Source organism: Carassius gibelio, chromosome B2, assembly GCF_023724105.1.
Source record: "Carassius gibelio isolate Cgi1373 ecotype wild population from Czech Republic chromosome B2, carGib1.2-hapl.c, whole genome shotgun sequence".
Taxonomy (NCBI): Eukaryota; Metazoa; Chordata; class Actinopteri; order Cypriniformes; family Cyprinidae; genus Carassius; species Carassius gibelio.
This window is the reverse complement of record NC_068397.1, coordinates 1,393,424-1,465,512: the sequence shown is the minus strand read 5'-3', so window position 1 is coordinate 1,465,512 and position 72,089 is coordinate 1,393,424. Positions and strand designations below refer to the sequence as shown.

General features: G+C 41.3%; 2 protein-coding genes, 2 long non-coding RNA genes and 1 pseudogene across 4 annotated transcripts in view; 2 read left to right on the top strand and 3 right to left on the bottom strand.

Annotated features, from left to right (window-relative positions):
• Positions 1–10,565, bottom strand: part of LOC127950469 (uncharacterized) — a 92,643-nt gene extending 82,078 nt beyond the window's left edge. Inside the window, exon 1 of the long non-coding RNA XR_008152470.1 lies at positions 10,420–10,565. This is a non-coding gene — a long non-coding RNA (uncharacterized LOC127950469). The remainder of the gene's footprint in view (positions 1–10,419) is intronic.
• On the top strand, positions 9,987–21,637 carry LOC127950442 (tripartite motif-containing protein 16-like). The gene is made up of 6 exons (XM_052547500.1): positions 9,987–10,629; positions 12,570–12,665; positions 12,745–12,978; positions 19,171–19,330; positions 19,471–19,518; positions 19,745–21,637. Exons 1-6 carry the CDS (start codon positions 10,057–10,059, stop codon positions 20,284–20,286), a joined length of 1,653 nt encoding a protein of 550 aa, XP_052403460.1. The 5' UTR covers positions 9,987–10,056; the 3' UTR covers positions 20,287–21,637.
• Positions 21,638–31,589: 9,952 nt separating this feature from the next.
• LOC127951393 (PH domain leucine-rich repeat-containing protein phosphatase 1-like) lies at positions 31,590–47,944 on the bottom strand (annotated as a pseudogene).
• Positions 47,945–59,588: 11,644 nt separating this feature from the next.
• On the bottom strand, positions 59,589–61,081 carry LOC127950473 (uncharacterized). The gene is made up of 2 exons (XR_008152474.1): positions 60,804–61,081; positions 59,589–60,628 (listed from the first exon to the last, which is right to left on the bottom strand). It is a non-coding gene; the product is annotated as an uncharacterized LOC127950473 (long non-coding RNA).
• Positions 61,082–70,982: 9,901 nt separating this feature from the next.
• Positions 70,983–72,089, top strand: part of LOC127951392 (C-C chemokine receptor type 2-like) — a 2,299-nt gene continuing 1,192 nt past the window's right edge. The window contains exons 1-2 of the mRNA XM_052549267.1: positions 70,983–71,010; positions 71,465–72,089. The exon at positions 71,465–72,089 is cut by the window's right edge and continues 1,192 nt beyond it. Of these exons, the coding sequence (XP_052405227.1) occupies positions 70,983–71,010; positions 71,465–72,089 (653 nt within the window). The remainder of the gene's footprint in view (positions 71,011–71,464) is intronic.

The window sequence follows — 72,089 nt, the reverse complement described above, 5'->3', positions numbered from 1 at the left end:
GCCAATCTACTGTGTTGGGCTCCTATGAGGGCAGCAAAGAGCTCCAGTCTGGGCATTGAGTGCAGTTGTTTAGGTGCAATTCGTAATATAATCAGACAATTCAACAAAGAGGCATTTCTCAATGGAAAACCATCATTCTCTGGCTGGCTGGGACTGATTACATGGTGCTGCATGGCGTAAGTGGCACAGTACGCACTACACGTCATACCAAAAGGTAAAACCTGCCACTCAGACACAGATGGATTTTGGTCTCTTTCCATGTCTCTCCAGACAAATCTTAGAAGGGGGCGATCTTCAGGGAGCAGACGGACCTAGTGGAACATGGCTTTCACATCACCACTTATGGCTACACTTAGGACCAATGTTAGTGAGACTTAGAAGGACTGTATATTGAGTTCTATTTCCAAGTCTTATTTTGTTTGGTAATCACTCTTGGGTGCCGGTCAGGACATAGGAACCTAGACCAATTGCTGAATTAAGGTTATATAATGAACAGTTGAGTAGGCTTGGTCAAACAATCTTGTAGTTGGCTTTATAATATATGCGTGTGTGTGTGGCTTATATGGCGTCAATGCACACAGTTTAACAATATTCTATCCATGAATGGCATGAATACTCTCATCTGCACAGCCCCACTGTCACGGTGCAGTAGAGACGGCGCCATGGAAGAATGGGTCTGGGTCCAAATGCAGGGAAATATTCTTTTAATGAGAACAAAAAAGGCCAACAAGGCAGAAACGATTCACAGGGACACATGCAGAAGCAGCAGACACGCAACACACGATTAACCTTATGCAATTAACAAATAACATTAATCCAGCTAGAAAGAGTGATGTGACGGTGGAGAATATATACTCATTGACAAAGGAGGAACCGCTGTGTGTGTGAGTATGTGACAGGTGTGTCCAATGTAACCAGGCGTGCATGTAAGTGTGTGAGTGGGTGACACAGCTGTGCAGAGTGAAGGTAATGAGTCCGGGGGAATGGAAGTGGCGCCCTCTGGTGGTGAGAGGGAGGAACAACGGGTCCGGACTCGTGACACCCACGTGTTGCATTCATTTTCTTTCTTGAACAGTTCTGCCCATAACCGACGCTTGCTCACTGTTTATTGCATGCACTCTGGTTGTGTTTAAGCACATCTGTCTGCACCGGAGTTGCGCATATGTGTTTGCTCAGTTATCTGCTGCCTTTGTTACAAATACAGCTCGTAAAAATAGTGAAAAAGTCATGATAACATATTATTTATTCATAGAAATAATTTAAGCAATTAAAATCTTTTTTATTCTAGATTCAACTTGAATTTCAATAATATTAAACTGCCTTTAAAATCACAAGGAGTTTATAAGTTGAAATGGTAAAATGTCACAGTGCATGTTAAATACCCTAAATTAACTTGTATCTAATATAGTATCCGAAGACCTTGATATCATGTTAGCATAAAACTGACAATATAATTAGATTTTCTTTTTTATATATATATTTTTTATAATATAATTTATAATTTTTGTTTGCTTAAAATAAATTACTTTTGTGAGAGGAAAAAATATAAGTCATGTATAAGTTGGATTTTAGAAATAATAACGGCAGGCCTAATAATGTTATAATGTACCAACAGGATATGTTTAGTTCCCCTCACTTTACAACAAATCCTTTAAATTTAACAAATTTATCAGAACAGAACAAGAATTAAAAATAATTCTATTGGATAAATATAAATGCTTATAATATAATTATTAATTCAGAACCCTGGCCGCAGCGAGAAAGCCTTACTGACGGTGTACAGAGAAGGGCTGAATCCCGCATTACAGCTCGCCACAATGACAATATGGGGTCAGAGAAATTCATGCAGCAAGCCCAGCGAGTTCACTTAAGATCCAAATCATGTTATCAAGAAACATATGCCAGAATGGATGGAAGTGGAAATCAAGAGAGTGACATCTGCAGAACGAAATAGCAGACGAGACAACAGTTTATGCCTTTACTGTGGAAAGGAAAATTACTTCATACGCACTTGCCCATCTCATCCCCCGTGTCTAATGGTGTGTTCAGTCCTTCCTAAACCCTCTGTGTCCACCCCATTAACTATCTGTGTAACTCTGAGTAACTCGTTTCAGCCACGGCAATCGTGGACTCCGGATCGGCCGGCAACTTCATCTCGGGGAAACTCGCCAAAGCCCACAACCTCCGAAAGACCAGAACCCAGAAACAATACTCCATCTACGCAGTGACAGACGAGATGATCAACCAAGGGTATGTGATCTCACAAATCGCACCCGTCACTCTCGGTGTGCAGAATACCCATCACCTGTTTTTCACCCCATTTATTCTTGAGAACAGCCAGGCCAATATAATCTTGGGACGTCTGTGGTTGATCCAGCACCAACCCTCACTAGACTGGGCCACCGGAGAGATTCTAAACTGCAGCTGCGATTGCATTAAATTAAATCATGTACATTCTCATTGTGACAAACCTGATTCCATGGTTATTAACTCCATATCTATTGAAAGCCCAAAGAAAAATTTATCTACCAGTGTCCCTTCATGCTATGCCTCCTTCAATCCCACATTCAGATGTCTTCAATCCGATCGCAGCAGCCAAGCTACCCCCGCATCGACCTTGGGATTGCGCTATAGACCTCATACCTGGAGAGCCCATTCCGAAGGGCAGAATATACTCCCTGTCCATCCCAGAACAGACGGCTATGCATGAGTATGTTGAAGAGACCTTGAAACAGGGGTACATTAGACCATCTACCTCACCAGCTGCAGCCAGCTTTTTCTTTGTCCCTAAGAAAGATAGTGGGTTACGACCTTACATAAATTACAGGCCCTTAAACAAAATAACTGTGAAAATTAGCTACCCACTTCCCTTGATTCCATCCTCCCTAGAACAACTCTGTGACGCTCGCATCTTCACCGAGTTAGATCTAAGGAGTGCATACAATCTGATCAGAATACGAGAGGGAGATGAATCACCCATCATTCATGCCATATGGTCTTGTTAATGCCCCTTCTGTATTTCAGAGCTTCATGGATGAGGTCCTTCGAGAGTTCCTGAATCGGTTCGCCTCGTTTACATCGACAACATACTCATTTACTCTCGCAATGAAAAGGAACATCAGCAGCACGTTGCCCAAGTGCTCCATCGACTCTGAGAATTCTCCTTGTTTGTAAAAGCAGAAAAATTTGTCTTTCGCCAGTCCTCCGTGGAGTTCCTAGGCTATCAGATCAGTGCAAGAGGGGTAAAGATGGATTACCGTAACAAAGAAGCTATGACTTCCCAAATCAGTAAAAGAACTCCAGAGGTTCTTGGGCTTTGCAAACTTCTATCGACGGTTCATCGACCAGTACAGTATGATCACCAACACCATTGACATCATTACTAAAAGGTAAACCCAAGATACTCCAATGGACTCCGGAAGCAGAACAAGCCTTCCAAGCACTAAAGACCGCCTTCACAAGGGCCCCTTTACTACAGCACCCAGATCCGGAAAGGAAGTTAATTGTGGAATTGGATGCCTCCACTATGGGAGTGGGAGACATCCTATCCCAATATTCTGAGCAAGCTGCAAAACCCATGCCTTGCGCTTTCTTTTCCAAGAAACAATCCTCCGCTGAAAGAAACTATGACATTGGCAATCGAGAATTACTGGGAGTGAAGCTGGCCCTCGAGGAATGGAGGCACTGGCTGGAGGGAGCCCGGCAGCCTTTTCCTGGTACTCACGGATCACTAGAACCTTCAGTACCTAAAAGAAGCTAAAAGACTCAACCCTCACCAGGCTAGGTGGGCTCTATTCTTTACCCGGTTCCATTTCCAAATATCCCACCATTCTGGTTCCAAGAACACAAGAGCCAACACCTTATCCCGCTTTCATACTGTAGAGGAAATCCTGGAAGAGTCAGAAACCATCTTGCCCACCAAACTATTTGTTAACCCAATTCAGTGGGATCTCAACGAATGAACAATCCTGAAACCAACCCATTCAGCCAATGTGCCCGGTAGGGAAAATCTATGTGTCGGAGGATCACCGTTTGCCCCTCATCTCCAATGTTCATTCCTCGGTGGGAACTGGTCATCCAAGAGTAAATAAAACACTGTCAACTCTTCAAAGGAAGTACTGGTGGCCAAGGATACAGGAGGATGTCAAGGAATTCATCCAAAGATGTGTAATGACCAACATAAACTTCGGTTTAATCATGTATTTCATAATTTTGGCATTCCAGAAGACATTGTTTCTGACAGGGGGCCTCAATTCATTTCGAGGGTTTGGAAGTCCTTCCTTGCTCTGCTCAACGTCACAGTCAGTCTTACTTCCAATTATCATCCTCAGGCAAACAGGCAAACACAACGTAAGATCCAGGACATCAGCCGCTTCCTCAGGACTTTTTGCCACCGAAACCGAAACCTATGGAACAGGTATTTAGTCTGGGCCGAATATGCCCAAAATTCCCTCAGACAAAGATCGACTAATTTAACTCAGTTTCAATGCATTCTTGGTTCCCAACCTCCACTCTTTCCATTGTCTGGAGAGCCTTTACCTGTTTCTGTTCCCTCTGCAGACCCGGTCCCTGATGACGAACCCCCATTGCCGCCCATCTACGCTGAACCCATCTACACGGTTAAGGAGATCCACTGGCATGGACCCTGGAGGGAGGGGGGGGGGTGTCAGGGACCAGGCAGACCCAGTCCCCTGAGTATTAATCACCAGCACCTGATCCCCATCACCATGGCACTATATAACACTCACTCATGCACCAGTTCACTGTCAAGCCTCCAACAGGAATCAACCTCACAATCTTGTCTCCAGCTAACCTTGTCTTCGAAGAAACACCTACAGTAACGTCCTGTGTGTCTTTGTTCTCCTGCCTCCAGAACGCTCATGGCATTATCCGTGATCTGAATTCTCCTACGATCCTCGATATCTCCTGAGTGCCCATGTAATTCTCTGAGCATTGATCTTCCACTGAAAGAAGAAGAGACAATTATTAATATTCATTTATTGTGTGGCTTTGACGTTTCCACACTTAACAAACTCACCTGGCTTTCACAGAAACGGACCCCACAGAACCCACACCAGAAATTACTCTCAACTTACCTCTCACGAACCCTTATCTCAATAAAGACTTTGTGTTGAATTTAACCACCTCTGTCTCCCGAGTACTATCCTGACAGGCACAGTGAACGGCGGCTCTGTTTCCAATGAATATGTGCCCGTGAGGCACCAGCATGATCAAACAGCTGTAACAGAAAATTCTAAATTTCTGGTCAGACAGTAAAGTCATAATTGAAAATGCAAATAGTTTGAAAAATCAAGAATATTATATATATATATATATATATATATATATATATATATATATATATATATATATATATATATATATATATATATATTTATTTATTTATTTATTTACACTGAAAAGACCTGGGCCTGGGCAGATTGAGTGACGACAGGCTCATGGACTAGAACCTCTTGCACAACCCTTTCCAGTTCCCATTCCCAAAGGGGTGTGACAGTTCTAGACCTTGGAATATTAGATGCCAAAGGCTTCTCCTGTGTATCAGGAGAGTTCACTGCAAGAATTGCAACTGCCTTGTCATTACTCTAAAGCACACTTTATACTTGATCCAACTTAAATTATTAAAATTTCTGTCTTGTTATTGTGCTTAAGTAAATTATTTACTTAATTGGCAATAAAACTTTTTTAAAAAAAGTTTTGTTGGTTTCATTTAAACTATTTACTACACATCAAATCAATAATTTTGCATTCAGTGAAAACCATGTAATCACTGAGGCCATCGAGGTTAGGTTTGAGAATTTTCTGATCGACGGCTATCTTGTTTTCCTCGCGTCCAGACTGCAGCTGACACACAGTTCCACAATACCGGTAATTATACGAATATGCTTTAATGAACTGTTACAACAGATGATAAATATGTAATGTTATATGATGATTTTGACTAAGTTAACTGTTTAACGGGTGTGTTTTGTCATATTTACATGTACACCCGCGCATCTTTCATTAGGCACATTGCATAAAGTTACTGACACGTTAGAGTGATCAAAAAAACGTTAGAGTGATCAAAAAAATGGACACGTTAGAGTGATCAAAAAAAAATGAAGAGCTTGATATTTTAAAAGTGCCATTAGCAGTGAAACAGAACTGAAATTGTTAATCGCACAACGGCTTTCTGTGCTCGTGCACCCGAAGCACTTGCACGAAACCCACGTGTCAGCATTGTCTTCTGCCATTTAAATAGTCGAATATATACACAAAATACAGTATGTCGCTTTAACATAACACAGTGACTTATAACTTAAAAGAATGTAAAATTTGGGGAGTAAATTAGATTTAAGTCAATATATTGGATCCATGTATTCGGTTTTAAAGTTAAAGCAGCTTTCCTGCTGTCCCTGTCATTAATCAAACAGCAAAAGAAAAATACATCTGTTAAATAACGTAAAGAGATTTTTAACTTATTTATGATGATTATTTAGTAGTATTTCTCATTATGTCAAGCTTATTTGTATCTTTGTTCTGTTGCATTTACTGGTCCTGACTCCTGTTGCTTGCTCAAAATGTCAATTTTTGTTACTGTATGCTTGTGTAAGCTTTTATTTTCCTTTAATCCAGATGTTGATGTCTATCATTGTCTTTTGTTTAGGAAAGATGTTTATAATGACTTTTCCCAACAGTTTGGAGATGTAATCGTGTCACAGGACCACTGTAAGTGCTGATTTTTCTTAAGGCCAGTTTATATCTGCTGTACTTTATCAATTATGTCTGAGAGATTTTTCCATCTGTAAAGTTATATTACAGATCCACACCAGCCAATACCAGGTCAATTCCAAAGGAACACATACATGTTTGAGGTGAGGTTCTTTAATATACTTATTATGAAGTGAGACGGTTTAATAAAATTTGTGCTCTTGTTATTTAAGATATTGATTGATTTGTTTGCATACTGTATCTAATTTCAATAATTTTTCTCATAGCAGGAAAAAACACTTTGGAGAAAGTGATGAACTCTGCAAGTAAAGGAAAAAGCAGCCCTTCTTGGCTGAATTTTTTTTCTTCTTTTTTGTTTGTATACGTAGGTGGACACAGAGACTTGCGATTTGGTTGTGAAAAAAATGAAAAATCTGTTGTTTACTCACCATGTTGTTCCAAACTCATAAGACTTTCACTGTGTCTACACCAGACACGGATGGAGCAGTGCAACTGTTGCAACCGACCTTCATGACCTTTCTGAACCTTCTAACTTTTGGTTACATGGACTGTCACTGGAGGGAAGGAAACTTTCAGGTTTCATTATGAAATATCTTAATTTGTGTTTTACTCTAAAAGAGTGTAAGTAAAGGACAATTAGTCACATTGGCCTGTGGGGGTGTTGAAGGCCGTCTTCAATTCATCTCCATGTTGGATCCGCACGAGATGGTAAGTGTTGCGTAAATCTAATTTATTAAAAATGGAAGGCCCTTGTAGTGGCTTGAAAGCAGTGGCCATGAAAGAAACAGAGTATCGATTCCGAACTGTACATTTGTTGAGACCACAGTAATCAATATATGGCCTAATTTCCCAACAAAGAAGCAGCCTGCCCCAGCCGGGGAAGTCTAGGCATGGATGATCCCAGCTTCCAGGGATTCCTTAATGTAGGTATCCATTGATGTGTGCTTGGGGGAGGACAAGGAGAAGATCCTACCCCTGGGAGGGAAGGATACAGGGAATAGTTCAATGGCACAATCGTAGGGGTGGTGAGGTGGTAAGGAGGTGGCCCAGGACTTGCTGAACACTGCCTTTAACTAATTATAGGAACTGGGGACTCGAGACTGGTCAACAGATTCTTGAAACTCTGAACTAGGGGCTGAGGGAATCAGGCAGGAGAGATGGCAAGTGGAACCCCAGCTCAGAATAGTGCCAACGGAACAGTCGATCGAGTGATTATTTCTGCGCAGCCAGGGGTGGCCCGGGATAACAGGATGTTCGGGAGGAGTCAATCAGATAGTCTCCTCCTGCTAGTGTTGATGGGTGGTAAGTCAAAGGGACTGAGTGGCCTCTGTTACTCTGTCCAGTTCCAGAGGTTTGCCATTCAATGATGTAACTACCAAGGGATTTGGAAGAAGTTGGGTAGGGATCCCAAGATAGCCAAGGATAGAGCCAGGAAGTCGCCTGCAGTGCCAGAACTGATCATGGCCTGGATCAGATGCTGGTGACCTTCTCAGAATGGAGTGACTGGAACAGCTAGGATGGCATTAGTAGCAGGAGCTCTAATTTTCTCCATCACAGCCATCCTGTAGCTGGGTGGGGAGAACTGTTTACAGAGAGCTCAGAACAAGGGTAGCAAAAGTGGCAGTAGAGGGAATGTTGCATGAGGGAGAAACCCTGGAATGACCCAAATGCATGTCCTCCGGATAATCATGGGGCTGTTCAAGAGCCGTGTAATATGAACTGGAGACACAGACCTGCTCACAGGAACTTGGGACTGAGATGCCTTGCGGCGAGCCACCCTCCGCTCTTTTAGCAAGTGGCTAACTCATCGGGAAAGGGCTCAGGCAGCCCTCCCTGAAAGCATATCATCATCACCTCATCATTCCATCAGCTTTCTGCCATGATGGACCGAAACTTGATGGCAAAATCTGTGGTGCTGTGGGAGCCTTGATTAAGAGTAAGCAGTGTCTGAGAGAGGGATAAATATGTAAGCAATCTTGGAGTGGTCTGTGGGAAAACTTGAGGGCTGGAGCTCAAAGATCAGGGAGCATTGGGAAATGCAGAGGAAACCTTGGCAGGAACTAGGATCCCCAGCAAAGGGCTTAGGAGGTGGTAATCAAGGCTCTGCAACTAAAGTAGACCTGTTGCCACTTGGGGGTGAAGCAGAGGAAAGTGAAGCCGCCGGGAGCAGTTCAAAGAGCTGGCGGATGATACCGATCACATTGGCCAGGAGTTGAGAGTGTTTGATCATTAGCTCCTCCTGATGACTCAGAACAGCTTCATGGCACTATCTACCACTGAGCCACAGGAGTGGTAATATTGGACCCAAACAAAACACTTAAGGCAGTTTCCTAGGAAATGTAGATTTATTTTTAAACATCTTTGCAAGGAAAATACATCATAAGTTCTTCTCAGATTGAGGTATTAACTACAGCAAAAACAATGCAAAAACTACATGAGAAAATAAAAACTTCATGAGGAGAGAACACAAAACCAAAGAACAATTACAACCAAAGAAAGAAGCTCAGGATACCTTACTTGGGGTAGCTAGGGAGGCTTTAGTGAGACCAGGCAGGAAACACAAGGCACAGACTCAAAACCCGAGTGAGTAATCAAGGGAAAAAATACACAATTTAAATACACTGGAGAAAAAAAGGCACAGATGACCCGGATAATGCTAACAAGAACGATGAGGGAGAACTACGGCAGAGGAGAAAACCGGGAACCTTTATTATCCTAAACAATAAACATAGAGAGTTACGAAAATATTGGATGTGTGTTAGAATAATGGATTCAAGCATTTCTTCTAGCCTATTAGGCTCATAATTTTAATGAAAAAAAAAAAAAACAGATTCACTGACTGCTTTTAACTTAGGTAATTATCCATACAGTAATTTAGTTTTCATAAGCACTGTAAAATAGGGTTCATTTTTGTATTATTTATTTATTATTTTATTTATGTTTGTATGAAAAGGAGGAAATCCTAGAACTGCCCCTGCTGGACACAAGCTCATTCTCTCTCTCTTTTCCTGTTCATCACAGTCACCTTTTTGTTTTTCCTTTTGTAATCTAATAAACCTGATTTTGATCAGCAATTTTGTGTCATTTGTGTGTTTCTTCACTGAGCCCAGGTTATAACAGTAAATGTGTGTGTGTGTGTGTGTGTGTGTGTGTGTGTGTGTGTTAAGAGATGTGTCGAAACTAAACTCAGGAATGAGGAAGCTGTTTTACACACGTCTCTCAAACACAGAACCAGGAAACAGGAATCTCATGAGTTCAGGGAAAGAGAAAGTGAAAGTGTAGCTGAGCTGTTGTGTGTTTGTGACTCTGTATTTCTGCAGTAAAATGGCAGAAGCCAGATTTTCTCAGGATGAATTCTTGTGTTCAGTGTGTCTGGATCTCCTGAAGGATCCAGTGACCATCCAGTGTGGACACAGTTACTGTATGAGCTGTATTACTGACTGCTGGGATGAAGAGGATGAGAAGAGAGTCTACAGCTGTCCTCAGTGCAGACAGACCTTCAGTCCAAGACCTGCTTTATTTAAGAACGTGGTGTTTGCTGAAATGATGGAGAAACTGAAGAAGACTAAACTTCAAAGTGTGGTTCCTGCTGGAGCTGGAGATGTGGAGTGTGACGTCTGTACTGGAAGAAAATACAGAGCCGTCAAGTCCTGTCTGGTGTGTCTGGAGTCTTACTGTCAGAATCACCTTGAACAACATGAGAGTTGGTTTAAAGGAAAGAGACACAGTTTGATTGAAGCCACTGGACGACTGCAGGAGATGATCTGCCAGAAACATGAGAAGATCCTCGAGGTTTTCTGTCACAGTGATCAGAAGTTTATATGTGTGCTGTGTACAATGGATGAACATAAAAACCACTACACTGTATCAGCTGCAGCACAGAGGACAGAGAAACAGGTATTTAACACTAGACAATGATGACATATTGCTGACACTCGTTTCACATGTGTTTATATCAGAGATGTATAAAGTACTAGAGACCTATACTTGAGTAAAAGTACAAGTGCTCTATCAAAAAAGTGACTTGAGTAGAAGTTGAAGTGCTCTTTAAGCACCACACTTAAGTAGAAGTACTAAAGTATTCAACATTTTTTGTACTTAAGCATTGCAAGTAGTCTATTTTAAAATTTACTACTCAAGTACTGAAAGTAAAAGTAGAAGCATTGTGTTATGTAGCTATTAAAGAAAGTAGTCAAAAGTTTGAACATATTGTTTTTACTATTTCAAATGATTAACCTTAAGGACAATCAATTCCTTTGACTAACTTTTTGTAAACAAAAAACGGTTACAGGGTTAGTTCGCCCAATTAGCAAAATTATGTCATTAATAACTTACCCTCATGTTGTTTCAAACACGTAAGACCAGGGTTTAAGATATTTTAGATTTAGTCCGAGAGCTCTCAGTCCCTCCATTGAAACTGTGTGTACTGTATACTGTCCATGTCCAGAAAGGTAAGAAAAACATCATCAAAGTAGTGTGACATCAGAGGGTCCGTTAGAATATTTTGATGCATCAAAAATACATTTTGGTCCAAAAATAGCAAAAACTACGACTTTATTCAGCATTGTCTTCTCTTCCGTTTCTGTTGTAAAACAATTAAAAACAAAGCAGTTTTTGATATCCGGTTCGCGAACGAATCATTCGATGTAACCGGATCTTTTTGAACCAGTTCACCAAATCGAACTGAATCGTTTTAAACGGTTCGCGTCTCCAATACGCATTAATCCACAAATGACTTAAGCTGTTAACTTTTTTAATGTGTCTGACACTCCCTCTGAGTTCAAACAAACCAATATCCCGGAGTAATTAATTTACTCACACAGTGCACTGACTGAACTGATGTGAATAGAGAACTGAAGATGAACACCGAGCCGAGCCAGATAACGAACAACAGACTGACTCGTTCACGAGTCAAGAACCGTTTCTGTCAGACGCGTCCGATTCGTGAACTGAATTCTGTGTTAATGTTATGAGCCCAGGTAAACCGAAGGCTTGGAGGCTTGCAGTCAACGCCAATGACGCCATTACGTCGAGCGCAAAAGAATCGGTGAACTGTTTTCTTCAACTGTTTTATTGAATCGAACTGTCAGAAAGAACTACTTGTGATCCCGAGAACCGATGCAACCGGTTCTTCTTGACTCGTGAACGAGTCATTATCTGGCTCGGCTCGGTGTTAATCTCTCTCTTCACAGCAGTTCAGTCAGCACGCGTATCGCTTGATTCGTTCAATGATGTGCCAGCTTCATCAAATCTGCCATCTACAGTTCTGGCAGTGGTAATGTGGATTTGTAATGGAATGATTCGTACATTTTTATAATTGTAACGAGTAACGATGCAGCACATAAAAAAATATCGGAGTAAAAGTATTAAACTCAGCGAAAATATGTACTGAAGTAAAAGTGGAAGTAGGAGAAAAAAATAATACTCTAGTAAAGTACAGATACCGCCTTTTAGTACTTAAGTACAGTAGTGAACTAGTTCTACTTCGTTACTATACATCTCTGGTTTATATCAGCACCATATTAACAGCTTACAGCATTCACACTGTTCACCACAGCAGAAATGAACAACAGCTTTTAGCCATTTTTAGCTTCACTTTAGTCATTTATTTTCTTTCTAAAGCTGCAGCTTAATAACACAGAACACAGAAATCAGTGTGAAGCTCTACGTCTGTGTTTCACTTTTATGAAAGTTTAAAATTACACTTACTGTGTGAAAAAGGCCTTAACCTTCATGTTAATTAATGTATGATGGTGGTAAATGTTAGATCAATTCTTCTGGAGTTTTAATCTAGAACCATTTTCTTTGAGATTGACTATCATCTGTATGTCCTGCAGAAGCAGCTGAAGGAGACACAGAAGACGCTCCAGCAGAGAATCCAGCAGAGAGAGAAAGATCTCCAGCAGCTGAGAGAGACTGTGGAGTCTCATAAGGTGAGTCTGGAGAAGAAGAGAAGTTTGTCTCCGTCTCAGTTCAGACTCACTGAAGCTGAATCACTGTGTGTCCTAACAGCGCTCTGCACAGACAGCAGTGGAGGACAGTGAGAGGATCTTTACTGAGCTCATCCGCTCCATTGAGAGAAGCCGCTCTGAGCTGGTACGACTGATCAGAGATCAGGAAAAGACTGCAGTGAGTCCAGCTGAAGAACGACTGGAGCGACTGGAGCAGGAGATCAATGATCTGAGGAGGAGAGACGCTGAGCTGGAGCAGCTTTCACACACACAGGATCACATCCAGTTCCTGCAGGTAACACACATCTAGAAGAACAGGATCATAGTGGACCTGAGTGAAAGATATCTATAATGGTCGATCTAATCATACCTTTGAGCTGTTTCTCCTGATCAAATCTACTCAACTCTACAATGAGACTCCATTGATGTGCTTGAGTTATTAGATGGACATTTATGTTCTTAGCAGATGTTTTATCATCCAAATTGATTCCTAGAAAGTTCACAAACAGTAGAGAGTAAGTGGCAAATACTACAATCTGTAACTATGTGTCACAGTGTCTGGGTTGTGTTCCCTGGGTTTCCACTAGGTGTCCTCCTTTTCCACGGTGTCTGTCACCTTATCAGTTCCTGTTCCCTTATTTGGTCACCTTCCTCCTTGTTTGAGTTAATTGTTCCCTCATCATCCTTCTGTGTATTTATACCCGGTCTGTCTGAGTCTGTGTCACGGAGTCCTTGTCTTATGTGTGATACTATTCATAGTCTCCTCTTACCGTGTGTTCTTGTTTTGTTTTTCATGTTTATTGGATATTCTGGTTTTGACCCTGCCTGAACTGTTTACCCTTTTGGATTGCCCCTCAATAAACCGCTTACCTGCACTTGGATCTCTCCTGTGTTTCCTGTATCGCCGAACGTGACAGAAGGACTCCGTCACCCTGAGATCCAGCGGTATGTCGTTGACGCTTCTTCCCCAGCCACCGAGCGGGAGAGAAGCAATCAGTTTGAGGGAACCCACCTGGTCGTGTTACGCGGGACCAGGGGAGGTCGCCGAAGAGGAGGTGGGCGAGAGGAAGCTCATCATCGCTCTCCACCATGGCCCCCCTTCGACTCGGGGTTCATGTGGGAGGGACCAGAGCCGCCGTCTCACCATGGCAGAAGGAGAAAGCCAGCACCACTGCCCATGATGGCCGCATCCTAGATCCTAGAGATTCCCAAGACGGTTCACGTCATGGCTGCAAGATGGCCCAAGATGGCCGCCAGCCCAGGGCCACAGCACCGGGTGGTCGCCAGCCCAGTACCACAGCACAAGATGGCCGCTAACCCAGCGCCAATGCCCAAGCTGGCCACCGATCCAGCACCACAACCCAAGATGGCTGCCAGCCCAGTACCACAGCACAAGATGGCCGCTAACCCAGCGCCAATGCCCAAGATGGCCACTGGTCCAGAGCCACAGCACAAGATGGCCGCCAGTCCAGCGCCACAGCACAAGATGGCTGTCAGCCCAGCGCCACAGTACAAGATGGACGCTAACCCAGCGCCAATGCCCAAATTGGCCACCGGTCAAGCGCTACAGCACAAGATGCTCGCTGGTAAGAACACCAGGGGATTACCAGAGCTTTGTCGTTCCGCTGGTCTGGCCGCACGGAGGTCTGATCCGCCCTGGAGGGCTTCCGCCTTGACCACATGGTTGTGGTGGTCTTCTGCTCCGCCCTGGGGGACTCTTGCCTCAACCACAGGGGTGTGGTGGTCTTCTGCTCCGCCCTGGGGGAATCCGGCATCGACCACAAGGACGTGGTGGTCTTCTGCTCCACCCTGGGAGGCTTCTGCCCGGACCACACGGTTGTGGTGGTCTTCTGCTCCGCCCTGGGGGACTCCGACGTCGACCACAAGGATGTGGTGGTCTTCCGCTCCGCCCTGGGGGACTCTGGCATCGACCACAAGGACGTGGTGGTCTTCTACTCCACCCTGGGGGGCTTCCGCCCTGACCACACAGTTTTGGTGGTCTTCTGCTCTGCCCTGGGGGACTCCAGTCTCCACCTCACGGACGTGGTGGTCTTCTGCTCCGCCCTGGAGGGGCTTCATGTTGTTGTTTGTTTTTTGTTTTGTGTGTTCAATCCTGTCCCTGTTCCCCTCTGTTAGCCTCCCCCTGAACCTCCTCCGGTCCTCCTCCATCCTGGTCTCCCTGTTTTGTGTTTACATTCTGGTGCCTGTTCCCCATGTTTTTCTTTTCTGTAAGTGTACAGGGACAGGTCATTCTGAGTCATGGTTGTAATGTCAGTGCCGGTGTTGTGATCCTTCTCGGGCCTAAATATAAAGGATTACCATTAAGTGTTTTTGAATTAGTTCCGGGTCGAATGTGTGTTGATGTTACTATTCACGGCTCTAACTTTTCACTTTTAAATATTTATGCTGCCAATAACGGTTCAGAATGAACAAATTTTTTCAGAAAATAGTTGCTCTTAGTGACATTTCTCAAGATAGGATGATTGTTTTTACTGGGGATTTTAATTGTACCATAGATCACACATTAGATAGGAACCATGAGGAGCCCCACAGTCAATCTGCAGATGTACTTAAAACATTGATAAATTATCATAACCTTGTGGATACTTAGAGACTTTCCCCCAAACTAAACTGTATACTTGGGTTTAAGTTAATTCTGATATGGTATATGGAGCCAGGCTTGATATAATTTATGTGCAGAAAAATGTCAGGGCTAAATTTTTTAATGGTTGTATTTCTCCTACTCCCTTATCTGATCCCTTTTATATGTCTGTTGAGGTTGCCACTGCACATAGCACTACTAAGTACTTTATTTAGAAATTTAGTAGCAAACTTTTACAAGTTCAATATTTTGTGAACTCTTTTACACTTTTTTAGGAGAGCAAGTTTTTTTTGGCAAGGTGCAAGTTAAACTTTTTTGTCAGAATTATACTGCCTTCAATAAAAGCATTCAAGGGAGTAAGATGAGACAGTTTGAACAGGACTTTCTTCACATTGATGTTGAGGAAGATGGTGCTGTTGCCGCTGAAATGTTGAAAAATAACAAGTTTCTTTTACGGAATTTTCTAGAAGAAAGGGCCCAAGAGGCACTTGTCCATACTAAGTTTCTATCTTACTCCATTTTGTACCAACAATATAAGAGTAATTGGAACCATTTGATATAGGGGGTGGAGATGGGTAGGTTTAGGGGTGGGAATAGGATCCAGAGGGTGGAGATGGGTAGGTTTAGGGGTGGGAATAGGATCCAAAGGGGGGAGATGGGTAGGTTTAGGGGTGGGAATAGGATCCAGAGTGTTCTTGTTTTGTTTTTCATGTTTATTGGATATTCTGGTTTTGACCCTGCCTGAACTGTTTACCCTTTTGGATTGCCCCTCAATAAACCGCTTACCTGCACTTGGATCTCTCCTGTGTTTCCTGTATCGCCGAACGTGACAGAAGGACTCCGTCACCCTGAGATCCAGCGGTATGTCGTTGACGCTTCTTCCCCAGCCACCGAGCGGGAGAGAAGCAATCAGTTTGAGGGAACCCACCTGGTCGTGTTACGCGGGACCAGGGGAGGTCGCCGAAGAGGAGGTGGGCGAGAGGAAGCTCAGCATCGCTCTCCACCATGGCCCCCCTTCGACTCGGGGTTCATGTGGGAGGGACCAGAGCCGCCGTCTCACCATGGCAGAAGGAGAAAGCCAGCACCACTGCCCATGATGGCCGCATCCTAGATCCTAGAGATTCCCAAGACGGTTCACGTCATGGCTGCAAGATGGCCCAAGATGGCCGCCAGCCCAGGGCCACAGCACCGGGTGGTCGCCAGCCCAGTACCACAGCACAAGATGGCCGCTAACCCAGCGCCAATGCCCAAGCTGGCCACCGATCCAGCACCACAACCCAAGATGGCTGCCAGCCCAGTACCACAGCACAAGATGGCCGCTAACCCAGCGCCAATGCCCAAGATGGCCACTGGTCCAGAGCCACAGCACAAGATGGCCGCCAGTCCAGCGCCACAGCACAAGATGGCTGTCAGCCCAGCGCCACAGTACAAGATGGACGCTAACCCAGCGCCAATGCCCAAATTGGCCACCGGTCAAGCGCTACAGCACAAGATGCTCGCTGGTAAGAACACCAGGGGATTACCAGAGCTTTGTCGTTCCGCTGGTCTGGCCGCACGGAGGTCTGATCCGCCCTGGAGGGCTTCCGCCTTGACCACATGGTTGTGGTGGTCTTCTGCTCCGCCCTGGGGGACTCTTGCCTCAACCACAGGGGTGTGGTGGTCTTCTGCTCCGCCCTGGGGGAATCCGGCATCGACCACAAGGACGTGGTGGTCTTCTGCTCCACCCTGGGAGGCTTCTGCCCGGACCACACGGTTGTGGTGGTCTTCTGCTCCGCCCTGGGGGACTCCGACGTCGACCACAAGGATGTGGTGGTCTTCCGCTCCGCCCTGGGGGACTCTGGCATCGACCACAAGGACGTGGTGGTCTTCTACTCCACCCTGGGGGGCTTCCGCCCTGACCACACAGTTTTGGTGGTCTTCTGCTCTGCCCTGGGGGACTCCAGTCTCCACCTCACGGACGTGGTGGTCTTCTGCTCCGCCCTGGAGGGGCTTCATGTTGTTGTTTGTTTTTTGTTTTGTGTGTTCAATCCTGTCCCTGTTCCCCTCTGTTAGCCTCCCCCTGAACCTCCTCCGGTCCTCCTCCCTCCTGGTCTCCCTGTTTTGTGTTTACATTCTGGTGCCTGTTCCCCATGTTTTTCTTTTCTGTAAGTGTACAGGGACAGGTCATTCTGAGTCATGGTTGTAATGTCAGTGCCGGTGTTGTGATCCTTCTCGGGCCTAAATATAAAGGATTACCATTAAGTGTTTTTGAATTAGTTCCGGGTCGAATGTGTGTTGATGTTACTATTCACGGCTCTAACTTTTCACTTTTAAATATTTATGCTGCCAATAACGGTTCAGAATGAACAAATTTTTTCAGAAAATAGTTGCTCTTAGTGACATTTCTCAAGATAGGATGATTGTTTTTACTGGGGATTTTAATTGTACCATAGATCACACATTAGATAGGAACCATGAGGAGCCCCACAGTCAATCTGCAGATGTACTTAAAACATTGATAAATTATCATAACCTTGTGGATACTTAGAGACTTTCCCCCAAACTAAACTGTATACTTGGGTTTAAGTTAATTCTGATATGGTATATGGAGCCAGGCTTGATATAATTTATGTGCAGAAAAATGTCAGAGCTAAATTTTTTAATGGTTGTATTTCTCCTACTCCCTTATCTGATCCCTTTTATATGTCTGTTGAGGTTGCCACTGCACATAGCACTACTAAGTACTTTATTTAGAAATTTAGTAGCAAACTTTTACAAGTTCAATATTTTGTGAACTCTTTTACACTTTTTTAGGAGAGCAAGTTTTTTTTGGCAAGGTGCAAGTTAAACTTTTTTGTCAGAATTATACTGCCTTCAATAAAAGCATTCAAGGGAGTAAGATGAGACAGTTTGAACAGGACTTTCTTCACATTGATGTTGAGGAAGATGGTGCTGTTGCCGCTGAAATGTTGAAAAATAACAAGTTTCTTTTACGGAATTTTCTAGAAGAAAGGGCCCAAGAGGCACTTGTCCATACTAAGTTTCTATCTTACTCCATTTTGTACCAACAATATAAGAGTAATTGGAACCATTTGATATAGGGGGTGGAGATGGGTAGGTTTAGGGGTGGGAATAGGATCCAGAGGGTGGAGATGGGTAGGTTTAGGGGTGGGAATAGGATCCAAAGGGGGGAGATGGGTAGGTTTAGGGGTGGGAATAGGATCCAGAGGGTGGAGATGGATAGATTTAGGTATTTGTAAAGTGGGAGGAGTTGGATTTCGAGTTGGAGTTGGTGCACGACTGTAATACCAGTAATACCAATATCAGAAAAGTTCTGTTAGTCCTGTAACATATTTGTACTTTCGTTACCAAAAAATGTTGTTACTAATGTTTCCTTACATATTTGTACTTACCCATACCATTGTGTTTGTTTTTACATATGTGTAGTTACACAAACATTACAGCTGTAGATACTATGTTCCAATGTGTACTTAAACTGTGGTTACTTAATATGTTCACATTAAGTTACAATGCAAGTACACAGATATCAGGGACACTTAATATAAAGTGGGACCACATCTTTATTATTGCAAAAAAAAGCTTACATTAATGTATCTTTTTATTCGATTAGGCAGCCATGTTGCCAAGTTATTTCATACCCCTTTGTTTGAAGTGTGGTCCCGAAAAATCTTTGTTTGAATGGCTGTCTAGCCCTTCCCCTGCCCCTCCAACCAAAAGAGAATTGAGACATCCCTACCCCTTCACGTGAACGTGCAAAATGGAGGGGTTGGCGAAAGGGGAACGGCTGTGGGATTGGGCCTAAAAATCAGTGAAGACATATCTGATGTTCCTGCAGGTTACTGAGTGAAGTGTGGAGCTGATGACTTTGATTTCTGTTTTCTGTAGAGTTTCCAGTCTCTCTCAGCACCTCCGGAATCCACAGACGTAAATGATGATATCTTCAGTTCTCTCATCTCTTTTGATGATCTGAGAAAATCTGTCCATCAGCTGAGAGACAAACTGGACAATTTCTGCAAAGAGGAGCTCAAGAAGATCTCAGACAGAGGTAAAGTCCTGGAGATTTATCTACTCTTAGAAACAAGTCCATCATCATCTCATATCAGGGAGAACTTCATATAAGAATTGTCTTAGGAATAGATACAGGATCATGAGAATCACACTGTTCATGTCTGTTTATTTCCACAGCCACATTCACCAACATTGATCACTGGACCAGGAAGGACTTCCTACAATGTAAGCCAGTAAGAAAACCAGCAGAAAAACTATCTGAGTGTTCATGTTCTTCCTGTAGATGGTGAAAGAAGAGTTTTATAACTGATGATGTAAATGATGATGTTCACAGATATCTGTTCTTCTGTACTGAGACACTGATGATACACTGAACATGAAGAGTTCAGATACATAAAAAAGATCAAACAGAGTCATCATTTCTGATTTGTATGTGTTTTATCTCCATCAGATTCCCATCTGCTCACTCTGGATCTGAACACAGTGAATAAATACCTCCGTCTGTCTGAGAACAACAGAGTGATTACTACCACTAAAACAGTTCAGTCGTATCCTGATCATCAAGACAGATTTGATTATTTTCAGCAGTTGTTGTGTAGAGAGAGTGTGTGTGGACGCTGTTACTGGGAGCTGCAGTGGAGTGGAGATTATTTGCGTTTATCAGTGTCATATAAGAGCATCAGCAGGAAGGGACGGGGTAATGAATGTTTGTTTGGATCTAATGATCAATCCTGGTGTTTGATCTGTTCTCCTGACAGTTACTCATTCATACACAATAACAAAGAGACTGTTCTCCCTCTAGAGTCCATCAGCAGTAGAATAGGAGTGTACGTGGATCACAGTGCAGGAACTCTGTCCTTCTACAGCGTCTCCAGAAACACAATGAGCCTCATCCACACAGTCCAGACCACATTCACTCAGCCGATCTATCCTGGGTTTGGGTTTAATAGTGGATTGTTTATTCTTTGGCCTGGATCAGTGAAACTGTGTTGATGAAGCAGAATAGACTGACGAGAGATTCTACACATAATGCCTCGAGCTGCATGATAAATCTGTAACAGTGAGAAGTGATAGAATCTCTTCATATATTTTCACTACATTATGTTTTTATTAACAAAGTTCGGGAAGAGTGCATCACTACTTAGCCTAGTTAACATAAGTGGAGTGCACTTCAGTTAATCAACACCAATATGTATAAAGTATACAGCTGACTTACCTCTATCCATTATCAGCATTTTGGTTCGCGCGTCTGCTACTGTGTCTCAAAGACAAACCCCCTCTACGATATGATACAGACTCTCCTCAGGTCACATCACCACAACCAGCCAGCCCTAGGACTATTACTCCCCCGTGTAGCACCGCAATCAAGCCCCAGGCCCCATCTCACGGGTGCTGTACGGCTCGAGCAGCCATTCACATCCCAAGATGCCTAAGCATACCCTCACCACCTCCGTCGAGAACCCCAAGTGACTCAACAGTGTCCTCCTACCGCTCGGCCAGGACAACGAATCCGCCCATAGGGAAGTGGAGCATGTTGAGCCTGAGACAAGGGCTGACCAAATCCGATGTCCAGCCTATTATATGACTTGTACACAAATCTAACTTCTCTCCCGAGTCTAACCCAACTCTAAACCCCAAAGATTCTAGCAATAGCTAGGTCAACTCATCTGTTAATCACAGCCCCTCTGCCAGCCACTGTCAGTTCTGGGCCCACAGCCCAAGCAAGCGCTTGGCTGCACTGTCAAACACAGCACTGCCCCAAGTTCCCTTCAGCTCTTTCCTCCAAGTTAAATCACAATACTTGCTCTTCGCCACTACACCAATTCCCGCCCCACCATACGACACTGCCTCAGATACTCCCCAAGTGGCTCAGAACCGAGTGCAAATATTAGCAGGTGTGGATGTTAGTCTTTTTTCACTTCTTTCCCTCTTGCCCACTTCCGACTTAAACTGTAAAATAGACTGGTGGGATTTCTCAGTCACATTAAAAAACCCAAGTCTCCTTTCATCGACGACTACTTTCTTTTTCTGAGTTCACTATTGCATTCTGTCAGTTCGCAGAGATCATTTGTTCAGCCTTCCCCACATAGGTGACGCAAACTCAATGATTACTTATCAATCATAGCCACGCTCGCATTGTCCTATGGAGGGGGCATTTCAGAGAGAGAGAAGTGTGTGTGTGTGTGATCCTGCATCCATGTGTCTCTATACAAACGTAAGTTTGTACTTAAGTTACTTAAATAGTGATATTACCCCCTTATTGCTGATGAATATAATGTAGAAATTCAGTATCTAAGCTATTTTATTAATAAAAGTCATGTGGCAGGGTCCACGACAAGTTTGAGTCCTCCTGAATGTTTGGTATGTGTGCGCAGCATTATTTTCAACCTCACAAACCATGATAATAGAAATGATTTTATCAGGCCACACATAAAATCCTATGAATTATTATAAAAATGACATTTGATTACAATAATAGTTCAGCTTAATAGTTTCCCCTGTGAGATAAAGTTAAAATATTAATATGTTATATTAATAATACTTCATTAACACTGTTATTATCCCTTTTACAGTATTATTAATAAGTCAAAAACCAATAAGATTTTTTTTTTTCACCATGTTTCCAGTTCTCTTCCTCAGGTCCAAAAGAAATGTAAAAAATCTGCAAACTAAAAACTCTAATTACTTTTGTGATCTATCTTATTTTCAAAAGGGAAATACTGACATGGATGTTGCCACAGTGTCTGGTTTGTGTTCCCTGGGTAACCACTAGATGTCCTCCTTCCCCACGGTGTCTGTCACTTCCTGAATTACATTCCCCACGATCTCTGTCTCCTCATTGCAATCAGCTGTCACTGGTCATTAATCATTGCACTCAGCCAATTCCCCATTAGCATTTTCATTTGCCTGTGTATTTATACCCTCTGTTTTAGTATGTGTCACAGAGTCCTTGTAGTTTTCACGCTACTTCTAGTCCGGTCCTTGCCTGATTGTTTTGTGTTAGTTCATGTTTGGATTGCTACTCTGGTTTTGACCCCTGCCTGGACTGGATAACGACTTGGATTACCCCAATAAAAGACATACCTGCACTTGGATCTCTCTCTCCCTGTGTTTTCCTGTGTCCCGATCATGACAGAAGCACTCCGTCACACAAGAAATCCAGCGGTATGTCTGTTGATGTTTCTTTCCCAGCCACCGAGCGGGAGAGAAGGAGTCGGTTTGAGGGAACCGAAAACAGGGTCATGTTTTCGCGGGACCAGGGGAGGTCGCCGAGGAGTGAGTGGTCGAGAGGAGGTTCATTATCGCTCTCCATCATGGCCCCCCTTCGACTCGTGTGGGACGGATCAGAGCCGCCGTCTCACCATGGCGGATGGAGAAGGGAGAGGAAGCGCATGTCTGCCGAGCCAGCGCCACTACCCATGATGGCCACAAGTCCCGCGCCACTGCACAAGATGGCCGCCAGCCCAGCGCCATTAGGCAAGATGGACGCCAGCCCAACGGCACAGCACAAGATGGCTGCCAGCCCAGAGCCACTGCACAGAATGGCCGCCGGCCCAGCGCCGCTGCCCAGAATGGCCACCAGCCCAGCACCACTGCCCATGATGGCTGCAGGTCCAGCGACACTGCACAAGATGGCCGCCAGCCCAGTGCCACGAGGCAAGATGGACGCCAGCCCAGCACCACAGCACAAAGTGGTCACCAGCCCAATGCCACGATGCAAGATGGCCACCAACCCAGCCCAAGATGGCCGCTGAAACGTTTTTTGATTATTTTTCTATGCTGTCCAAAATCCTAGAGATTCCCAGGAGTGTTCACATCACGTCTGCTGAGCCAGCGCCACAGTACAAGATGGGCACCAACCCAGCGCCACTGCACAAGGTGGCCGCCAGCCCAGAGCCACTGCAGAGGATGGCAGCTACAGTGGGCTTTCTAGAGTCGAGTCAGGTCCCCGTTGACTTTCCAGAGTTGAGTCAGGTCCCCATTGACCCTCCAGAGTCGAGTCATGTTCCCATTGACCCTCCAGAGTCGAGTCAGGTTCCAGTTGACTCTCCAGAGTCGAGCCAGGTGCTCATGGACCCTCCAGAGTCAGGGTTAGTCACCATTGACCTTCCAGAGTCAGGGCTAGTCACCATTGACCTTCCAGAGTCAGGGCTAGTCACCGTTGACCTTCCAGAGTCAGGGCTAGTCACCGTTGACCTTCCAGAGTCAGGGCTAGTGACCGTTGACACTCCAGAGTCAAGCCAAGTCACCGGTGAAATTCATGGACCAAGGCAAATCACCAGTGTTCTCCATGGGCAAGGTCAAGTCACCGACTATCTTCATGGGCAAAGTCAAGTCACCATTGATCTTCATGAACAAATGCAAGTCACCAATGATCTTCATGAACAAAGGCAAGTTACCATTGATCTTCATGAACAAATGCAAGTCACCAATGATCTTCATGAACAAATGCAAGTCACCAATAATCTTAATGAGCAGAGTCAGGCCACCAATGATCTTCATGAGCAGAGTCAAGTCAGCATTGATCTTCTGGAATCCAGTTTAAACACCATGGGATTACCAGAGCCCCCCCACGTCTCTGCTGAACTATCAGAGCCTCTCCACGTCTCTGCTGAACTACTAGAGCCTCTCCTCATCTCGGCTGGACTACCAGAGTCTCTCCTTGCCTCTGCGGAACTTCCAGAGCCTCATCACATCTCAGCCGAACTCTCTGAGCGCTCGACTGATCCTGTCGTGGCCACGGAGGCTACCCTTAACTTGTTCATGTTCTCTGTTTCAGACTTGCCTAACCAGACTTGCTCTCCTGTCAATTCGATCCCACTGTGATAGTGTTCTGCATTGCCCTGGTGGGCTTCTGTCTCGACTGTGCGGATGTGGTGGTCTTCTGCTCCACCCTGGGGGGCTTCTGTCTCGACCACACGGATGTGGTGGTCTTCTGCTCCGCCCTGGGGTGCTTCTGTCTCGACCACACGGACGTGGTGGTCTTCTGCTCCCCCCGGGTGGGCCTCTGTCTCGACCACACGGATATGGTGGTCTTCTGCTCCGCCCTGGTGGGCTTCTGTCTCTACCACACAGACGTGGTGATCCTCTGTGCCGCCCGGATGGGCCTCTGTCTCGACCACACGGATATGGTGGTCTTCTGCTCCACCCTGGAATCCTGCCCGGTCGGCACTGTCCTGGGTCCCTGAACACCCTGACCCACCCTGGTCTCCTGTTGTGTTGTTGTTTTTTGTTCACTTCCTGTCTCTGTTCCCCTTTGTGACCTGGCCCTCCGTCCCTCCCCCTGATCCTCCGCCAGTCCACCTCCCTCCTGGGCTCCCTGTTTTTGTAATGTTTTTTTTAAATGCACTAAAAATCTATTTAAATATCAGTGGTATGTAGTATACTTTTGCAATTTTGCGGAAGTACTAATGAAGAAGAAATATAGTTTTAATTAATGTATTTATAGTGTATAACAATTTGGTTTAGCATAAAATAATAAGAATGTACTACAAATGTACTTGCTTGCATTGAGGTATTTTTAGTGCGTTCAAGTACACTTTACTTTTACCTGGGAACATCTGTACCTTCAGCCTGCTGAATGAGCCGCAGGGTCCCGTCGGGTTTTCCGTGTCATACTCTCTTGTCCAGATCTTGAGCCGGCCATTAATGTGGCCGCTGATGTAGAGGAGAACTGGAGACACTGAATCCCCATCTGGAGTAGAGAACCCTGCTAGGAATAGGAATGTTGTCCCATTCTTGTCTAATACTGGCTTCCAGTTGCTCAACTGTCTTGTCACAAACAGAAACGTAATGAAATTTATAGTTCCGAACAGAATCGAAAATTTGAATTGCCCATTAACTGGTTAATAACGTTATTTTATCATTCCACTTAATATTTTAAATTTGCTGTCAACGAATCATGAATTGCAGTAGTAACCTACAGTATATGCAAATGTGACGCTGAAGCCAGCGAGTAAAATGTCTGCTCAGAAAACAGAAAAACTATAGGCTTACATTAAAAGGAATATAGGCATATAAACTAAATATATGTCAGTTAAATCATTTTGACAGATTAAAGAAATGAAAGGAAAAATTTGCTAAATTACGGTTCATTGTGGCACATTCCAAAGTTTTCGGAAAGGAAAATGAAACAGCAGAGAGAAGTTTTCTTTATTTTGCAAAAGCTTTACAGTTTTAATTATTTTGCAAAAGCTTGAGAGCTTTGAATAATGTCTTGCTTCTGTATAACCAATCAGCTTTGGTATGACCATCGCGCTGACACAACATTATTTTGCTATATTGAAGCCTGTACATTGACAAAATAAAATAGCTACAATTAAAGAAACAAATAAAAAGTTACACTGCTCCGTTGTACAACATGTTGCATTCAGCATGACCGCGCCTCACTCTGCCACTAAAGCTGATGTGAAGGATTCTGTATGTCGATCAAAGTACAAACACTATATAATAAATAATACTTTAGCATCCAGATACTTTGTGAACATGTGAAAGTGTCGATAGATTTATTTATTTATTTTTAGTAGCCTACATTTGGCCAAAATCTAGAAAAGATGATGCGGGTTATAGACTAATGTTAGATCTCTATTTTTTCTTTTTCTTTTTGAGTAAAGAAAACGCTGTAATTTATTATTATTACATTACTATTATTGTAAGGAGTGCAATTTAAGTTTATAATTAATGTTCTATAATTTTAAATAAGATCTAAAAGTAATATCGTGAGAAAAGAGAGCTCCAATTAGAATCGCGGGAGAGAATAGTCTGCGCGCAGTTATGAGAGGTAGAGACTCACACTGTGTAATCATATGTGGCTAATTCCTGATGTACACCTCTATATTATGGAGTTTCTTTTGTGTCTTTTTTATTCAAACAAACATATTGTGTTTGAGAGTTAAATTAATTATTTTGTAATTAAAAAATATATATATATGGGAAAAAAAAGTCTTCTTAAGGCTCAAAAATAAAGAAGTTGATATCAGAATTATTTGCAGTGCCTGTAAATTTTTCTTCAAGAACTTTCATCCCAAACCCACACATTTTGCTCTCTTTTCTGCTGTCTTTTTTGCGGGTCAAAATATTTTTCTTGCGAGGTAAATAGGTTTGCAAGCTGAAAAGTTTTGCAAGTTGAAAAGTTTTGCGAATTGAAAAGTTTTGTTTGCACGTGAAGCTGTAGCTCAGTGGGCTGTCTCTTCCAACCAGGATGAAAGACGTTTTTCTATTGGTCACCCTCGATTGAAGTGACAAGTTTGCCACGCCCACTACAGTTTCCCGCCGCTGCTGCTGCCACCGAGAAGATAAGAGAAGCGAAGCGAGAATGGCGAGCAGCAGGTCGTTTACTGGGTTACATAACTAATTTAATATCATAAACGCAGTGACAAGTGAACTGAATGATTCAATCTTCTTATGCTGTCCCATTTAAATACTAAATGTTGGCTAGACCAGTCTGTAGTTAGTTTTACCGTTGACTAGATTTTATTAACGTTAGCCAACACTAGCAGCCAAAGCCACCATCAGTAACCTTTGGACCTTTTTTTTGCCCATCTGCTCTAATATTCGTGTAACTTATTGTTTTCTTTGACTGTTCTGTATTACTATAATTTTCAATCTTTCAAAGCATTATATTAGTAGAAAACAAGATATGGGACATTCATTGATTTAGAAGACACTTTTTTTTATGATGAGAAAAAACAATTAAAGGTCGGTTCTTAAAAAAGACATCCCATACTATATATACCTCACATAAAACCATTTTACTGGAGCCTTTTCGAGATATAGGATAATGTTACACTTTACAAGTCTATTAAGATCCCATTTCTAATAAGTAGAAAAAAAACAATGGTCAGTTCTTATAAAAGACATGCCATACTATATGCACACCTCATATCAAACCATTTTACTGCCGCATTTTTGAGATATGGGTCCAAATGGTGATTTAGAGGGCTTTAAAGACCACATTTCTAATAAGTAAAAAAAACAAAAAACAAAGGTCAGCTCCTTTAAGGGACATCCCATACTATATGCACACCTCATATCAAACCATTTTACTGCAGCGTTTTTTTGAGATATGGGTCCATATGGCGATTTAGAGGGCTATAAAGACCCCATTTCTAATAACTAGAAAAAGACAATAGTCCGTTCCTATAAGCGACATCCCATACTATATGCAAACCTCATATCAAACCATTTCATTGCAGTGTTTTTAAGATATGGATCCATATGGCGATTTAGACGGCTATAAAGACCCCATTTCTAATAACTAGAAAAAGACAATAGTCCGTTCCTATAAGGGACATCCCATACTATATGCACACCTCATATCAAACCATTTTACTGCAGCATTTTCAAGATATGGGACATTATTACATTTCAAAGGGCTATAAATATCGCATTTCTAATAAGTAGAAAAAAACAATGGTCAGTTCTTATAAAGGACGTCCCATACTATATGCGCAAGGTTGGGGGTTCGATTCCCGGGAACACATGATAGGTAAAAATTGATAGCCTGAATGTACTGTAAGTCGCTTTGGATAAAAGCGTCTGCTAAATGCATACATTTAATTTAATATGCACACCTCATATCAAACCATTTTACTGCAGCATTTTTGAGATATGGGTCCAAATGGTGATTTAGAGGGCTATAAAGACACAATTTACATCACAATACTAGTGTTGAATTGTGTAGGTATTGGTTTAAGGTAAATAAAAGTTAAACAGTAATCAGTAGTGAACTGCTCTTTAAACTCTAGTGAAACACTTTAACGGAGAGGCAAGGTTGCGCTGGCCTTCTCTTAAATGGACAGGTTGAGATCCAGGTGGATTTTGTGGGAAGTCGTGACGACAGCTTCATATTAATTGACTGCACAAGATACTTCACATTCAGTCTTCTTCTACTCAGCCTCATATTGTTTTACATGTTTCTGATTCACTCAAAAATAGCGGCATTTGTGCAAGAAACACTTTAGTTTTAGGTGAAGAACTGCATGTAGGTTTGGGCAATTTTTCCAATGTAATTTGAATTAATTCAAATGTAATGTTTTGCCTCGATTTTATGTAGAATCACAGCTTTAAATATATCATTAGCAAACATAAAAATTAGACACGTTGACAATCCGTCAATGCTAACAGCTGATGTGGGCACATGACGAAACAGCTAATGTTTTGCGGAGTGTAATGTACAACATATCGTGACTATTCACACAGGATGCGTTTCGGGCACTGAAAGACATGAGACACTGCAGTGGAACAGGAAAAACACAAGGTTATGGGACATGACTTGAACTTTTAACTCGAGTGCCATATTTGTAGAGCACTAGTTCACATGCGTAACTGCAAAAGACGAGAGCGCAAAGGTCAAACGTATCAGTCGAGTACATGTTTATGTAGAAAAACACTGGAAAAGCAGAAACCTGTGCAGAACTACTACTGCATGCCTAATATTTAATGCTTTCATGATGCTAACAGACTGAAAGCTGCTGCTAATTGCCTATTTACACTAATATACTTTGAATCATTTTGATTTGAATTAGGGCTGTCAAATAAAAATTCTATTTAAAAATATTTGTTGCATTTAAAATTAAAACCCACATTCAAATGCAAAAATGTTTCATCTGAAATGTGCATTTACATTAAACTTAGTAATTTAGCAGACACTTATCCAAAGTGACTTACAAATGAGGATGATAGAAGTGACCAAAATCAACAAAAGAGCAATGATATAAAAGTGCTATAACAAGTCTCAGTCAGCTTAAATGCAGTACACATAGCAAGGGATTTAAAATAATATAATAAAAAAAGAAAACAGAATAGAAAAAGAATAGAGCAAGCTAGTGTTAGAGGTCTTTTTTTGCTTTTGTTAATTGTATAATCAAAAGGAAATAGATAGAATACAAAGAGATTAGAACGCCAGTTAGATTTTTTTCCCTCTTTTTAAATTAGAATTAGAATAGTGAGTGCTTAAGTTAGATGGTCAAATAAAGATGGAATAGATGTGTTTTAAGCCGATTCTTGAAGATGGCTAAGGACTCAGCTGCTCAGATTGAGTTGGGGAGGTCATTCCACCAGGAGGGAACATTTAATTTAAAAGTCCGTAAAAATGACTTTGTGCTTCTTTGGGATGAACAATCAAGCGATGTTCAACTTGCAGAACACAAGCTTCTAGAGGCACATAAGTCTGAAGTAATACATTTAGGTAAATGGGTGCAGAGCCAGTGGTAGTTCTGTAGGCAAACATCAATGCCTTGAATTACATGCATGCAGCTATCTGTAATCAGTGCAAATTGATAAACAGAGGTGTGACGTGTATTCTTTTCGGCTCATTAAAAATGAATCATGCTGCCACATTCTGGATTAATTGTAAAGGTTTGATAGAACTGTCTGGAAGACCTGCCAAGAGATCATTGCAACAGTCCAGCCTGGACAGAACAAGAGCGTGAAAAAGGAGATGTGCAGCATGTCCCCAAGAAAGGGCTTGATCTTCTTGATGTTGAATGAAGCAAATCTGCAGGATCGGACAGTTTTAACAATGTGGTCTGAGTATGTCTGCTCATCATCAATCATAACTGTTTTTCATTATAAAAAGGAGTTATGGTTGATGTGCCTAACTTGATGGTGAAATTGTGTTGAAATGATGGGTTCGCTGGAATCACAAAGCAGTTCTGTCTGGCAAGATTCAGTTGAAGATGATGGTCCATCATCCAGCAGAAATGTCTGTTAGACAAGCTGAGATGCGAATAGCTACCGTTGGATCATCAGGATGGAATGAGAGGTAGAGTTGAGTGTCATTAGCATAGCAGTGGTATGAAAACCCATGTCTCTGAATGACAGAACCTAATGATGACATGTAGACAGGGAAGAGAAATGGTCTAAGAACTGAGCCCTGAGGCACCCCAGTAGCTAGATGTTGTGACTTGGACACCTCACCTCTCCAAGATACTTTGAAGGACCTATCTGATAGGTAAGACTCAAACCATTGAATTGTGGTTCCTGAGATTCCCTTTGTCAGTAGCGTTGACAGGAGGATCTGGTGATTAACTGTGTCAAAAGCAGCGGACAGATCAAGCAAGATTAGTATTGAAGGTTTGTATTCTGCTCTTGCCAGTCTTAGGGCTTCAATGACTGAGAGCAAGGCCGTCTCAGTTGAATGTCCACTTCTGAAGCCAGATTGGTTGCTGTCAAGGAGATTGTTCTGTGTGTGAGAAATGCAGAGACTTGGTTGAATACAGCTTGTTCAAGTGTTTTTGCAATGAAAGGAAGAGAAGCTGGTCTGTATTTTCTCTAAAAGAGACGGGTTGAGGGTGGGTTTCTTAAGCAGTGCAGTTATACAAGACTGTCTAAATGATGAGAAAAAAAAACACCAGTGTGGAGGGATGTGTTAATGATGTGCGTGAGTGTAGGTACAACTGCAGGTGAAATGGCTTGAAGGAGATAAGATGGAATAGTATCAAGTGGACAAGTAGTACGATGATTAGAAAGGATGAGTTTGGGGACTTCTGCCTGACTTCTGACTTCTGAGTGAAGAGAAGAATGTGAATGGGTGTATGTTTGCTGGTAAAATGAGCTTGTCGGATTGCATTTTTCACAGTCATTTTTTTTTTTTTTTATTGCTTTGAATAATTGTGCATTAGTAATATTTTGCTCGATGTGCCCTTTTGTGGCCTCAGGAGAGAAGCCAAAAGCTTTTATCCCCCTAACTGAAATGATGCCTTTTAAATTAGAATATGATTCAAATATTATAATAATTAAATCATATTCTAATATTTGAAGTCGTGGCCTAGTGGTTAGAGAGTTTGACTCCTAACCCTAGGGGTGTGGGTTTGAATCTCAGGCTGGCAATACCACTACTAAGGTGCCCTTGAGCAAGGCATCAAATCCCCAACTGCTCCACGGGCGCCGCAGCATTAATGGCTGCCCACTGCTCCGGGTGTGTGTTCACGGTGTGTGTGCACTTTGGATGGGTTAAATGCAGAGCACGAATTCTGAGTATGGGTTACCATACTTGGCTGAATGTCACTTCACTTCACTTCACTTCAAACACTGATAATATTTAAGTACAAAGTTCAAATTTAGCTTTTGAGCCATTTGGACAGCCCTGAATTAAATTGCATTGATCTTTTGGGTCAACCTTTAAAACTTGTGGTATGCTTGAAATAACTTTCTTTAATTGGATGGTTTGGCAAGTTTGTAAGAAAGTGAAGGTTACTTTAATCATGTTGTATTTATGTTTTTAAGTTGACTGATTAAAATTGACATTAACTTGAATTGTTCTGAATATCTCGCATTCTGTCTATATCGCCCAGCCCTACGTTCAAGAACTGTGGATTAAAGTAAACAAGTTCAGGCTGAGTAGATGATGACAGAATGCAGTGGCTCTCTCAGAGCATCATGTCATATTAGTCCACAGGTTGTTCTCCCTGGGCTGGCTTCTCTTGGTCCTGCTGATATTGTTTCATAATCTCCCTCACCTCCTCCAGCTCCGGAGGGCTGATGAACTGGTCATCTGGGTCAGGTTGAGCTGGTGCCGTGAAGTAACCTCCAGGTTTCTGATGTTTCTGATTCATGCAAAACTAGCGGAATTAATGCAAGAAATGATTTAGTATTGGGAGACAGACTGCACATTCAAGAACTGGATAGGCTGAGTAGATGATGACAGAATGCAGCGACTCCCTCAGAGCGGCGTGTCGTAATAGTCTGCAGTAGAGGATGCAGTGAAGTAACCTCCAGGTTTCTTTGAAGGAGCTTCAGCCGCCACCTCAATCAAGTTGTGACTCTGCTTCTGCTGTGCCACCGAGCCATTTCCCCTCTGCTTGACCAAGGTCTTGTTCCAAGTGTCCACTCCCACAAAGTTCGTGCCCTCCTTTGGAAACTTCTCCGGAGTTTCTGGAATGCTGGGTGGAGGAGGTGGAGGCAAAGGCAGTAGACATTGGATGTCAGCCTCCACTTCCACCCAACTGGCATTGGAAAAGACTCCGGCGATGGGCTCCTCGTCCTCGCTGTCCAAGCCATTGTCCAAGAGGGTGCTGGAGAAGGTAGCTCTGGACAGTTTCCTCTGGAAGGAGCTTTTGGAGTTGGGAGCAAGGGGAGCGGGCAGAAGGGGAGGCGTGGGTTGAGGTGGTTCGGTGGATAAAGGTGGAGGTGTGCCTCCTGCAACAGGAGCAGTGGCTCGTCCGAGGACCCGGTGGATCCTACTTCGGAGCTCATCTCGGATGCACTGACCTCAGAGCTTATCTCGCTGCAGGAGGACAGGGGCATGCAATTGGAGGAGGCTGGGAACAGTCCGGGACCCGGGCTCCACAGACACTGCACAATCGCAACAACAGTCTTCTGCTATGTTGAGCTGCACCACCACAGCGCTGAGGCTATCGGTGCAGCCGTATGACTGAGTCAGCGTACACAGCTTCTTGGCGGCCGCCATTGGATCGGAAACCTTCCGTATGGCTTTCACCACCTCGCTAAGGTCCAAGACTTCGAACAGACCTCTGCTACCCGGGATGAAGAACAAATTAACCAATTGTGGTGACATACAGGAGAGGCAATATCGCTGGGTAGAGGAACGAATAGCCCATGATGCATGTGGAGTCTGTTATGCCGTTCACTTTGTTGTCCCGTTGGAGAAGGGGAATTTGCTGTAGTGGCATATGCAGTGATCAGTAACTCTTAATCTAATACAACAATAACATTCAAAGACAAAGTTCATGTGAATTAAAGGGATCATGACATGAAACCAGCTTCATTTTTTGACATAGAAGAGATCTTTGTATGCTTAACACTGTGTCCTTATTACACACAATGTGACAAGATTCACACCAGACACGACAGAATCAAATATCACAGCCAATCAGAAACACATATGGGCGGGCTCACTCTGGAAGCGCACTGCACTCCGAATGAAATGGATTCTTTTATAATCTAATTCATATATATTAAACCTTTTTAGTAAATATACATACTGACTGACCGATACCATCTTTGTTATGGAATACACTCGTTGGTTTGCATTGGGTTCACAGTTTTAATGTATATCTTTGCTTAAATTTATTTTCAAGATCTGAGGTATACTATTGTTGTTTTCATTATGGCTGTAAGCAGGGCTTGACATTAACAGCCACCAACCTGCCAAATTTGGGTGAATTTTGCTTGTGGCGGGTAACACAGTGACTCCAACTTGCCACTTTGGCGGGTTGAATAATTGCCAGTGTGTGAGTTGGAGGATAAGTACATGTTTAGCACAGATATATTTTCACTCGCAAACACTCTGACTGAGGGCTTCAGAGTTTCACTCTCCGTCAAGCCATCTGTGTGATATTTCTCAGCTCATCTCGATGGATACTCAGCGCACCTGTTTTTAATGTACCGTAAACACTAGTGCGAAGGTACACACATCGCCGTCGCTTTCTCTCACACACACGCAAAGACAGAGAGAGAGAGAGAAAGAGTGTGAATTGACTCGTTTCATTTAAACAATATTCTTTGTTGTATTTTCCTGTCAAAATAACGACATTCCTATGGAAGTCTTCAGCTTTTAAGAACAGCCAGATTTTCCGGTAGTGGGTGGAGTTAATGCGCGAACAGCAATCCCATTGGCTGGCGCCCACCTATTATCGTCCCTGTTTTGATTTCAGCGAATCAGTTGAAGCGAACGCACAATAACTGATTAATATTCATGAATCCAGCAGCTCATGAATCCTTAGTAATTCTTCGTGTTTTATACTTCTTATTATTAGAATTCGTATCATTATTATCCTATAAGTATTTTTGTTAGATTTTTCCCAATTTGTAATTTTTTTTTTTTTTGTAAGAAACATTGAATGACAGAAAAAAACAACAACCACCAAGTTAAAATGTTCAGTTAAAATGACTAATATGCCTTCAAACATGGTTATCAAATTGACTAATTACTTAAGTTATACTAAATCATACTTGATTATTAAAAGCTTGATTGACTGATGTTAAATGTGTACTGAGGTTAAAAGTGTATTTAAAAAAATTGTGCCATTTTCTAAATATTATATATATAATTATATAATTGGCAAGGTGTCCGTAGAGGGTTGCAACCTAACCAGTAGTCATTATTAGGGCCTGATCACAAAAATGACACAAACTGAAATGTGTTCTTTATTATGAGAGGAATGTTCGCCTAAAATTTTAATGAAGATAAAAGCAACTTTGTCTGAACCATGGAATGCATTTTTCGAGACTGACCTACTTTCCATTGCAACTTGAAACAAAGAATTTCTCAGTGTGGTTCAATAACGTAAATATCTGATTCTGATATTTAAACAGAAAGTGTTTCTAATGAAAAAGTTTTTTTTTTCAGTTTAGTTTTTTATCTTTTTTTTATTAATCTTCTACATCCATGCATCACTTTTTTATGCAATAAGAAGCTACTTTTTTATATCTTTATCTTAATACATGGTTTTATTTCAAAAAGGAGCTTTACACACAACCTTATCAGAGCTAATGATAATGACCTGTATTGTTATATATTCATATAGTCTTGATTTGGGTGTGTACAGTGATTTTACATTTAAAAGAGTTGTAAATCTAGTTCAAGTAAATATTAGCACGCCATAGTTAACTTTTATCAGGTAATTTCACAACAACAAAAATGTGGCTAGTAAAAATGCTGTGTGGCTAGTAACTAGTAACACATTGGATAGTGAGCAATAAAGTTAATGTCAAGCCCTGGCTATAAGGACAAATTACACGTGTTGCAGTTGTGTCTAGTTAGGAAAAACTTGGATTAACATGAAAAAGATACCTTTTATCATGTATAGTTAGGACACAGTGTAATAAGATAGCAAGTTTCATAACTTAAAATGTCCTCATCATCAATAAAAAAAGCACTTATGTAACAACCCTCAGAAAACAGCTTGTTTTGGATCCATACCATAAGTCTAATAGAGAGTTCACAAAGAAACATTTGTTGAGAGATTAATCAGTACTAGATCTGAGTGCGGCTGCATCACAAAACAAAAGGGAAAAGTTTTTTTTTTCTCACATATTTATTTGTTTGTGCAAAAAACTTTGTTAAGATTGTACGTAAATATATATTAAAAAACGTATTAAAATAATTTAATCCCCCTTTAAAGGGATGATTCACCCAAACATTCAGCCTCAAACCTGTATGACTGACTTGTGTAAAACACAAGAAGATTTGAAGAATAGTTCAGCTGTAAACAAACAGCCACTGAGTTCCAACAGTGTCAAGATCCAAGATAAACATACTACATTGAAAAAACTGGTGTAGGATTTTCTAGTAAATTTCACAAATAATTACAAATAAATGGCATGCAACATTAAATTAAACATGACATTTTAGGAAAATAAAATATTTTATAAAACACACTCCAATGATCTTTATTGTATTCACAACCAATAGTTTTGACAGTGTATAAAAGTGATTTTGCTCCAGGTCTTCTAAAGTGTTATTGTTTGAAGACTATATTTGAGTTGTTCAATATTTCTCACTTGCTTCAAGAAGTTTGAGAGTATATAACTTAAATTATGCTCCATTCATCATACAAAGTGATTGTGTTGTTTCTGAAGAGTTGTGTGGACTACTGTGCTACTTTTTGGAGCCTGAAACTGTTGGACCCCACTGAATATTAAGCTGAAATATTCTTCAAATATCACTTTAATTTTTTTTTTCCAGGTGAACGGTTCGTTTAACTTCTATAAAAGCAACAGAAAAGCAGAATCCACCTGAAAGTCAACATACAATGTCAATTCATTTCCTTAATGTGATTTCACAATAACTAATAAAACTGTAGGATGGGCCTTTAATTTGATGGTGAAAAATGGACGTTTCATATCAGAATATCTTAATTCAAGCCTCTAGTACCCCAATGCTAAAGTTATTTTCCAATCTAGTGTTGTTTAAACAGCATTAACTTACTGCATCAAATACTGGTGAAATCCCAGAAAGGCAGCCTCAAACACTGACTAAACAGCTATTGGTTAAGATGGACTAAAAGTTGAAGTTATCACATTTTGATGAACAAGAGTTTATTTTCTTTGGAATAAGGTGCACACAATAAGATCAGGAACACAGTGGAAGGACTGTTCATCTCATGTTGACCTCAGAGCAGGTGGAAAATGTTTCTCGTACCTCAGTGACAATGGCTTTATGCTGCTGCATGAGGTTGTGTTCCTCTCTGATGCTGATGTTGTGCAGAAGTGACAGCGGAAGCGGCTTGGTGTCACGGCACAGCACGGCCCACATTAGCAGCGGTGAGGGTGAAGCACCCGGCAGGGTCAGTGGGGTCGTGCTGGATGTGACAGAGCACCGCAGAGACTCCCAGATTCTGCCCTGCTGTGCCCAACTTCCTGTTCAACCCAGAGCAAACACACAGACATACTTAGGAGGACTATTGATGAATAAAACTTATAACATAATTACTTACATGATGTGAAGTCATTACTGTTAAAATGAAAAAATGCATTAAATAGATATTACAAAAATTTGCTTAAGAAATAAATATTTTGATTCAATTTGATAAAAAAATAAATAGATCATGCTTCATATATAAAACTAAAAGCGCCAGTAAATGTGAGCAAGTCACTGTCTTAATGAGTGAGTCATTGAATCAATCAATTTGCTGATTCATTCAGAAACTCAGCAGGTGATTTTATGAAAATTTCACTGAATCACTGACTCACTTTATCACTTTGTCACTGAATCACTGAAATGAAAAAAAAAATAATAATAATAATTTTGACAAAATAGTGTTGTGTATTGAACTGTTGTACCAAATCAATATCACATTTGCAAGGGTGGAGAGTTTTGGGGAAAATCAGAGCACTTGTTGGTGTCATATTGCTAAACTACATCATATGTTAGAAAAATAAGAGGGTGTTGTTGTTGTTTTTTTCAGAGCTCATATCTTGGCTTCATCTCACAGTAAATCGTCCTGCATCATGTTCATCAGATTCTGCATCAATGCAAGATGACGGACAGTTCTGAATGTGTTAGTCATTTGAACAAGTTATTTTCTTTAATTGCATGAAATGAATGTGTTTAATCGACAGCCCTGGTATTAACTATGCATCAAATGTTATTCTATACTAATGCTCAGCACTAAGTGTGTGCATCACCTCTGCATGACGAGGAAGGTGTTGTTCATGTAGTCTTCCTCACTTCATAGTTTCATGTCGCCATCAAACACACCGTACAGAGCCTCTCTACTGCCACAGAAGCTGCTTACTGACAGCGCCGCCACACACACACACAAACACACACAACCACACAAACACACAGCCTGCAGACACACACACACATCACTGACGGGCACACACACAAACACACACACACACACACACGCACACACACACACACACACACACACACACACACACACACACATTCACACAGCCTGCAGACACAAACACACATCACTAACTGACACACACACACACACACACACACACACACACACACACACACACACAACCTGCAGACACACATACACACACACACATCACTGACTGACACACACACACACACACACACACACACACACACACACACAGACACACACAGCCTGCAGACACACACACACACTTGTTCTTGAAGCCTGAGGTTTGGTGTAGCCATCACTCCAGACAGCCGGCCCTCCTGCCACCTCATTGGCTGAGAATGAGGAAGGGGGCGGGTCTATCCGGAAACAGCGGATGTTACTGAAAAGATGTGGAGGATATCATGTGTTATTACATGGCACACATATACACAAACATGGTCCAAATCATTTTGCTGAGAGACACTATGTATTCAGGAAAAACACTTCACTTTTGCAACAGTTCTCATCTTAGTTTAGTTAAACTTGATTTATAAATGTAACCCAAACTAAAACAAACATTAATAAGATTTAGATAAATAACAAAAATTAATAAAATTAACCTTAAAATTTAAATATAAAAATAAAAACTAATTTAAATAATTAATAACTACAATCGTATCTCAAAGATACTAAAATAACACTGAGCCAAATAAAGACATTTTAAAGGCGTTTTTATATCAGATCATGCAGAAAGTATTGGACAGATATTGGAAGTGGCTTGATAAGTTTATAACGTTTTGTAACCTATTTAACTGAATGCTCGGAGCAAAATAATATGTTATTACAATTGTAGGAAAATTCCTGATTGCCGATTGTTTTTATTTGTTTTTTTGCATTATTAAGTGCATCACTTGGTTACACTTTATTTCGATAGTCCACTTTAGACATTCTACTGACTATAAGTTACTTTGCAACTACATGTCAACTACATATCAACTAAATCTCAGAAATTTGCAACTACATGTCTACTAACTCTCAGAGTAGACTGTTAGGGTAAGTTTAGGGTTAGTGTTAGGGGTAGGGTTAGGCTTAGTATAAGTTGACAAAGAAAGTGTTAGAAGATATTAAGCAGACAGACTACTAATACTCTACTAACTGCTAGTTGACATGTAGTTGCAAAGTTACTTACTGCTAGTAGAATGTCTAAAGTGGACTATCAAAATAAAGCGTTACCCATCACTTTTGTAATTACTGACACTAAGCGTATGTCTTAATTTGACATCACTCATGTTAAGATGAAGGAGATGGCCAGAAGAGTAGAAGGTGATGTTACTTGAGCTGCTCGAGGGTCGTGTGCTCCAGGGTTCCCTCAGATCCAGCTCTTGAAGTTTAGGAGGTAGACTGTTAGGTAAAGTGATCTCATGCAGCTCGTTACAGCTCAGGTCCACAGTACACACACACACGAAAACAACATCCATAACATAATTTACGTTAGGGCATATGAAACACCACACAGCATGAGACAGGAAACAGTCCTGCTGCACTCAAATACTACAACAGAAACAAAGTAACGTGAAGTCAACTGAAAACAGCTTTCTTGCACAGCTACTGAAGTTCTCTGTTGATTTTCAACATTCTGTGGTTGTGTTGACTGTGTAAGATCTAATATGCATGTGTTTGTGTGTGTGTGTTTAAAGACACGCTCCAGACTGGCAGGATTTACAAACAGAGCTGGACTATTCATGACCCTGTGCTCAAGCACCCAGCAGGTGGAAACTACACAGATTTTTCGACAACTGTTAGAACACTGGACCAGGATGAGTGGATACTATTCCAAAATCAGGAAAGAGCATTTAGAAAGACATTGGACAGAAAACACCTCGAGGATAAACATAACTTCCTCTTCTCAGGAGAAACTCCAACAAAATGGATTAGACTCATCCACATTCTATCCACATTTCGATTTTCGTGATGCTTTTGGCACTTTGTCCTGTAATGTCATGTTTCACACACTAGATGAAATAAGACTTCCACAGCTAAATGCAGACATAATTAAAAATGTTAATCATTACTCTTACATCCAAGTCATGTGGAAGTGCCCTAACCGATCCCACAGGGTGCCTGTGGAGGGCCATAAATTTCATCCTGACGATTAACTCTTGGATGAAGTGGTTGTGCCAGTGCGTGCCGCAGGTGTGCGATCCCCAAACCAGTGCAAGGCTATGCGGATGATTAATAACATGCTCCTCCACACAGATGAGTTCATACAGTGGTCAGGTTTAGACATCAAACATACAAAATGTGCTGCATTCTATGAAAGACACAGTGGAGGAAACAGATGGTATAAAGCAAAGTCTGACAAACCCCCTGCCTTCTCATTAATGCAGAAACCCATCCGACTGTATGAACGCCACGAAACATATCCTTATCTGGGGCATAAATTCAACATCAGTGGAGGGAGGAACAGATCACAGAGTTGTGTCACGAGTACACTCAAAGACTTGGGCTGATTGATGCTGCCCCCCTCCCTATTATGATGAAGATTGAAGCCATCAGGCTGATCGCAGCGGCTAAAATTCAACACCTTTTCCCGAATGTACATCGACCCTCATCTCCTGAAGCTGCAGGACCTCAGTGAACACCTCGATGCAGATGGAGTGAGCCTAGTGTGTGCATGCGTCTGCAGCTCAGGATGGTGGTGGGCACCGCCTTCAGCCTGTTCCCACTCAGGTCCAGCTCCTCCAGCTTGGCCATTTTACTGTGGAGCAGAGGGAGTGAACATTGATTTGGAGAACATATTCATTCAGACACATCTCTGTGGTCAAACATTGGCTCGATTAACACTGAGAGGAAGAGGAAGTGAAAAACCATACAGACACCGTCTAGAAAAGATCGGCGCACAAAGTAGTATTTCAAGTTAATATTTTAAAATCAAGCATAAAAGTGAGTGAAAATGAATCATCATCAGTATCAGTTTGTGAATAAAAATAAAAATCATATTTTCAATGTGAGATCAGTCATATTTGCTTTAGAAGACTTTGAAAACATTTAAAAACCTGAAGAAGTCTTTAGACTGTTTTATATTGTATAAGATACTAAAAATATATATAAAAAAACATTTTAATAGGCATTAATATCCCACAATTCAGTCAAAAAGTACTCACTGTTTTCTTAAATCATGACTTGTAATGTTGATTATAATATTGCTTATGTGCATGAAGTTCCTGCCTAATGATTGTTTTTACACTTTACAGTATGATATAGATTATTAAATTCAATCAGAGAATTTCAAACAATAAATTATTTTTTAATCTTGGTCAAACTGTATTGAATTATAAAGGTGCCATCTCTTAAACGTTAGTCACGTGAACATTAAACCATGAAAAAACAAAGTGGCGGTTAGGACTTCTAGTTTGAAGTTGTGAAATATGATACTAATTGTAATAATAAAATCTCCATATTCATCCGGTAGAAGGAGGCGGGGAACCGGCGCACAATAAAAATGAAACTTTAATATTTCAAAATAAACACAAAACAGCGCATCAGCCCCTCACAGACGACTGATGCGCGAAAATAAAAGCAAACACAACTAAAAACCCAGGCCTGGTCCTCTCTCATCCTTCACTATCGTCGCTCCAGTTTTATATCCTTCCATCTCCTACGTGGGATTCGAGACCGACGGTGGGTCACGTAGTGCCCCACTCGTCACATACCCCAATCGCCCCTCGCAGGACAGGGGGTACCCATGAGACTGCGCTCTACTCCGCTCACGGTGACCTGCGGGCATCACCGCATTAACAATAGGGCTAGGCGGGGCTTAAGCTCCGGGGCCTGAGCAGCTCACTGGGTTGCCAACCGTTCCGTATAATATGTAATCGTCCCGTATTTGACACATAAAAGTCTTGTTCCGTATTGAACTGATACGGAACACACTTTGTTCTGTATTTTTGAGAATCAATTCAGTGCAAATCCATGACAGACACACATAGCTTCTAATATATATGCCAGATTATGAACTAAGACATTTGTAAAACAGACGGTGTGGTAGATAGGCCTACTAATTTCTCCCCATTTGTCTTTGATCAGTGTAGCATTTTTAACATCTCGGAACGTCATCAGAGAATCCCCTTTTAATTGGTCGTTTCAGTCATTGTGAGTCACGTATCTTAGCAACGATGACGACAAGTGACAACAGCGGGAAATGTAAAAATGACTACCTCCGAGCAGCCGTCGAAAAAGAAAAGAGCACAAAAATATAGAATTGAATGGGAAAATAACTTCCCGTGGCTGGAATGCATGAGGGACAATGAATACAAGGCCAATTCTAACATATACCATAGCGTTTTTTCTGTTTGTCACGGCGGAGTGTGTGATATTAAACAACACGCATCAGGCGATATTCACAAGAGGAGCGAGAGGCTGCGGGCACAGGTCAAGAGGAGCGATGTCAAGTCAGACGACTCCTTGTCCATCAGACGACTCCAGAGGCTGATTGTACAAAGGTTCAAGGTGCGTGTGTGTGCATGCGTGTGAGTGTGTGTGTGTGTGTGTGTGTGAGAGTGAGAGTGCATGGGCGAGAAAGAGAGAGATGGCTTTACTCCAGTCAAGCAATAATTTTCTATTAAAATACCACAGCTGTACATTTTTCACACCCTATACTAAATTTACCCTGTACAATATCTTTCTCATCTGGATTGAAGCAGCAAACATTCAGTGTAAGAGTAAACACATGACATAACATTATTTAATTTGTTTACTACTGGGCCGTTGAATGCTTGAATCTGATTGGCTGACAAACGTCCTGAGGTGTGACATTGTTTTCTGGGAAACGCATAGTGTAGCAGACCTTTCAACTTCGAATAAACAGGCTTGGGTGTGTTTCCATATAGGTGTACTTTAATTCAGACAAGTGTGCATAGCACCAACACCGTGAAAACTTAAAAGACAAATAACAAAGACAATTTGGACAGATACAAAATAATCCTTTGACAAATGCACTTTAGCAAGCTAGAATCACATTGTTAACAACACAACAGGCAACAGCCATCATGTGAAATGAATCTCTTTACCATTTACATGAACGTATCATAATACATACGAAATGGTATATTACAATCAACCACATACCTTGCTCTGCATATCAAATGGTGCTAGAGAGTGGTGATCCAGGGAAGGATTCCACAATTAACTTAACTTGGATGTTGGAGAGATAGCTAGCAACTTCTTGAATTATTCTCAAGATATTACTGCCAAAACAAATCAAGCACAAAGTGGCATAACAGTTCAAGGAACACTTTAGTTGAAGATAACAGTAATATTTTCCAATCTCTGACTTTAAACATGCCTCGTCTTGTAACGTATCTTCTCGTGCCTTCCTGTTTTTTTATTTGAAAGAGTGTGAGCATGGATAAATGAGTCCCCATGCAAATAGCATCATGTCAAAATAAAAGTCCCATGAAATAAAAGTATGAAACAGGATACTTATAACAAAACAGTGCTAGTGGTCATCTACACTCCCACCACTCATGTTATGAAGAGTAAAGACAAGGATCAACCTGGCTGAATGGCTCATACTTGAGTCCTATGTCTGTATCAGTGTTTCTAGATAAGTGCATGTGAGTACTACTTAATAACTAAGAGAGAGTAGCCTATGTCAAAAGGGGATAAAGGTGTAGACAACTAGAATGATCACTCACTTTCGAGGAGGAGAATTAGTTTCTGAATGGGCCTTTCTTTAATCAAAGTTTTTGTAGGGGTGATCTTGTTTCACTGATGTCCTTTCTCCTACTAACACATTGACGCGACGCACTATTCCATCGCTCTCCTTTGTGGTTTCAACCACTCGTCCCAGGTGCCACTGATTTCTAGGGGTGTCTTTCCTTTATAATGACCAAGTCATCTACCTTAGGGTTGCATTGAGTCGTATGCCACTTTTAGCGTGTTGTGATGTTCATGAGATATTCTCTCTTCCACCAGCTCCAGAACTGTTCGACAAGGTACTGAACTCTTCGCCACCTTTTAGTTGCATAGACATCTACCTTCTAAAATTTGCCAGGCGGTGGAAGGGCAGTCTTGTGCTTCATCAGTATGAGATGGTTTGGAGTTAATGGCTTGAGCGAGGTAGGATCATTTATCCCATTTCCACAGATGACCTATCCATCCGTGGATAGGTCATCAAGCATCTCAATATGAACAGATCGAGAGGCAAGGCAAGTGAAGATTAAGCCATAGCGCTTTTGCTCTTTGTGGGCTTTCTTAGTGATGAATGTGCCGAAGCAATTGGTGCCGCAGTATGTGAAGGGAGCAGAGACTTCTACACGCTCCTTAGGAAGCTCTGCCATGCGTTGTTCTTCTGCAGGCCGTCTGAGTCTTCTGCACTTCATCTGTGTATCAGCTTAGCAACTGACTTACTTCCACCGATGACCAAAAACCCATTGGCTCTGAGTTCTGTTAGAGCTTGATTTCGTCCTTGGTGACAGATCCTCTCGTGGTAGTGGGTCAATATCAGCTTGGTAATATGTCCTCCTTTGTGTAGAATCAAAGGGTGTTTGACTTAAAACCTTAAAGATGACTGATCTAGTCTCCTAGGTCCTTCTAGGTAAGGTAAGGCAAGGCAAGCTTATTTATATAGCACAGTTCGTACACAATGGTAATTCAGTGCTTCAATTCAAGGGCTTTACATAAAAGAAAGTAAGAAAAAAAATAACACGAATAAAACAAGCAATTTTAAAACTTTTACAATTATTAAAATATGTACTTATTTTAAGTGAATTTAAAACAGTTAGAAAATGATTTTACATTAAAAAAAACAGTGAACACATAGTGCAATCAGTTTGGACATTGCACAATGCTCATTCAAAAATGCACAGCTAAACAGTTTTAAGTCTAGATTTAAATGTGACTAGTGTTTTAGAACATCTGATCTCTTCTGGAAGCTGATTCCAACTGCGGGCGGCATAGTAACTTAAGGCGGACTCCCCATGTTTTGTGTGAACCCTTGGTATTTCTAACTGACTCGAGCCTAATGATCTGAGTGGTCTGTATATTTCAGTCCTAGGTCATTTAGTGACTTATATACGAGTAAAAGTACTTTAAAATCAATCCTAAATGTAACTGGAAGCCAGTGTAAGGACCTGAGGACTGGGGTGATATGCTCAGATTTTCTGGTTTTAGTCAGAATCCTGGCAGCAGCGTTCTGAATGAGCTGCAGCTGTCTAATTGTCTTTTTGGATAGGCCGGTGAGGAGCCCATTACAATAATACACCCTGCTGGTGATGAAGGCATGAAAAAGCTTCTCCTTGTCCAAGTCTTGGCTGGAAACAAAACATCTAATTCTTGCCATGTTTTTTAATTGATAGTAGGCTGATTTAGTTACTGCTTTGACATGACTACTGAAACTAAGGTCTGTCTCCAGAATCACACCAAGATTCCTGACTTGATTTTTAGTTGTTTGACCCCTAGAGTCAAGGTATGCATTCACCTTGAAAACTTCATCTTTGTTTCCAAATGCAATGACTTCAGTTTTTTCCTTGTTTAACTGAAGAAAGTTCTGGCACATCCAACTATTAATTTCATCAATGCATTGGCAGAGGGAGTCAATGGGGCTGTAGTCATTTGATGATAAGGCTAGGTAAATCTGGGTATCATCAGCATAGCTGTGATAGGCAGTTTGGTTCTTTCTCATTATTTGACTTAGTGGGAGCATATACAGGCTAAACAAGAGCGGTGCGAGAATTGACCCTTGTGGGACTCTGCATGCCATGGATGTCCACTTAGACGTATGCTCTGCTAGACTCACATAATATCCTCTCCCTTCTAAGTATGATCTGAACCATTTGAGTTTCCGGTGAGGAGCCCATTACAATAGTCCACCCTGCTGGTGATGAAGGCATGAACAAGCTTCTCCTTGTCCAAGTCTTGGCTGGAAACAAAACATCTAATTCTTGCAATGTTTTTTAAATGATAGTACGCTGATTTAGTTACTGCTTTGACATGACTACTGAAACTAAGGTCTGTCTCCAGAATCACACCAAGATTCCTGACTTGATTTTTAGTTGTTTGACCCCTAGAGTCAAGGTATGCATTCACCTTGAAAACTTCATCTTTGTTTCCAAATGCAATGACTTCAGTTTTTTCCTTGTTTAACTGAAGAAAATTCTGGCACATCCAACTATTAATTTCATCAATGCATTGGCAGAGGGAGTCAATGGGGCTGTAGTCATTTGAAGATAAGGCTAGGTAAATCTGGGTATCATCAGCATAGCTGTGATAGGCAGTTTGGTTCTTTCTCATTATTTGACTTAGTGGGAGCATATACAGGCTAAACAAGAGCGGTGCGAGAATTGACCCTTGTGGGACTCCGCATGCCATGGATGTCCACTTAGACTTATGCTCTCCTAGACTCACATAATATCCTCTCCCTTCTAAGTATGACTTGAACCATTTGAGTACCATCCCAGAAAGCCAGTTTAACGTCTGAACGTTTTGCTCATTAATACGGCTGCATTTTAATTCACCTTAATCAGGTACATATTTACACAGCATTTTGAAAAAAAATATTATATATATATATATTAATTACATACGGTTTTTCTTTTAACTTTTATTATGAGAGCCAGTAATAGGATCAGTAGGATTTCAGTCGCTTTTGAGAAGACATGTTGAAATCCTTCGTTTGGTGTCATAATATGATGCTCATATATAGTTGTCAGTCGGATTTAATTGGCGGGATTTATGGTAATTGAGAGTGAGCGTGCACACGCGTCCCATTTACGACTGATTGGAATTCATTAACACACACACACATTTCACTATCACATCTGACGTTTACAAAGTTTTTGTGAATCAGGAGAAGAGTTTTCGGGAAGTTCTCTTTACGCGCAAATCACTCAGATATTTACTCGTATATTTACGAATGTTTCATGAATGAGACCCAGTATCTTTTTGATATTGTGGCCTAATCCGTCTGACCTATGATTACTTGAGGATGGGCTAATCGCCTTCCTGATATTGATGATCTTCTCAGAAAAGAAGGATGCAAACTCATTGCATTTGCTGTCTGAGCATTTCACTGGGAATCTGACTTGGGGTGTTTGTCAGTCTCTCAACAGTGGCAAAAAGAGTATGAGTGTTGTTTAAGTTACTGTTTATAAGGTTTGAGAAGAGATTCTGTCTAGCTGTGGCTAGTTTCACATTAAAAGCATGAAGGGTGTCTTTATAGATGCTATAGTGAATTTCAAGTTTTGTCTTCCGCCACATCCGCTCGGCTTTTCTGTATTGTCTTTTCATAGTCTGAACTGCTGTTGATCTTCTCCAAACTGATTTATGTCTGTTTGTTTTCTTACTGACTATTATTGGAGCAATATCATCAATAACATTCTTAACTTTTGAGTTGAAGGAATCAAGGAGAATATCAACAGAGTCTGCAGAAATGCTTGGTGTTAAAAGATATAGCCTCCATAAATAGTACACTTGTGTTCTCGTTTAGGCATCTCCTTCTGACAGAGACAGATCTAGATTCAGTGTTAGCAGAGGTCAATATATCAAAGAAAATACAGAAGTGATCAGATAGTGCTACGTCCTTAATAACAGTGGATGAAATCTTTAGACCCCTACTGATGATTAAGTCTAGAGTGTGTTTACCTCTGTGTGTGGCATTGATAACATTTCTGTGACCTCTTCAACAAAGGCTGGAGAGTATTTTGGAAGCCTTTAAATGATAATAAACAGAATGCGTGGAGCACCTTTCAGCACAATCCCTAGATATTCAAAAGACAAGTACTGACCAAATGACACTTGCTTGCATTGATAGACATCTTTAAATAGAGCAGCTACACCCCCACCTCTCCTAACAGTCCTGCAGACACTCATGTAAGTGAAGTTAGGAGGCCCTGCATCATTTAGGATTGTTGCACTGCAGCAGTCTTCTAGCCAAGTTTCATTTAGAAACATAAAATCCAGATTGTTTGCTGTTACAAAGTCAATGATTAGAAATAATATATTTTTTAGTGAGCGAATGTTTAAAAGTGCTAGCTTGATAGCAGTGCTTTGTGTCTTTACATCAATCTTAGTTTGATACATAATAGGCTGCAGATTAGATGAGTTTGCCCTTCGGCTTGAAAAGGACTTTCTATCACGTGATAAAACTGAAGAAAGAGAAAGCTACAGGCACACTGGGTTCTCGCTTGTTCTGTAGGCATTTATGAATGTTGCTGATATTATAATGGGGACCCGACACATATCACTGAGAGCTGCTATCAGTTGTTTTTGGTTCACCTTGAGCAGATAGAGGGTCTGGGCCCTGGCGTTGTGGTAGGGGTTGGAGAGCTCTTACAAGAGCAGGGCCCACAGGCTTTGGTGGTTGAAGGGCCCGCCATTGTTTTGTTGATATCTGCGGGCTTGCAGCAAATAAATGTGAGAGTTTAGTCCCAGCATACACCAATTCCTCCATTTTCTGTGAAAAGCACAGAAGTGGAGATGCTGGAGACAGGGATAATGTGTCCGGTGTCAACCACATGATGACTCAGACCCGGTGTGTTTGTGCTGATTGGATTGACACAATCTGCAGAAGGATAATAATAACAATAATTTATATAATTTATATAATTTAATAATAATAATTCATTACATTTATATAGCGCTTTTTTAGGCACTAGACACGCTAACATAGTCAGGGGGTCCCCTCATCCACCACCAGTGTGCAGCATCCACCAGGATGATGCGATGGCAGCCATAGTGCGCCAGAACGCCCACCACACACCAGCTTACTGGTGGAGAGGAGACGGAGTGATGAAGCCAATCAGAAGATATGGGGATTATTAGGACGCCATGATGGTCGGAGGCCAATGGGTGAATTTAGCCAGGATGACGAGGTCACACGTCTACTCTTTTCGAAAGACACCCTGGGATTTTTAATGACCACAGAGAGTCAGGACATCGGTTTAACGTCTCATCCGAAGGACGGTGCTTGTTGACAGTATAGTGTCCCCATCACTACACTGGGGCGCTAGGACCCACACAGACCACAGGGTGAGCACCCCCTGCTGGCCTCATTAGCACCTCTTCCAGCAGCAACCTAGTTTTCTCAGGAGGTCTCCCATCCAGGTACTGACCAGGCTCAGCCCTGCTTAGCTTCAGTGGCCAACCGGTCTTGGGCTCCAGGGTGATATGGCTGCCGGATGACGGAAGGAAAAGTAGATATTGTCCTTAGAAACTCTAGCACCAAGTTTGTTTGGGTGGAGGCCATCCAGTTTAAACAACCCCAGAACAAAATGAAGTTGTCCATGAAATTCACTCCTTTTATATGACAAGATCTTTGTAGCCATGTGTTCAGCCCAAGCATCCGTGAAAACATATTGTTCCCCTTGCTGGGGGTGGTCCACTGATGAACTACTGAACTTTGAGTCTTCTAAGTGTTTCAAAGAGTTCACTGAAGTCCTTCTTAAGGAGTTCTGACTGCTCTTTCCAAATATAATTTTTCCCCACATGGATGATTATTCGATTTGCAGTCTTGTGCTTGATCAGAATATTCTGAAGTTCTTTGTTCACATCAGAGACCATTGCTTGAGGAAGGCAGCATGTTGTTGTAGTCCTGCTACTGATGTTTCAGATAACAGTCACCCACTATCAGTGTCTTGGGCTCGGCTGAGCTCTGAGCTGAATGCCGCTCTCTGCTCGATCTTGAGCGCCTGTTAGTAGCATTTTTAGCTGCTGGCTGATCTGATCCATGTTTAATCACATTTGTGGATTCCTCACCCACATTCATCAATGCTTCAAGTCTGTTCTCAAGATGTATAGGGGGCAGTAGAATACTGGTATTTACAAGCCTTGTCATAGTCATACCTGGGGTAGAGGAAGCTACGACAGCAATACGAGAAAATCGTGACAATCTGATGTCTGATGTTCATTTTGGTCTAGCTCCCTGTTTGTGCCATCGATTAGTGTGGTGATCAGTTTCGGCTTGATCCTCTAAACTGTTGAGATTCACAAGATTCATGGGACTCACCGGCTGTATGCTGAGAGGGTCCATGACTACGGTCTGCTGAGTGTTCTGTCTGTTTTGGAAGTCCAGCAGGTAACTTTATTCCAAGAATCACAATCCTTTGTAGAAGTTTGCAGCAGTTCATGCAACAAGTAGATCCAACAGGAGGCATTTTCTCTCTCTTCTGTTTGAATGTAGGCAGTTGTTATACCGTCTCCGGAATGTACAACTTCTAATATAATATTTCAACCTTTATTCATTTTCAACCTATATGGTTGAAGTTTTTACAGTATAAAATAAATAAGAGGCAAACTAAATTATTTTACTATGGTAATATGAGCTTATGATAGCGTTTATAATTAAACCACAGTAGCCATAAATTTACAGTTGTCTGAGATGTCATAAAATGTTCTTTAGCATCACAAACCATAAAATGTAGTCAGGGTTCTGCTATGGTTTAGCATGGTTTCCAGAAATCTGGAGCTGATTCGGGGTAGCTCGGTGGTTTGTGACTGTTGTCTCGCGGCACACTGTCTTTTAAGGGGCTGTTCACATATCATGTCTTGTCGTTCGTTATTTCCAATGTAGGCGCGTGATAAACATGCTCATAATGGAAGCGACGCGGTCACGACGCACGCGGTGCGACGCACTCGCACTGAGTTAAAAACATCTCAACATTTCAGAATACCACAAGAAGCAAGAATATCAGACCTGAACCAGGAAGTTGGTCACCAGATCACACGGTAACCAGTTAAACCGTAACACCCGGAGAGCGGTTTTGAAAAGGGAACAAAGGGCCATTTTATTTGTCCTCTGTTTAAAGTATTCCCATACTTTTGATAACAGTGGTCTCTGTTTTTGTGATAGAATGCAACTTTCTCCATTCCCAGTATGCAATTACACGAGATGTAAACAAACAGTGTGACGTGTCTACGCATTTCATGCACGTCGACGTATTTTTGTAGTCGACGTAATCGATGATGTCGCCTCGTCGTTGCAGCACTACCTGGGCTCAGGGTATCGGCCGATACAGAGTACTGATCCGATACCTGGGTGTGTATATGTATATAAAGGTGTATATACTACTAGCCCTGTGTAAATTGCTAGAATTATTTTATGGTGTGCTTCAGACTTATCCCTTAATAAAACATGAACACATACATGGTGAACTACTGTATTTATTACAGTATTTTTATTATCTGACATGAATTTGACAGTAATATTATTTATTTTCTTAAGCGAAAAAGAACTTCAAATGCAGCAAAAAATCTAACACCGCAAACTAAAAAAGGTATTTTAATTTTACAATATAACTGTATAAAAGACTGCAACAAACAAGTCTAGGAATATAAAAATATATATATATATTAATCAGATAATCTCTTTACAACAAAACAAGTAAAAAACAAGCAACCTTCTAGGCATAATTATTATTATTAATAGAGACGTATTATTATTACTACATAGAGACATAGCTAAATCTACTGTAGGCTACAACAGTAGCTTAATATATTGACAATTTACTCACGTTAAACCAAACATTTATTTTGATGGGCTGCCATGAAGATCTTTGAGTGTCTGTGTTTATGATATGACAGTTTTCTCAAATGAAATGGTAAATTCTCATGAAGTTGCGGTTTATGCGTTTATGTCCTCATATAGTGACACATGGCAGAGACTACAAAACAGCGTGCTCCTGTGCATCTGTGCCCGTCACCCACAGAGATGTAGAATTTGCAGGAGTAATATTTAAATAGTATTTTGCAGTTTAATATTCACAGACACTAGTATATATTCGGCTTTAGTCTGGAGCCTTGCGCTTTGACTAACACGGAAGCGACTGAACTCAGCTGCGGGTACCGAATATACTTAAACTTACTACTGGTACTGCAGAGACGCTAGTATCATCACATTTTTTAATTTTCAGCACCGACTTAGTAGTGAAGTGGCAGTACTTGTGGCATCCCTAGTTGCCGTTTTATTGTCTGGTTGGTCTAATCTGAAATACTGCTAAACAGCGGACATATTGCTAACCACTGATCTATAATATAGAAGCGGCTTCACTGTCTGTTGGCAGTTTAGAACGCGATGAGCGATCCAGACATATATAGATCAGTGCTGCTAACGCCTTTTCATTTCTTTGCTGCTCTAAAACAGGGGTTGCTTGTTGCAACACAGCACAACTTCCTGTGTTTGTAATGCATTCTGAGCAGCAAAGCTAGCAGTCATAACTAGGTCTTGTTTAAAGGGGGGGTGGAATGCTCGTTTTCACTCAATATCATGTTAATCTTGAGTACCTATAGAGTAGTACTGCATCCTTCATAATTTCAAAAAGTATTTAGTTTTATTATATTCATAAGAGAAAGATAATCTGTACCGATTTTTCCCGGAAAAACACGACCGGCTGGAGGCGTGACGTGTGGGCGGAGCTAAAGAATCACGAGCGCCAGTAGGCTTTTGCGTGGAGAGCGTTTGGAAGCTGTGACACCGTGAGGACAAAACCAACCAAAACAAACCATGGCTAATAGTCAGATTCAGCGTATATTTATGATCCAGAATCAGATCCAGAGGCTGAAATTTAACAAGAGCAGCATCAGCAACAATGTCTCTATGTGGTATGTACTGAAACTGTATATATTTGCTTAGCGGTTTTAGAAAATGACTAAGTTCCACTTTGTCGTCTTTTTTTTTTTTTTTTTTTTTAGCTATACATGTGGAAAGTGCAGTTTGATGACAACATCGCATGTTGTTTACTTGATGTGCTTACGCGCCGATAGCTAAGTTAATAACACAGAGATATTTGAAGCAGTTTTACTCGTGCAGTTTGATGACAACATCGCATGTTGTTTACTTGATGTGCTTACACGCCGATAGCTAAGTTAATAACACAGAGATATTTGAAGCAGTTTTACTCACCGCCTGCGGTTCCAACACACGATCGTTACTCTTTTTCGTTGGGACTGCATTATCCTTAAGAAATAAACGATGTGCAAATCCGTCGTCAAACTGGACCTTGTTTGTAAAACAAGCATCTTTGAAATGCAGGGAACAAACACAAACACTTGCACAACTCCGTTGATGCTCTGTAAAAATAAACTCCATCCACTGGTCCCTTAATGCTGTTTCTCTTTTGGTAATCTGTGCAGGGTTGTCTTGCCCTGGCAACCAAAAACACACTCCTTTTGTGACATTTGGCGACGCTCTGGCTCTGATCAGTGAAGTCTGTTGTGCTCTCAGTGCTCTGCTATACGGGAGCGCGCTCTTCCGGCAGAAGTGCCTCAGGACCCATATAAGGAAATTCCGCTCCATCTAACGTCACACAGAGCCATACTCAAAAAAAACTTTCAGAAACTTGTGACAAACCGGAAGGAGTATTTTGGGAACAAAAATACTCCTTCAAACCTACAGCTTAATTTTTGAAACTTTGTCCATGTTTAGCATGGGAATCCAACTCTTTAACAGTGTAAAAAACTCAGTATGCATGAAATAGCATTTCACCCCCCCCTTTAAGAAAATGGTATCGGATCGGTATATGGGTTCATGTACTCGCCGATGCTGATGCCAGAATTTGTTGTGGTATTGGTGATATTTCTGATACTATTATCGGATTCGGAAAAACTCTAGTTTTTAGTTTTAGCGTTTGTGCCAAAATTCTGTTGTTTGAGAAATCTGAGAAAAGTACAGAAATAAGAAGGAAAAATAAAGTCCTAGAGAAGATAATTAAGTCGTCACGGTAGATAATGAGGCTCTCAAAGTTCAGATCACCCAAGCAGCAGGTCATCAATCTTTGGAAGGTTGTGGGGGCATTCTGCAAACCAAACGGCATCCTGTTGGCCTCATATAATCCCATGGGGGTGATAAAAGCAGTTTTGAGCTTGTCATGTTCAGCCACCTCAACTTGCCAGTAACCAGAGGTAAGATCAAGAGTTGATAAGAACCTTGCCTGTCCCAGCGCCTCCAATGCTTCCTCTATTCTTGGTAGTGGAAAAGCGTCTCTGGTACTGCAGGAATTAAGTTTCCTGTAGTCCACACAGATCCTCAGGGAGCCATCTTTTTTTAGAAACAACAACGATGGGGGATGCATACAAGCTTTTGCTTGGTCGAATGACTCCAGCTTCTTCCCTCTCTGATATGGCCTTCCGCACTTCTTGGTACTGGTTCGGGGTATTTTGCGATAAGGTAGGCGGAAAGGTTTTGAGTCTACCAGAGGTATTTCATGTCGCACAGTGCTGTTATGTCCATAGTCCATAGAGTGTTTGGAGAAGACATCAGCATTTCTCCTCAGCAAATCCTGAAGCAACCCCAACTGCTCCTCGCCTTCTGCTGCAGCACTAAGATCAACTCCACATTATACCATCAACAGACTCAACACTGGTAGTCTGCTGTTGACTCTGACAAGACGCAGTCACTGAATTCTCACACTGACTCTGACACAAGAACTGGTTTTGGCACAGCATTTGGCACTTTTCTTCCTCTTCAATGACATTCTGAACCTGTAAAGCATCTGCAATCAGGGTCCTTGGGTTGACAATAACATCCTTTCCAGACAGATTTAAGAGCCGAATGGGAACACAACCTTTTTTAACATTAACAAGCAGCCTGGCAACCATAAGGCCTTCCTGAACCCTTTGGAGGACTGGCTCTCCACTAGAACTGTATAGTGTGTTCTCTTCAGTCCACCCATCACTCTGCCAATAACATCCTGCTCCTTACAAGTTGGTATTCTTATCCTGTGACCAGCATACTGTACTTGACCAACTTTACCTGCAGCTCCACCAGGTTCACTTTTACTCACAGCACAGACTGTTGGGGGTTATCATTTGGCTGGGAAACAGTTTCAATTAGGGCTGAATGATTAATCAGAAAGTTTTAAAAACATAAGATATTTTATATATCTTATGTTAAAGCAAATAATCATAAATTAAGGTAAATGGGTGAGGAAAAAAAAATCACCCACTTCAACAGATTTAAATACACTCGATTACACAAAAAAAGGATATTGTTTAAAAAAAAAAGCACTGCAATTAAAAAATTTGATACTCAAATCAACAAATTATGACTCCTATAGTACAGCATCAAAAGTTCAGAGACAGAAAAAACTGTCTCAGGTTACGTATGTAACCATAGTTCCCTGAGTAGGGAAGGAGACACTGCGTCCTCTAGGGGGTGCTTTGGGGAACACCTCGTTGTGACCCATGTCTGAAGCATACATTGAAAAAGACACCAAATTGTTGGCCGGCGCCACTATAAATAAGCACCAGGAGAGCGCGTCACTATCTTCTTCATTTGAAACTTCTAGCATTTGAACCAAGTCTTGCCTGTCACACAGGGGCTACCGCTAGCTTACGCATAAGCTTCCTGAAAGAGCTGTCTCTACAGATCTCTAGTAGCAACACCATGTTTAGATAGGTATCAGAGGATACATAGGTGGAGCGACGCCCAAGATGAATGGGGCTTTTACCAACTCATGAAAGGGCACGAAGCAACTGCGCGTTTCGTGCAGAACAACAAACAGCAACAGGAGTGCAATATTCTCAAAAAAATGTGTGCAGAGGGGACGGCTGCCATAACAAAAGAAAAACATCACTGCAGGCTTCAACCCGGCTGCATTTAGGCATTTCAAAAATCTCCAAGATTATTTTAAATAATGATTCAATCCATTTCAAACAACTGTTCAAAAAATGAAACTTTAAATGAACTTGAGAACAGGCCATGTGTGTTTTTTTTTTATTGAATGTAACTGACACTTAGGCTAGGCGGCACTAGGCAGGCATGCACAAAAAGGCTAGGGCCATTAAAAATTTATTGGACAGGAAAACTGAGAAGACGCGCTCCGACCGCACTTATGTCCCAGGGACACTCTGGTACAACTGCGCAAGGTGGTGGTATTACTGCCAATTCTCCACCACAAAAGCCGGTCGCTCTCAGCTTGCAATGGTCCTTTTCATAACTCGGAATCTCCTGTAACTAGATGAGGCGAATTCGTGTCTACAGCGGCGCGAGACCTCCAGACGCACGTAAACGCATCTTTACATTTACTTATCATTGAAATCATTCGCGCCAGACGCTCTATTCGCGTTTGGTGTGAACGCAGCATAAGAGCCCTAATGTTGAGGGAAGCGATGCTTGAGGTGTATAAACAAATACACACTGGCTGAATGGAGCCCAAGGAACCAAGGTCTAATCATCTCAAGAAAGGGAATGAAGCAGAGCGCGTAACCCTTATCTTACAGGATTTCAGAAAGTTCACAGAGTCTTGCGTGCAAACTTACCACTTGTGGATTTTTAGAAAGTGTGCAAAGTGTTCACGTGCACACTGACCACCATGTGGTTTTGAGAAAGTACACAAAGCTTAGCGTGTGTACTTAAAGGTTCCTAAGCATCGCAGAGGTGCTGAATCTCACAGGAGAGGCAAGCTCAATTTTACAAACCTCGGGCGAGGGGAGCATCACCTGAAGCAGCATACACAAGAAGACTTCTGTAACTGCCACCTCCACTTCCCGATAGATGCAACAGCACCCCTAAACAGCCAGGAGACCCCTTGGGGTGACCTGGCCTGACATCCATGAAATTCCCTGCAGTGCTGTGCCAGGCCTGATGATCAAGGAGGCTCCCTCAGAAACCTGTGAGATCTCAGCCTCCTAATACCGAAACATGAAGCCAGATGGCTGGTGCTGGCGAGTGTTTAGTAAACACTGTAACTGAGCACTGCAAAGGAAACTCACAGAGTTTATTAGTAGACAGGTAACCACCAGCAATTAAATACACATAAGTATATATATTTTTTTTTTTATTATTTAACCTTTATTTAACCAGGAAAGTCCCATTGAGGTTAAAAAACTCTTTTTCAAGGGAGTCCTGGCCAAGAGGCAGCAAAACACAGTCAATTACATTTATAAAAGTTATACAATACGAATAATTAAAAACATTTGCAATTTAAACAGGTAATTTCAGGTTCTCTCAATCTGGACTTAAAAGCATTTAAGGAAATAAGATAATTTCAAGTCTTTTTGCAAAAAGTTCCATGCAGAAGGAGCTGAGTAGACAAAAGCCCTTTTTCCCAGTTCTGTACGGGCAAATGGAACAAAGAGTAGCAAGTGATCATTTGATCGCAATGAATAAGAACCAACACTTCTCCATGTGATTAAACTACAGATGTAGGATGGCAAAAGACCAAGCATGGCCTTATAGATAAAAGTATGCCAGTGCCCAGGGCCCGTATCCCTAAAGATTCTGAGAATCCTCTCAGAGAGCTCCTAACTTAACCTAAAAATTCCTTGCCAGGAGTTTTAGCTTAGAACTGATTCCAGAACATTTTCAGTGAACTCTGAGCAAGGAATGGATGGAAAATCCTATCTTAGTGAGGAGGTGTGGTTGACCCCGTTGCTAGGTATGAGTCATCATTTCAAAAGCTGTGATTGGTTGATCCTACAAGTTTGATGAAAATGAACTTTTGGTGATAATGAGCAAAGGATGTACCCTCAAATCAATAAACATAATTATACACTCTAATCTTATGCAGACTGTAATTGTAAAGAAATGTTTCACATTCAAGAAAATATCTGGAAAATGAATAGTAAGCTGTAGGGGCCTAACATTAGAATCTAAAATATGTGAAAACTTGAGCTCATTACACCCTGTTCAAATAATGATTTGTGTCTTATTTGCTCATATTAATATCCTAGCTGGCATATTTTGTACTTTCACTCCCATATGGACCCCATTGAAAACAAGATGGCCTATCTCAAGGGGCTGTCCTTAATGAAGTAGAAATTACAATGTTATAACTCAGTGTGGTCTTAACGAGGGTAACACTGCTCAGCTTTTATCAATGTCTGTGATTGCTGGCTGGTCTATTTATGAAGGCTTGTTAACAAATATCCTACAAACACAGAAAATGGAGAAAAAAAAGGAATCGCAGGCCGAACTGGACTGAGGAGCAAGGTTTGTTGCTGGCCCAGTTGGTGCAATAATTGCATCTTTAAGGAGATCCGCCACAAACATGATTCCTGCAAGATCCAATCTGTAGCGTCTCAATAATTCCCTGTCATCCAGTGTTTGCAGGACATCTCTCCTGCCTCCTCTGTTGGCCATTTCGTGCAGCTGCTTAGGGGAACTCCTAAGCCACTAAAAGTTATCTTCCCTGCTCTTGGCAGATCTCACCTTAGGAGACCTTTTAAGCGGTAGGAATCTTGAGGAATAGCTTTTATATTAACTGGGATTTTCGTGTCACTTTTAGGGGCAATTCTAAGAAAACGTCATGACTCTGAGAATTTTCTTAGAATTTGGCCGCTAGGAGCCACTTTTTGCACAAAAATTCTTTAGGGATACGGGCCCTGAACGTCTATTGGACAACGATGGCCATCCTACTCTGGAATATAATTCACAATGATGGGTAAAGTTTTTACAATTCGTAATAAATCTCAGAGACGCATGATAAACATTGTCAATCTTATACAGACATTGTGCTGAAGCGGTCCTATACACCAGGGCCCGTATTCATAAAGATTATAAGAATCCTCTCAGAAAACTCTTAATTTGGCTTAAAAACTTTTAAGTAGGAGTCTTAGCTTAAGAGCGATTCAGGACCAATCTGAGAGCAACTCTGAGTAAGGAAAAGACAAAAACTTTTATCTTAGTGAGGAGGCGGGGTTGACCCTGTTGCTATGTATGACACAATCTTTTGAAGACTGTGATTGGTTGGTTGTCCAAGAAGGAAAAAAAGAGTGATTTTAAGTATAGGATGTATTCTAATTCTCACTTTGAATTTACATGCGTAATTTATCCTATTTGACTGTTCTCTCTCTCACACACACACACACAAACACACATTATATGTGTGTATCTAAATCCTTTTTTTTTTTTTTTTAATTTACCATGCTTTTAATTTCCGATAAGGTATTTGATTGGCCTAGAATGATAAAAATTGTTCCACTCTTTCCAATTACAGTGATTGCCGTCCTATGTAAGTGGCGGTTTGAGTGTTGGTTTTAATGTATCAAACATGGAATCAAAACCAAGAAGGGCAAGAAAGCCAAACTGGACAGAGGAACAGTGTTTACCGTTAGCCCAGTTAGTGGATGAACACAAGGCCATTCTTAAAGGATAATTCGGGCCGGTGTCACAGCAAGGGACAAGAAGCAGACATAGGAGCGTATAGCACAAACTATTAACGGTTCATTCCCCTGCTTGTGCGCACCTATAAGCCTGCTATATTCATAAATGCAGTTTTTTGAGTTTGCAAGGTGGGAATGTCCAGTGGAAACTAAATGAACTGCGACACAATAAGATGTTCTGAACGTGCTGTAATTGTTTGTGTGATCACTCTGCTTACAGAAGGTTGTGACAGACCCAAATCATCACTATTGCATTGTTGCATTTTCCCAGTTGCCAAATATCGTAATGTAGTGATTACTTTAATTCATATATTAAATTATATTATATTAAATTATTATATAATCTATACTGTATTATTAACTCACTGTCATCCATTGTTTGCAACACATTTCTTCTTCTTCTCTTCTGCTAAAGAAACTCTTAAGCCTCTTAAAAGTCCTCGTCTGTGCTTCTAACAAGTTTGACCTTAAGACCTCTTTTAAGGGTTAAGATGCTTTCTGAATTACTTTTTTCTTTACTAGGATTTTTTCTTTAATTTTAAGAGTAAAGACCCACATTTCTAAGAATTTTCTTAGAATTTTGTCACTAGGAGCTACTTTTTGCATTAAGATTCTTTATGAATACGGGCCCTGGGCCCGTATGTATAAAACTTCGAAGAAATGCTCTTAAGAATAGTCTTAAGCTTTCACTTAAGTGTCAGAAAATACTTAGTAAAGAGTAGGACTTTTCTAAGAGTAGGAGACATTTATAAAACAGCTAAAAGCAACTTTCAGTAAAGTAGAAGACTGATTCTTAAGTGCTGACTGTAGTGGGACTTAAGTGCTGTGAACTAAGGACTACAATGATGTGAACCCAAAATGTCCGCCCTGAACCTTTGAATCAGCCAATAGTGAGCCTGCAAGGGTGAGGTCACAGCAGCATGACACAATTAATTCATTATTTTATTAAGACATAACAATTATTTCAATATTTCAATTTATTTAGAATAATTCGTTTTTGCTTTGTGCAAAAAAAAAAAAAAATTACAAATAAGTACATGCATTTATTTCACACAATTTTAATAGAGTTTCAACACATTAATTAAATGGACAAATGTGATGCTATTTAAGTAATTAGGATGATGAATCACATAATTCAAAATTGCACTCACAGCTGTATATAAAGGGAAGACAAAAGTTGCAAATTGTTTAAAAAAAATGGATGCAAAAAGAAAACCAAACTGGTCCAAGGAAGAAAATCTTCTTCTAGTGCATTCAGTCCTTAAATGGAAGGATGTGATAAGAGGAAAATTCAGTCCAACTTTAACAAGCAAAGAAAAAAAAATGCATGGCAACAGATTGTACTGACAGTAAATGCAGCATTTCCTCGGACAAGACGTTCAGCAGAGTATTGTGAGAAAAGGTGGTACAATGTGTTGGCAACAACACGCAAGGAAATTGCAGCATATAAAGAAAGCATGCGAGCCACAGGTACATTTTATTTTAGCTTATTAAACCATTTTATATTAAATGATTGTCTCCATGTGGTCAGCAGCTGAGTTCTTGTCAAACAGGTGGGGGCCCTCCATGTTAACCTCTGTCTGAGATTGGTGAAATAGTAGAGGAGATACTTGCCAATCCCTCTATTTGTGGCATCCCAGATGCCCCAGACCCTGCACTTCTCAAACTGAAGGAGTTACAAAGATGGTAAGAAGAAAATTATGCATGTAATAATGTATGCATGTAATGTGTCTTTTTAATAAATTGATAGTATTTCAGTCACCACAATGAACTGAATAAACATGTTTGCACTGTTTAATATTTTCTGCATGTGAATGTAGTGTGGATAATTCTGGAGCCGGTCCATCAGATGCATCTTCTCCTGTATCATCTCAAGACATCTCCGTGTGTCCTCCAGATGAGCTTCTGCCTCACAAGACACTGGATTTGCACAGGGCGCAGCCACTGAGGATCACATTGAGTCCCTTAAAAGAAAAAAGTTCAAATTGCAAATTAAGTTGCTGGAAATTCAAAATGAATATTATTCATTAAAACTGAAAAGAATTAAGAATACTCAATGATTGTACATATGCTTTGTGTAATAAAATTGTGTAAGGAAAAATTGGTTTGTTGTTACTTATTGTCTACAAGTTTGCTTACCCAAAATGTGAGTTAGCAAAGCAATCCCTGAATGATGCTCTCCCCGAAATGCTTTGTAATGTGTGTTCGGTGGTATTGTCATCATTCTCATCATCACCATGGTCGTCATTTTCATCGTCATCATCATCATCATCATTATCATCATCATCAAGCAATGGGAGGTTACGAGCTTTGCAAATATTGTGCAAAATGCCACAAGCCATAATAATGCGACAAGCACGCTCAGGTGAATGTCGAATCTCTCCATGTAGGACATGGAATCTTCTCTTCAGCTGTCCAATTCCTCTCTCCACCATGGCTCATGCTCTTCATGATGCAAAAACAATAAACGAACATAGGTCAGATAAGTCAAGAATGCACTCATTGAACAAAATTGGTCTCTTGTCTACAGTTCAGTCCAGTACAGTACCTGTTATAATTGAGCTGCTGTTCTCCTTGAGGTCTTCTGTAAGGGGTGAGAAGCCAGTGTTTTAAAGGGTAACCCGAGTCTCCCAGCAGATGACATCCAGGGCGAACATAATTTTGTTCGAATAACCCAGTGAGGCCACTCTGGGAAAGAACGCGAGCATCATGTGTTGACCCTGGCCATTTTGGCACAAGATCGAGGATCTTGTAATTGGCATCAAATACGACTTGAACATTGATGCTGTGGAATCCTTTTCGATTGATGTATGTCTCCTCATTTACAGTTGGAGCAATGATGCGTGCATGGGTGCCATCAATGGTTCCTACAACTGCAGGGAAACCCGCAATCCTCATAAAATCTGCTTGCTTTTGCCGTATAGTTTGAAGGTCAGTTGGGAAGTCAATGAACTGCCTCACTATGTCTGGTATGGTTAGTGCAGCAACAGTGGTATTTAAGACCCTGCTAACTGTGGACTGTGATGGCCCTAAGTCATCACTGGTGCATTGCTGCATTTTTCCAGTTACCAAGAAACGCAAAGTTATTATAACTTTCATTTCAGCAGTTAAAGCATAGTTTCTTACAGTGGGAGAAGTTTGTGAATGTGTTAATTCATAGTTTTGATGCCTTCAGTGTGAATCTACAATTTTCATAGTCATTAAAATAAAGAAAACTCTTTGAATGAGAAGGTGTGTCCAAACTTTTGGTCTGTACTGTACATACCAAAAAAGTGTGAAACAACTGCAAATATGTCATATTCATATTCTATACTCTGAGAGAGTGTGTAGTGTGTGTGTGTGTGGGTGTGTGTGTGTGAGAGAGAGAGAGAAAGAGAGAGAGAAAGAGAGAGAGTGAGAGAGAGAGGAGAAATGTAACAAAGTTTTATGTTGTATGTAAACTGTGTTTGAGAGAGAGAGAGAGAGGTGTTCAGAGAGGAGTCTGTTGGATGTTTAGCTGTTATTTGTTTTATGGACTCAATGTTGAAAATGTAAAACCTTTCAAACACTGTTGGCATAAGTGAAAAATAAATAATTTTATGAAGTTACAATTTTGTTTGATTCCATGATGTATTTTACTGAACATTCTCTACTATAGGAGAGGAAGAATTGTATAAACTTGTTAAATCATCTAAACTTACAACATGTATGTTAGACCCTATACCATCTAAGCTCTTAAAAGAGGTGCTTCCAGAAGTCATAGGTCCTCTTCTGACTATTATTAATTCCTCATTATTATTAGGATATGTCCCCAAAACCTTCAAACTGGCTCTTATTAAATCTCTCATCAAAAAAACACAACTTGACCCCAAAGAACTAGTTAATTATAGACCAATCTCGAATCTCCATTTTCTGTCCAAGATACTAGAAAAGGTGGTATCCTCACAATTATATTCCTTCTTAGAGAAAAATGGTATATGTGAGGATTTCCAGTCAGGATTTAGACCGTATCATAGTACTGAGACTGCTCTCCTTAGAGTTACAAATGATCTGCTCTTATCATCTGATCGTGGGTGTATCTCTCTATTAGTTTTATTGGATCTTAGTGCTGCGTTTGACACAATTGACCACAGCATTCTTTTGCATAGACTTGAACACTTTGTTGGCATCAGTGAAAGTGCATTAGCATGGTTTAAATCGTACTTATATGACCGCCATCAGTTCGTATCAGTGAATGAAGATGTATCATATCGATCACAAGTGCAGTATGGAGTACCTCAAGGCTCAGTACTAGGGCCGCTACTCTTCACGCTTTATATGTTACCCTTGGGAGATATCATCAGGAAACATGGCGTTAGCTTTCACTGTTATGCTGATGATACTCAGCTCTATATTTCCTCGCAGCCCGGTGAAACACACCAATTTGAAAAACTAATGTAATGCATAGTCGATATAAAAAATTGGATGACGAGTAATTTCTTACTGCTAAATTCAGAAAAAACAGAGGTGTTAATTATATTAGGCCTAAAAACTCTGCTTGTAATAACCTAGAACACTGTCTAAGACTTGATGGCTGCTGTCAATTCTTCGTCATCAGTTAGGAACCTAGGTGTGCTACTTGATCGCAATCTTTCCTTAGAAAGCCACGTTTCTAGCATTTGTAAAAGTGCATTTTTCCATCTCAAAAATATATCTAAATTTTGGCCTATGCTCTCAATGTCAAATGCAGAAATGTTAATCCATGCATTTATGACCTCAAGGTTAGATTATTGTAATGCTTTATTGGGTGGTTGTTCTGCAAGCTTGGTAAACAAACTACAGCTAGTCCAAAATGCAGCAGCAAGAGTTCAGCAAGAGTTAGAACCAGGAAGTATGACCATATTAGCCCGGTCCTGTCCACACTGCACTGGCTCCCTATAAAACATCAGCACCAGGACAAGACCACAGGAAACAGATGATTCTTCTGCACAATCTGACTTTGCTGCAGCCTGGAATTGAACTACTGGTTTCGTCTGGTCAGAGGAGAACTGACCCCAACTGAGCCTGGTTTCTCCAAAGGTTTTTTTCTCCATTCAGTTTCGGGTCCTTGCCGCTGTCGCCTCTGGCTTGCTTAGTTGGGGTCACTTCATCTACAATGATATCGTTGACTTGATTGCAAATAAATGCACTTAAACTGAACAGAGATGACTGAATTCAATGATGAACTGCCTTTAACTGTCATTTTGCATTATTGACACTCTGCTTTCCTAATGAATGTTATTCAGTTGCTTTGACGCAATCAGTTTTGTTTTAAGTGCTATTTAAATAAAGTTGACTTGACTAGACATGGATGCAATTCCCACGGGAGTTTTGGCATTAGTCAGAGCTAAAACAGTATGAATGTTAACAAAACTGTTCGTTCTTTACTTCAAAAAGATATAGTTTCTTCTCCAAACTGTATAATTTATTGAAACAGATTAGTTAAAGGTTTATTATGGAAGAACATTTGGACCTTGCCAAACAAATACCTATTGGTAAACAAAGTCAAGGAAGTATATTTTAAAGTTTTAAATAGATTTTACCCAGTAAATAATTTTCTTGTTAAATTTAAAAGAGATATTGATTTGAATTATTATTTTTGTATTATGAGGACTGAAACTTTGTTTCATTTATTTTGGCATTACTATGATGTTAAAATATTGTGGAAAGATTTGACTAGATTTATAATTGTTTCAGAAGATACAGAAAACAGAAGCGCAGAAGATCAAATTGAGAGTTAACGGTTTATTAACACAGAAGATTCAGAAAGTTCCAGAGAAACAAGGTGCCGAGAAGCAGTTGGCTGCAGGGGTCCTCCGTGATGCAGGGACTGCAATGGGCAAACTACAGCAGGAATCACAGGGGATAATGACACAAGGAAACTTCACCAGAACTTCAAGCACTTCCACTTCCAGAGCCGACAGAGAGAAAACATGAACAGAATGGTGGAATAGCTTGAAATGTCCAGTGCTGACAGCGAGAGAACACGAGCAGAACCTCAGTAACGCCTGCAACTAACAGAGTGCTAATGAGAAGCAGCTGTCACTAGTATTGCAATCAGCACTCTGACACGGTAACGCCCAATCATACACACACAACAGGGCGAGTCAGTGAAAGATGAACCATGAAAAATTGATAACATCGACTCCATTTTTTATTTGTGCTTAGAACATGTTTTATTTGGTTTGACCAATATCCCTTCAAATAAAACCAAAGACTATTACACTTAAATTTCAGATCCATAAGTGTAAGTACAGTAAAACCAGTTTTTTCTTTATATTTTTTTGTATTTTATATTTTTCATGTGTATTATTGTAGTTCTTACAGTACTTTGACTGTATTTTTTGAAGTCTAATAAAAATGAAAATTAAAGTGTCCGCATTCTGACTTTGGGACAGCTTACATCGTGATGAAGTGTCTCAGATAAACTAAGAGAGGAGTTCACACACTACCAGGTCACGGGCAGCAAGGAGTTAATCCAGGAAGAGAGAGTGTACAGATTCTGATTTCCCTTATAGGAAAAAGTGAGACTGAGACCAGGTTTAGTCAGTTGGCTAGTTTGATGAATACACTACTTTGCATTCCACATAGTAATGAATCCTCAGAGAGAACCTTTAGCACGGTCAGAATGATTGTGACAGAAAATTGAATGAGCATGAATAATAGCACACTCTGTGCTCTCTTGTGATCGCACACACAATCAACTACACAAAACCTGCACACAAGTACAGTCGCTTTCAGAGGGGGACTTATAGCAGCAAATTCTGCTACTCACAATTATAATTCTGGATTTAAGAAACACTAGGAAACACATTCATATTAAATACATGAAGTACATTTTTTTGTTCTACAATCTACATGCAGCAAAGTGTTTCCTTTTATGTAAAATAAAATGTGTTATAATAAAGATTTTAAAAAAAGAAACATGAATAAGTCTCATTATCACAATAATTCTTATGAATTATTATGTATTTACTTATGTGTATTTAACTTGGCTCTGACCCGCCCCAAACTCAACCCCCATCTGTCGATTGCCGCCCCCGGGGAGTCTCCAGTATGTCGGTATCCAAATGTTGACACATATGAGTCCACTCACTTCAGTTTGGGACACAGGACACAATTCCATTGATCCTCTCTGTGTTTCCTGCCTTTCCGCAGCATCAGTCAATCTGTGTGCCGCTCTCTGGAGAGAGACCACAGCCCCTGAAGCTCGTTCATTAACAGGTAGATGCATTACAATCCATATTACACTCAGTGGATGATCCGTGTTTTTGTCGGTAATGACTCTTCCTTCTAAAAGTGTTACACAATATGTTCTTGAATATCTAATCAAATTACTGTACATGATCAAATCTTATATAGATAACACAACATTTGATGTTATTGGCACACTTCGTAGACACTTCACTTCATCTACAGCGATATCATTGACTTGATTGCAAATAAATGCACAGACACTATTTAAACTGAACAGAGATGACTTCACTGAATTCAATGATGAACTGCCTTTAACTATCATTCTGCATTATTGACACACTGTTTTCCAAATGAATGTTGTTCAGTTGCTTTGACGCAATGTATTTTGTTTAAAGCACCATATAAATAAAGGTGATTGATTAATTGACAATATACTGTATATATATAGACAATTGTAGACAATATATTTTAGATTTATATAATATAGATTTATGGTGTAAAATATTAAATTAAATGTCTAATTCTTATAAGGGAGAGTAGGGTAAGCTGAGTAATTTTTTTATGTGCTCCTCAAGATAAGGGAAATGATGCAGAAGTACAGTAAAGTGTCTGTCCTATCCTAATGAAAGTCTTCCTATCATTTAAATGATCAGAATGTGTCTATGACACAGGGTTAAAAAAATATAGCTTCTTATAAGTGTTCTCATGACTCAGTGTGTTTTGGGTTAAGTTGACCCGGCTCGAGTCAGGGAGTTAGATGAACCATCTGGGGGTAAAATGACCATCTGAACCAATCTGATTCAAACCCATGTGAAATAAATAATCATTTGAAAACTAATTTAATAATTTCCTTTTACAGACAGTCATATAAATGTTCTTAAATGGGTCTTATATGCTCTTTTTCAAGGTCTTGTTTTGTTTTGGGGGTGTAGTAGAACAGGCTCTCATACTATGTTGTTTGAAAAACAAATTATTTTCACATATTTTACATTATTACAAAACATCTCTCCCCAGTCTGGCATGAACAGCTCGAATAGTTCCTAGTTAGCTGGCCCTGTGTTTGCTCTAATTGGTCAGCTGGGCTGGTGTGTGCTCTGGTTGGTCAGTTGGGCCGGTGTATTGTGATTGGTCAGCTGGGCCAGTGTGTGTTGTGATGGGTCAGCTGGGCCAGCATGTGTTGTGATGGGTCAGCTGGGCCAACGTGTGTTGTGATTGGATTGGTCACTTGGCGTCTTCTCAGGTTATGTCCTGCCTCTTACCAAAGCTGCCTGCAGTGAGTTTCAGTTAAAATATTGTGTCAAAATCAAATCATTTTGAGCATGATTTATACCCGGATGATTGTAACCACTGGTTAGCTTTGATAATGTTGCAATGTTTACATTTTTGTCAAGTTACAAGAGTGATAACTCAAATGAAAGAAACAAATCACTTTAACATAAGTACAGTAAAACTAACTTTATATAAACATAAACATTGCACATTTAAGTTATAATAACTTACATTTGACAAAGTGGCACACACGAAACTGCACACATGAGCATTAGCTGACTAAGCTCCTCCTGACTGCAGACGCAGGTTTAAAAAACACTTTTTTTCCAACATTTTTCAGTCAATTCCTTGACATTACCCCTGACATTATGAGCAACAACTTTTGATACACAATAAAAGCTCTTCATCTTTTCTTGGTTTGACCGATTTGAGCATCAATAAAACAATGCAAAAGAGGCATTTTCAGTTTTCCTAGTGATTCCTATGGAGAAAAAACACTTCCTGCCTTCGAGCTGCATTTCGTGCCACAGCAGTGACTTCATGTGCAAACAACTTATTCTGTCAGATCCAAAATCTCTGCAGGATTTCTGGAAATGGGCGTGTTTTGGGGAGTTTTGGGGCTTTCCTGTTTTATAAAGCTTTTTAACAGACAGGATCACTCAGATTTCCAAGATGAGGAAGTTGTGTCCTAATTGTTAGAGAGTTCGACTTGTAATCGAAAGGTTGTGAGTATGAGTCTCAGGTTGGCAGGGTGAGTGAATGTAAAGTTCTCTCTCCACCTTCAATACTACGACTGATGTGCCCTTGAGTAAGGCACTGAACCCCCAACTGCTCCCTGGGTCCTGCAGCATAAATGATGCCCACTGCTCCGGGTGTGTGTGCACTTTGGATGGATTAAACGCAGAACACAAATTCTGAGTATGGGTCATTTTACTTTCACTTTTTAACTTTCAGATTCAGTTGCCATAATCCAGAGCCACGATGACAGAGGTGCCTAGGACTGCAGATGGTAGGTGACTGTTCAGTGATGCAGCTTTTCTGAAGTCAAGTGATTTACTATCTTTACATACTTCAGCAGCAAACGCCAGAGGTTGTCATGGCAACCAAATACATATTTTCTGTGTGTAGTATATTTTTGCAACACTAAACTAACACTCAAAGTCATTTTATATCAGAGTACCTCAAAAGAATGGAGTCATGAAAAGTGCTTGTGCACTCAGTCACTCACTCAGTCAGTCAGTCAGTCAGTCACTCACTCACTCACTCAGTCAATCACTCAGTCACTCACTCACTCACTCACTCACTCATTCAGTCACTCAGTCACTCACTCTGTCACTCACTGTCGATCACTCAGTCACTCACTCACTGCCACTCAATCACTCATTCAGTCACTCAATCACTCAGTCACTCACTCAGTCAGTCACTCACTCACTCATTCAGTCACTCAGTCACTCACTCTGTCACTCACTCAGTCAGTCATTCACTCAGTCAGTCAGTCAGTCACTCACTCAATCACTCAGTCACTCACTCTGTCACTCATTCACTCACCCAGTCACTCAGTCACTCACTCTGTCACTCACTCAGTCAATCACTCAGTCACTCACTCTGTCACTCACTCACTCAATCAGTCACTCACTCACTCAATCACTGTCACTCACTCAGTCAGTCATTCACTCAGTCAGTCAGTCAGTCAGTCACTCACTCACTCAATCACTCAGTCACTCACTCTGTCACTCATTCACTCACCCAGTCACTCAGTCACTCACTCTGTCACTCACTCAGTCAGTCAGTCACTCAATCACTCACACAGTCAGTCAGTCACTCAATCAATCACTCACTCACTCAGTCAGTCACTCACTCACTCAATCACTCAGTCACTCACTCTGTCACTCACTCAGTCAGTCAGTCACTCACTCACTTAGTCAGTCAGTCACTCAGTCACTCACTCGGTCACTGACTCATTCAGTAACTCACTCACTCAGTCACTGCCACTCACTCACTCTGTCACTCACTCTCAGAGTACCTCAAAAGAATGAAGTCATGAAAAGTGCTTGTGCACTCAGTCACTCACTCAGTCAGTCAGTCACTCACTCACTCACTCACTCAGTCAATCACTCAGTCACTCACTCACTCACTCACTCATTCAGTCACTCAGTCACTCACTCTGTCACTCACTGTCGATCACTCAGTCACTCACTCACTGCCACTCAATCACTCAGTCACTCACTCATTCAGTCACTCACTCACTCATTCAGTCACTCATTCAGTCACTCACTCTATCACTCACTCAGTCAGTCATTCACTCAGTCAGTCAGTCAGTCAGTCACTCACTCACTCACTCAATCACTCAGTCACTCACTCTGTCACTCATTCACTCACCCAGTCACTCAGTCACTCACTCTGTCACTCACTCAGTCAGTCAGTCACACAATCACTCACACAGTCAGTCAGTCACTCACTCAATCAATCACTCAGTCACTCACTCTGTCACTCACTCACTCAATCAGTCACTCACTCACTCAATCACTCAGTCACTCACTCTGTCACTCACTCACTCAGTCAGTCATTCACTCACTCAATCACTCAGTCACTCACTCTGTCACTCATTCACTCACTCTGTCACTCACTCAGTCAGTCAGTCACTCAATCACTCACACAGTCAGTCACTCACTCAATCACTCACTCTGTCACTCACTCACTCAGTCACTCACTCACTCACTCAATCACTCAGTCACTCACTCTGTCACTCACTCACTCAGTCAGTCACTCAGTCACTCACTCACTGCCACTCACTCACTCTGTCACTCACTCAGTCAGTCACTCACTCAGTCAGTCAGTCAGTCACTCAGTCACTCACTCACTGCCACTCACTCTGTCACTCACTCAGTCAGTCAGTCGCTCACTCACTTAGTCAGTCACTCAGTCACTCACTCGGTCACTGACTCATTCAGTCACTCACTCACTCACTCAGTCACTGCCACTCACTCACTCTGTCACTCAGTCAGTCAGTCAGTCAGTCAGTCACTCACTCAGTCACTCACTCACTGCCACTCACTCACTCAGTCACTCACTCACTCACTCACTCACTCACTCACTCAGTCAGTCACTCAGTCACTCACTCGGTCACTGACTCATTCAGTCACTCACTCACTGCCACTCACTCACTCTGTCACTCACTCAGTCAGTCACCAACTCACTCAGTCAGTCAGTCAGTCAGTCACTCAGTCACTCACTGTGTCACTGACTCATTCAGTCACTCACTCACTGCCACTCACTCACTCTGTCACTCACTCAGTCAGTCACTAACTCACTCAGTCAGTCACTCACTCACTCACTCACTGCCACTCACTCAGTCACTCACTCAATCACACAGTCATTCACTCAGAGACTCACTCATTCACTCAGTCAGTCAGTCAATCACTCACTCAATCACTCACTCAGTCACTGTCACTCACTCAGTCATTCACTCACTCACTCACTGAGTCAGTCACTCACTCACTCACTCACTCACTCACTGAGTCAGTCACCACTCACTCACTCTCTCTCTCACTTACTGTCACTCACTCACTCTCAATCACTCACTCACTCAGTCACTCACTCAGTCACTCACTGAGGCAGTCACTCACTCTCTCACACTTAGGGCTGTGCAAAAAATCGAATGCATTTTCATGCACATCTCATTAGTAAAGGTGCTCCTGTGATTAGTTGTATATCTCCAGCATGTGCGTTCAGATCAGGATTGCCAGGTTTTCAAAACAAAATCTGCCCAATTACTTCTCAAAACTATTCCAATCGCGTTTCGTCCCGGGCGGTAAAAATACACGTTTTTGGTGGGGTTCCCTTGGTAATATTCACATGTTAGGGGCTAAATATCACGTTATTGGTATTGGGGTCGGTTCAACCCACGAACACGAAAAACAACCACAGACTTGGCAACACTGGTTTGCATTTACTACACAGAGCCATAATTCACTGACAATCTACTCAAAATCTATTTTAAAATCGGAGGTGATTCTTTGTTGATTTTGAAAGCGATTTTGTGTAGCTTGTTGTTAAATGCGATTGGGCTAGTTTTGGACTAGTTTTGAGAAGTAACTGGGCAGGATTTGTTTTGAAAAATCTGGCAACCCTGATCTTAACGCACGTGCTGGAGATTTACTACTAATTACATGAGCATCTTTACTGATGAGATCCGCATGAAAATCACGTTCGATTTTTTGCACAGCCCTACTCAAACTCTTGCATCGATTTGTTGCACATTGTAAATATAATATATTATAAGTAGGCCTATATTATATTGCATGAGCTAACAGTGTGTTGTCTGTGTGTCATCTAAGATCCAGACTACAGTGACTACTATAACTCTGAAGATACCAATTTTGGATCACCATGCAATGATGGCAGCTTCGGTGGGGTTGTCCTGGCCGTCCTGTACAGCACAGTTTTCATCGTTGGTTTGCTGGGAAACGCTGTGGTCCTGTGTGTGCTGATCAGACACCGTCACAGATGCAGTCTGACAGACATGTGTCTCCTCAGTCTGGCCGTGTCTGACCTGCTCTTTCTCGCCTCGCTCCCTGTTTGGGCTCACAGTGCGGTGCAAGGATGGGTTCTTGGCTCATTCATGTGTCACATCATAACCGCTCTCTTCATGATGGGTCTGTACAGCAGCGTCTTCTTCATGGTCCTCATGACACTGGATCGCTACATCATCATTGTCTACAAACACAGCATCTGTTCCAGAAAATGGCCTGCAAAAATGGCTCTGAGCTTATTTGTATGGATGCTCAGCCTGTTTGCGTCCCTCCCTGATATTGTTTTTGCCAAAGTGAAAGTGGACACGAGCACCAAAGAATCCTGCGGATCAGAATTTCCTGAAGGTGCAGCCTGGATGTCGTTTATGTTCCTGAACATCCTGAGCTTTATTCTGCCTCTGATCATCATGAGCTTCTGCTTTTGCCGGAT

Bases quoted from the DNA above. Each gene is read 5' to 3' on its own strand.
- LOC127950442 (XM_052547500.1), top strand. From the start codon at position 10,057: ATGGCAGAAGCCAGATTTTCTCAGGATGAATTCTTGTGTTCAGTGTGT. The intron at 12,979-19,170 runs GTAACACACATC...TGTTTTCTGTAG, and splicing joins ATCACATCCAGTTCCTGCAG to AGTTTCCAGTCTCTCTCAGC. The intron at 19,331-19,470 runs GTAAAGTCCTGG...TTATTTCCACAG, and splicing joins CAAGAAGATCTCAGACAGAG to CCACATTCACCAACATTGAT.